The sequence below is a fragment of the Salvia miltiorrhiza genome, chromosome 5, assembly GCF_028751815.1.
Source record: "Salvia miltiorrhiza cultivar Shanhuang (shh) chromosome 5, IMPLAD_Smil_shh, whole genome shotgun sequence".
NCBI classification, from domain to species: Eukaryota; Viridiplantae; Streptophyta; class Magnoliopsida; order Lamiales; family Lamiaceae; genus Salvia; species Salvia miltiorrhiza.
In genome coordinates, this window is record NC_080391.1 from 53,898,420 (window position 1) to 53,970,508 (window position 72,089).

The 72,089-nt window shown below is 33.2% G+C and overlaps 4 protein-coding genes across 6 annotated transcripts; 1 reads left to right on the forward strand and 3 right to left on the reverse strand.

Annotated features, from left to right (window-relative positions):
• Nucleotides 1-18,006: 18,006 nt before the first annotated feature.
• LOC131025069 (uncharacterized) lies at nucleotides 18,007-20,367 on the reverse strand. 2 transcript variants are annotated; one of them, XM_057954669.1, is made up of 4 exons: nucleotides 20,062-20,367; nucleotides 19,144-19,366; nucleotides 18,990-19,053; nucleotides 18,007-18,755 (listed from the first exon to the last, which is right to left on the reverse strand). In XM_057954669.1, the coding sequence occupies exons 2-4, from the start codon at nucleotides 19,335-19,337 to the stop codon at nucleotides 18,450-18,452; spliced, it is 564 nt and encodes a 187-aa protein (XP_057810652.1). In that variant the 5' UTR covers nucleotides 19,338-19,366; nucleotides 20,062-20,367; the 3' UTR covers nucleotides 18,007-18,449. The 2 variants fall into 2 exon arrangements, with proteins under 2 accessions (XP_057810652.1, XP_057810653.1); XM_057954670.1 differs by having other exon boundaries at nucleotides 18,007-18,752; nucleotides 20,062-20,248.
• A 14,990-nt stretch (nucleotides 20,368-35,357) lies between these two features.
• Nucleotides 35,358-38,020, reverse strand: LOC131025070 (caffeoylshikimate esterase). The gene is made up of 8 exons (XM_057954671.1): nucleotides 37,414-38,020; nucleotides 37,296-37,325; nucleotides 36,716-36,845; nucleotides 36,485-36,631; nucleotides 36,246-36,376; nucleotides 35,903-36,040; nucleotides 35,724-35,822; nucleotides 35,358-35,647 (listed from the first exon to the last, which is right to left on the reverse strand). Exons 1-8 carry the CDS (start codon nucleotides 37,654-37,656, stop codon nucleotides 35,429-35,431), a joined length of 1,137 nt encoding a protein of 378 aa, XP_057810654.1. The 5' UTR covers nucleotides 37,657-38,020; the 3' UTR covers nucleotides 35,358-35,428.
• A 4,616-nt stretch (nucleotides 38,021-42,636) lies between these two features.
• Nucleotides 42,637-45,394, reverse strand: LOC131025071 (50S ribosomal protein L15, chloroplastic). Its single transcript, XM_057954672.1, has 4 exons — nucleotides 45,221-45,394; nucleotides 44,786-45,137; nucleotides 43,347-43,498; nucleotides 42,637-42,987 (listed from the first exon to the last, which is right to left on the reverse strand). The coding sequence occupies exons 1-4, from the start codon at nucleotides 45,302-45,304 to the stop codon at nucleotides 42,766-42,768; spliced, it is 810 nt and encodes a 269-aa protein (XP_057810655.1). The 5' UTR covers nucleotides 45,305-45,394; the 3' UTR covers nucleotides 42,637-42,765.
• Nucleotides 45,395-53,607: 8,213 nt separating this feature from the next.
• LOC131025072 (zinc finger protein JAGGED-like) lies at nucleotides 53,608-55,332 on the forward strand. Of its 2 annotated transcripts, none has more exons than XM_057954673.1 (5): nucleotides 53,608-53,871; nucleotides 54,029-54,108; nucleotides 54,371-54,505; nucleotides 54,595-54,679; nucleotides 54,744-55,332. In XM_057954673.1, coding segments are annotated over exons 1-5 (672 nt in total). In that variant the 5' UTR covers nucleotides 53,608-53,869; the 3' UTR covers nucleotides 55,114-55,332. The 2 variants fall into 2 exon arrangements, with proteins under 2 accessions (XP_057810656.1, XP_057810657.1); XM_057954674.1 differs by having other exon boundaries at nucleotides 54,747-55,332.
• The last annotated feature ends 16,757 nt before the right edge of the window (nucleotides 55,333-72,089 follow it).

Consider the following 72,089-nt stretch of genomic DNA (forward strand, 5'->3'; position numbering starts at 1 on the left):
ATGTTTTAACCTAAGGATAAGTGCATACAAGTACCCATCGTTTCAGAATTTAGTCATTTTTATTCTTAAAAAAAATTCCAGCACCGGACTGCTGACGTGGAATGCCGGAATTCCACGTCACAATTATTACGTGGCAAACTTTGCTTGTGTAACATTTATTTTTTTATTTAATTTTTTAATTTTGTCTCATGGTATTAGAATTTTAACAAATATGTCCCAACGTATTAAAGCTATGGCATACAAGTACCTATCATTTTAATGTTTGGTTATTTGTGTCCCAAAAAAAAATTATGGCACCTGATATGAAGAACACATAAATTATCGTTTCAAAGTTTTTAGCCATTTTGAAATCAGGTGCCATAATTTTTTTCCGGGACACAAATAACCAAACTTTGAAACGATAGGTACTTGTATGCCATACTTTAATACGTTGGGACATATTTGTTAAAATTCTAATATGATGGGACAAAATTAAAAAATTAAATAAAAATATAAATGTCAGACAAGCAAAGGTTGCCACGTAAGAATTGTGACGTGGAATTCCGGCATTCCACATCAGCACTCCAGTGCCGGAATTTTTTTCTGGAACAAAAATGATCGACTAAACTCTGAAACGATGAGTACTTGTATGCACTTATATCCTTAGATTGCGACATTTTTGTTAAAACGTTAATATGATAGGACAAAATCGAATATTTACCCTTTAATTTTATTAGTTGACCATTCTTTTTTCTTTAGGAAATTTAGATGCACATAATGTTTTTTACTACTCAATACTATGATCGCACGCAGTGGCGGAGCCAAGGGGGGGGCAGTGGGGTCACTGGACCCCCCTGGAATTTTGTAATTTTCGCAGGGGTATTTTAGTAATTTCACATATATTAATAAAAATTAAAAAAAAAACAATTTTAGGGTTCATTTTCGCAGCCCTCACAACCTAACCTCTGAAACTCCTCCCCTTCTCCATTGCGCAGCTGCGCCGCTTTCCAACTTCCAGGTGCCGCGCCGCTTTCCAACTTCTCTACCGGCTGCTGCCAGCCTGCCCCTGTCGACGTCGTCGCCGGCAATCTCTCTCCGTCGACAGCAATCTCTCTCCGGTGCGTCGTCTCTCTCCGGTGCGACGTCTTTTTCTTTAATTTCATGTTGGTTTTAAAAATATAAGTTTGTAGCTTCCGCAGCAATGCTAAGGAAATCGGATTTATTAAATATCGCTGAACTGTGTTGCCATCGACTTTGCAGAGAGGGTGTTGTGATTTGTTAGATTTTATTAGTCGATTTGAGTTTGTCTTTGTGTTACATCTGATGAAGAAAATTTTGGGAATTACACATGATCTATCTCAAGTGCTACAAAGGAAAGAACAAGATATTGTGAATGCAATGAGACTTGTTAATGTAGCAAAAACTCGCTTGCAAGCAATGAGAGATAAAGAATGGGAGATGATGTTAACTGACATTTCTAAGTTTTGTAGTAAAAATGAGATAGAAATGATTGATATGGAAGATGAATATGCACCTCGAGGAAGAGGAAGGCGTAGAGTTGAGAAAATGACAAATCTCCACCATTATCGAGTTGAGCTTTTTTACACTGTGATTGACATGCAGGCTTTAGAGTTAAATCAACGTTTTGATGAAGTCAACACAGAATTGATTTTATGCATGTCATGTTTGGATCCTAGAGACTCATTTGCTGGATTTGATATTGAAAAGCTAGTTCGACTTGCAAAGTTTTATCCGTCTGAATTTTCTGAAGTTGCTTTGTATGAAAAAAATTGTTTATGTTGTTTATTTGACTTGTTATGTAATTTAAATGACATTATAGTTGTATTAGTGATTATTATTTATTTCGAATTTATTATTATTTATTTATTTATTTTATTAAAAAAAAATTGGACCCCCCTGAACTCAAAGTCTGGCTCCGCCACTGATCGCACGTATCATAAGAAAAATATAAATCGAACTAAGTTTAAGAGACAAAATTGACATAATTTGGAAATTGCGCTATCAATCTATTTATAGTATATTAAAATATGAATCTTGAATATTTAGAAATCAATTCCTAAATTAAGTGACAATTTTACGATTAAAGATTATATTTTCTCTCTTTCTTTCTTTGTTCTCTTTTGAACGATAATAATATTTGCAAAATCATGCGACTCCGCTAATTAATAAAAATATAAATCATGCTATTCCATTAATAAAAATATATTCAATATATATCTTAAATTAAAGATAATAACAAGAGCTTTTATTTGATATATTATATCTTAAAGAAGGTTTAAAATGAACATGTTATGTTTATTTTTAGTTGTGAAACAAACTTCTCTGTCAAAGAAAACGACGTCGTTTTGATTATAGTGGTGCCATATTGATATCATATCAAATTTATTTTTGATTGAATTCCGAATTGCGAAAAAATTGTAATTAATAATGTTAAAATTTTATGTATTTGTTGACAATTTGCAAAGTTCGTGGAAAAAAAAAATCAAAATTGGTCCAACGTTTGTGTATGTAGGTTAGTACCAATATATTTATTATGTAGTTGTAATCTATTTGTTAAATTTTATCTCGATTCTTAATTGAAAAATATTATAACTTGTACTACACTCGTCCCACTTATTTTGCATCGTGACTGCTCGGCACAGTTATTACAAAGAATATAGGTTAGAGGATAAATTGATAGAAAGTAGTAGAGTCTACAACTTTTTGTGAGAGAAAGTACTATTTTTTTGGACTGAGTCATTATTAATGAGATAGATGGAAAAGAAAAGTGAGTCGTTAATAATAATAATAATAATAATAATAATAATAATAATAATAATAATAATAATAATAATAATAATAATAATAAGGGTTAATTACGCCAAAAACCATGAACTTTGGGCCAATTTCTAAACTTGCCATGAACTCTTTTTTTTATAAAAAATTTCCTGAACTTAAGGGGTTGAACAATTTTTCCATGCTTTTTTGCTCCGGTGAAGCTTCGAGCTGACGTGTCGTTTACGTGGTAATACCAAGCTGATCTGTCGCCTACGTGGTAATACCGAGCTGATGTGGCACGTACTTGAAAAAACAATAAACAAAAAAATAAAAATATTCATTATTTTCCCTCCCCCTTCTCCAAGTCGGCCGGTGGACCGCTGCCAAAGGACCGCTGCTGCCTTCCTCCGGCGAAGCAGCGCCGAGGAATACCACCTCCTCCTTCCTTCGTCTCACACCGTTCCACACCTCACGACGCCTCCCACAATCACCAGATCAGTCGCCTTCCTCTTCCGCCGCATCGAACCCCCTCTACTGCCCTCTCTTTCTCCAACGCCCTCCACCATCACCATCACCAGATCCGCTGCCGCCAACCACCCACGCATATCCATCGCTCAACCGCCCTCTCTCTTTCCACCGCCCTCCACCACCATCATCACCAAATCCACCACCATCATCACTAAATTCCATCAACACCAAATTTACGCAGCAGCAGCTCCGTTTCGCGGCGGCGACATCAATTCTAGGAGAGAGAAAGTGGAGAGAGAGAGAGAGAGAGAGAGAGAGACAACACACAGAGTTTGGTGGGGTAGGGCAGCGGAGGCGGCGACAGAGGGCGCTGGAGAAGACGCGGGGGAAGGCGGTGGAGGAGGTGGCGGATCTGTGATGGTGGTGGGGGGAAGACAGGGTAGATTCGGGGAGTCGGCAGAGCTGCCTCTGGCAGCGCTGCACTCTGGCAAGGCTTAGTCAGCTCTGGAATTGAAGAATATTTTGCTCTGGAATTGAAGAATTCTCCAATCCAGAAGTTCAATTTTTCATCTTCGTCATCTTTAATTTTAGGCTTTACTTCAGGATCTACCCACTCAAAGAAGCCACATTGTTTCTTCTTCCCCAAACATCCATCGCCGTCGTCGACTTCTTCTCCCTAAAAAAATCTTCTTCTTCCCCAGATCTCGCGCCGCCGACCTCACACCTCACTAGGGTTTGCGCCCCCTTTCGCGCGGCGCCACCTCCCGACCTCGCGCCGCCTAGGGTTTGCGCCCCCTTTCGCGTTGCACCACAACCCGACCTCGCACCGCCAAGAGTTGCGCCCTCTTTCGCGCGGCGCCACCACCTGATCTCGCGCCGCCTTTCATCGCTCTGGCGAGATTAAGGAATGAGAGATTTGGGAAACTAGGGCTCTGCAAAACTGAGGGCAGGGGCGGTCCGGTGGGCAGCTCTTCGCCGGAGTTCAGAGAGGAGAAGATGGGGGCTAGAATTTGAGGTAAAACGACGTCGTTTTACGCCCAACTAAATGACGTCGTTTTGGTTCCCGTCCGGCGGTGTCATATCATTTTTCAGATCACTCAAAAATGCCATGTCGGCACTCAATTTGGAGATTTTCGAAAATCATGGAAAAATTGTTCAACCCCTTAAGTTCAGGGAATTTTTGATAAAAAAAAAAGTTCATGGCAAATTTGGAAATCCAACCAAAGTTCATGGTTTTTGGCGTAATTAACCTTAATAATAATAGTAATAATAATAATAATAATAATAATAAGTTCGAAGGAAAAAATTTATTTAAAATGAGAATGAGAATCATTCTTAGTTATTTGATCATGGATATCTACGGTTGATAAATAATATTGATAGATGAATACAACGTATGAGTTCGAATACTGGTGGAATCAATTTTTTTTTCATTTTTTCATAATGCAATTATTTTAACGGCGAATACAGTAACTTTATACGTGAGTGAAGTGTTCTTAATTCTCATTTTAAATTTTGGTTTACACGATAATCAACCCATAGTAATATATAACATGTGTAAATAGTTTAATTACACATTTTTACCTTTTAATACCATTATTTCAATAATTAAAAGAAACTAACTAACAATACTTAACATTCGCGCGCATATATATATATATATATATATATATATATATATAGGGGAGGGCTATAATAAAAGCATTTTTTAAAATATAAAATAAGAATCATTTCCAGTCCTTAGATCATCAAGATCTACGATTGATTCGTAATCCTGTTGGATAGATTTATGGTCCTGAGTTCGAATCTCAAATGTAGCAAAAATTTATTTTTCACAATGCATACCTTTATACAGCGAATTCATACCGTGAGAGCACATCTTAAAATAAGAAATAAGAACAATTTTTAATGTATGAATTATATGTAGAACACGTATAAATTCGTTGTATAAAAGTATGAATTGTGAAAAATAAATTTTTCCTGCCTTTGGGATTCGAACTCAGAACCATAAATCCATCCAACATGATTACGAATCAACCGTAGATCTTGATGATCTAAGGGCTGAAAATGATTCTTATTTTATATCTTAATAAATGCTCATATTTTAGCCATTCCCTATATATATATATATATATATATATATATATATAAGGGGCGGTTATTCAATAAACCACCCTTATTTTAAGAATTACGAACCAGCAAAAATGCATGAATTTTATGTATAACACGCATGAATAAACTATATAAAGGCATGAATTGCGAAAAATAATTTTTTGCTACCTTTGGGATTCGAACTCAGGACCATGAATTTATCCAACAAGGTGATGAATCAACCGTAAATCTTGATGATCTAAGGGCTGAAAATGGTTCCTAATTTATATTTTAAGAAGCGTTCTTATTTTAGCCTTCCCCTATATATATATGTATATATATATATATATATATATATATATATATATATATATATATATAGGGAGAGGTTCAAATAAGAACCACTAATAAAATAAGAACAGAGAACCATTTTAAGCCATTCGATCATCAAGATCTACGGTGGATGCATCATCTTGGTGGATGGATGCAGATGCTGGGTTCGAATCCTGAAGGGAGCAAAAAAATTATTTTTTTTGGATGCATTCAATTTAATAGCGGATGCATTAATTTGTATAGCAGATGCAGTAATTTTATTGGTTCTTATGTTCTCACGATAATTGTGGTTCTCACTATAACCGCACCCTATATATATATATATATATATATATATATATATTATATAAAAATTTAAAATAAATAAAGATGTTAATTAGATAGATTATGACCAAGATAATGGTTGAGATATTTTGGTAGCTAAAGTTTCTCCGTTTTTGTAGCAAAAATGAGATAGTTATGTTAGATATGGAAGATGAATATGTAACTCGAGAAATAGGAAGACGCAGAATTGAGAAGATGGCAAATCTCCACCATTATTGTGTTAAACTATTTTGTATTGCGATTGACATGCAAATTTTAGAGCTAAATTAGTGTTTTGATTATATCAACACATAATTACTTTTATACATGTCATTCTTTGATTCCAGTGATTCATTTTATACATTTGATGTTTAAAAGCTATTGCGTCTTGCAAAGTTTTATTCATATAAATTTTCTGAAGTGGTTTTGTATGAACTCGACAATCAACTTGAAAACATCATTTTCGATGTACGCGTTGACGAAAAGTTCAGAATCAATAATCAAAGATTGGAGGTCTCGCTCAAAAGATAGTTTCTACAACCAGGGCCCGCTCTAGGCAAGGGTCAACGTAGGCAACCGCCCAGAGCCCATGATTTTAAGGGGCCTCAAAATATATACTCTTTAGTCTCTTTTAGTTATATATGTTATTATTTGGGCCATAAAATTATAGTACTTATTTGCTTATTTGTGGGCTTTATTTAGGCCCAAAAAAATATATCCACTTAATTAAAATATTTTTAAATTTTAAAATATTATATTATTTTATAATTCTCTAAAATAAAATAGAATAAAAACTCTAAAGATCAAATAAAATAGCCGCCCAAATAAAAAATTCATTTCCAAAAAAATTTAAACGGTTCGAACATTAAAACTATGAAATAAATAGAAGAATTCACAATCCAAAAACTATCATATAGGAGTATCTTCAATCGAGTGCAAATTTATTTTTATCAATTATTTGCAGTTACCTACTGCGGTTAGTCTTCTCTTCTTCTACAATCTATTGAATTGAGAATTGAGATTAAATTCAAAGGAAGACAACTAATCCATTTAAATTTTCAGGTTAGTAAATTTAATTTTATTGATGTTAGAATATATTCCTATAATTAAATTTATATTGCTGTCAAAATGCGCAAGTGTTTATCAATTTATTTTTTACTTTTAGAAACTAAAAATATATTGTTGAAAACAATACAACAATTTGATGTTGAAATTTAAATATCAATTTCAACCTATTGTTAATTTATGGCCGTTTGGAGTGTTGTGAGCTGAAGGGCCTTCGGAACAAAAGCAAAAACTTTTATTCCCGAAAATTCAGGTTGGTTTCATTTTTTTAATCTTTCTTTTAAAATTATAAATTTTTCTTCTGGAGAATCTTTGGGTGAAGCTTAATACAGATGGTTTCTTTGATTCTTTTGGGTGAAGTTGAATACAGATGATTTCTTTGATTCTCACACAGCAAAATACTGGTGGAATAGTGGCTTGTGATCATACCGGAGCCCTCATTATTGCCTTTTGCATCCCTTGTGAGGCTACTTCCAATTTTGATATTGAGCTTGCTACTCTGCTCGAGGGTATTAGGTTGGCTATCACCTTCTTTAGGGGCGGAGCCAGACTTTTGGCGCAGGGGGGTTCCAATTTTTTTTTTCTCGATAAAATTAATTAAAAAAAAACCATTAACACAATTAGAATGCATAACAAGTCAAAAAAATAAAATAAACATAGCATTTCTTTTCTATTTTTCATCTTCTAGAGCCTCTCTATAATAGCTTCATTAGTACAGTAACATTTATAAATATATTCTAAGAGAGAACTCATAATTGGCAGAAAAATAGAACCTAATTTTGTGTAAACACTGAAAAATAAAAATAAAAAATATAGTACTAAAAAGAACTTATAATATATGTTGGGTCCCGTAGGGTTACTGAACCGGTGTATGGGTGGGTGGGTGGGGTGGGGTGGGGGGGGGAATACACCAATAGACTATTTTTAAAAGATAAAATTCTTTTGTAAACTGAAGTTGGTATCAAAACTAATACTGAAGTGACTTGACTGAAATGATCAGTGTGAAAAGAGATCAGTTAAAAGGAGGGCGTAGACTGATACTGATAGTGTTTCAGTATTTTAACTTCAGTGCGAAGAACTCGTCGATGCACAGATAGTTCACTTCAGTCCTTCATTCTTCAGTCTTCAATACTTCAATGCTTTGGTCTTCAGTCTTTGAGCATTCAGTGCTTTGGTCTTCAATCTTTGCCTCTTTAGTCTATAGTAGAAAGAAATGAACTCTGTTAGGTCCTGAGGGTCTCGAATAGGTGTATGGGGGGGGGAATACACCTATAGGCTATTTTTGACTTAATCTACTGACCTCAATCAAAGGGATCTCAGTCAGAGATCAAAACGAAACTTTGCACGCAAACAAGGACTCCTGTTTTACTGAAATCAGTTTTGACCAACAGGGTTGGCGACTGATACTGAAAGCTCTTCAGTAATGAGTTATCAGTTAAGTTGCTGGAACTTAACTGATGCAAGTAAGGGCTTCAGTCGTGTTTGCTAAAATAGAGATGATATCACTCTTCCTGACTATCAGAGGATAGTTCAGTCAGATCGATATCATACGCAGCGGAAATTAAACTTAGTTTCGTAATAGCCTCGGTGGAGCAGGTTGTTGGATTATGGTTTCTCTTTGCTGTTAGTCAGTGTTCAGTTTTATCAATTGAAATAGCACAAATAAGAATGTAAAACTGAAAGCTGTAAATAACACAGAGACTTTTACGTGGTTCGGAAAAATCCTTTCCTACATCCACGGTTGGTAGATCAGACCAACAATCCACTCCGCAAGTGCTTCACTGCTGCACTGCAAACCGTACTCGTGTGCTTACCTGGTGCACACAACCGTGAACTGAAGAAAACCCTTCTTCAGCACCCACACAACCTCGCGTAGGATTTCCCTGCTAAGCACACCTCGTGCTCAGAGTTCAGAGTACCTTCCTGAACTCCGAACCACTCAAACACTCTTATGGGGGGGAGGTTTGAACGAGTGCCAACTATACTTACAAAGAACAAGTTCTTTGAAGCAAGTTTGACCTTTGGCTTCTGGGTAAACAGATATGTGCCTAGGGTCTAAGAGAATGTATGTAATCAGCAGTGACTGATTTTGGCTTTGGAATTCTCTTCTTCGATTCAAGCTTTGGGGAGGTTAAGCTTTAGGCTGAGTAGCAATTTTGGCAGAGCTTCATCTTATGTCGTTGAATCGGTGAAGGTTGAAGTGATCCTCGAGCGCTATTTGTAGGAGAACTCTTGAATAGATCCGTTGGCGTAAATCGTCCTCAAGATTTCTTCCGTTGGAGAGCAATTCGAATTTGGGCTGAAGCTTCAATCTTCGAGGTTCCTTGTCTGTGTGGAAACGGCTCTCTTTGATGGACATGAGATGTGACGTCTCTGAAAAGTTACCACCAGATAGGAATGACCTCTGCAGAGATAAGATATTCTGAGATCTCTGCATTTAATGCGGTTGTACTTGTGCGTACGTGGCTTCCTCTGAACGTTGGAAGATCAGTCCTAGGAGGAATGTTCAACTGATACTTGACTTTAGTATCAGTCCATTGCGCGCATTAAATAATCAATCTTCAACTGATTCTTCAACTGATACTTCAGTTGGTATCTGCAGTCTTCAGTCTTCAATCTTCGTTCTTCAATCTTCAATCTTCGACACCGCAAGCTAAACTAGAACCGAACTCTAACACTTGAGTTCAAAACGATTCTAGTCTATTACATTTAAGTCCTATGAATTTTGGTATCATCAAAATAAGGGTTAGGATATTCCACAAGGTTCCCAACAAACTCCAACAGTTGATTTCAAAAGAAATTCTAGTCTAGTAAAATTAAAATCTAAGGGTTTTGGGATCATCAAAACTAGGGTTAAGATATTTCTTCTTATTTCCCAACAATATACATATGTAAAAATTATTATTTGGCTGAAATCACGGATAGGTAGGTTAACAATTATATGACTAGCTTGTTAAGTTCTAATGATATTTTATTTTAGTATTTAAGAGTATTACATTATTATTATTATTATTATTATTATTATTATTATTATTATTATTATTATTATTATTATTATTATTATTATTATTATTATTATTATTATTATTATTATTATTATTATTATTCAAGTTCAAATTGAATATTAGCTATGAAGTGAATACACTAATAAGCATTGTAGAGATTGTTTTAAAGGAAACGAATATTAGACAAGTATTGAAAATATGCAGATTAACACCACAAACAATTTAGAGATGGAAAAAATAAGAATGAGAAAATTTTCAAAGGCTAGAGATTGAGTGTTATACAATTTCATGTTAAAAATTAGAATAGAAACTATATTTTTATATTTTTCATTAATATATGTGAAATGACAAAAATACCCCTACAAATTTTGAAAAATCCCAGGGGGGTCCAATGACCCCACTGCCCTGGCCCCCTCCCACCCCCTCCCCCAACCTTCTCTACGCATATCTGGGTTGAGATAGATGCAGCGGCGATCGTGTTGCTCATGGCTGCTGGGCGTCGTGGCCATGCCAGTATTCGACATTCTGTTGCTTGGATTCGACTGCTTACTCAACTTCGACAAGTCCGTTTCACTCACATCCCCCGCGAGGGAAACCGACCTGCTGTTTTTATAGCGAGGAGAGAGCATCAGGTTCAGACGTTGACTACTTTTGATTGCTTTTCTGCTCCTAGACAGTTTCTTAGGATGGATCAACTTGGTTATCCTAACTTTAGATTCAGTTTTCATGTTGGTAAGTAGTTTGTTTTTGTTTGTTTTATTTTTGTTTCCGTATCGTTTGTTTTCTGGATGTAGCCAGTTTTGGGTTACGTCTACTTTTATTTTTGTTGAATTCGTGTTCTGTTTTTCTTTTTTGTTTCTACTGGGCACTGTCATTTTTGGGCAGCGTCTTATATTTTTTTTTAGCAGGAAATAAGGTAATTTATTAAAGCTCAAAAATGATACTAGAGGTACCCACAAAAATCAAACAAGAGTAGAAAAGAAAAAAGGGAACCAAACAGTAGTTGTAGAATTCGCTGTTGCCATTGTTATCCGTGAAGTTTCACAGCTCCAAACCATCTTCTAAAAACGGGAGAAGCAATCGGCAAATTGAACGCCATCATCCAGCTCCAAAGCCTCGTTTTTACCTCTGTCAACAATTTATCTTTGCTCCAGCTTCCAAGGTTAAACTTGCTGTTATTTCTCCCTCTCCAAATACACCAAATCGTGCACATTCATACCCCAAGAAGAAACTGAATATCCTGTTTATTCCCCAAATTGACAAAGGCGAGGAGATGATCTTTCAACGTTGCTTGAAAAACTGAATCTTTCCCAAGCCAGATAAGCAGTCCCTTCCACAGCTTTGGTGTATTTATAGGTTGGGGGTTAGGCTGTCTGCCTAATCCCATTCTTAAAAAAAAAAAAAAAAATTGAGATTCGCCGAAAATTTTATGAACTTGTCATGTTTAATATTGAGATTAAAATTTAACGAAGTTAGTATTTTGTTAAATTAAGTTTTATTACATTTTCATAATTAATATTTGGGCCCTGAGTCAAATGTCTGACTTGGCCGCCGAAGTATGTTCCTGTATCCTAATTTTCGCTATATACGTATTAATTTAATTAAACTTCACAGCTACACTTTGATTTGCAAACCCTAGTTACACTATTTTTTTTAAACCATTTTCACGATTTGGCCATGTAATTTTCCAAGCTACGTAAATTTTATTTCTCTACTAAAATCGGTCTATTAGATTTACTAATGTCAAAAGTAAAACATGTCACAATGACTCAAATGCACACGTCTCATTTACTATTGTGTCACATTTATCGGACTTCAACAATCTATTTTTTGTATAAATAGTTAATAACCAACGGAAACGTCAAGTAGTTGTTTCAGCCAAAAGATGCATTTTATTCTGATAGAGAAGTATTTGTTATGTTTTAGTTTTGAAAAAACAAAAACAATTTTGATAGACAAGTAGCTGCTACTTGCCATTCACAATTCCATTTACAGCCCTCCATTTCCGATCAGCTTCAATCTATTTCAATAATGATGATGACCGTTACAATTTTGTCGACTCCCTATTTTCAAATTAAAGGCAACTTGTTTTCATTAAATGAGACACACCAAACTTTAAAAAACACACACACACTAAATTGAATGCCCATGTGGGCTACTATTGTGGGGGCGATTCTATTCATAACCCCCATTATATTCTCCCTATCTAAAATAATTAATAATAATAATAAATTTAAAAAATATTATTTTATCCTATATTTCATAGGTCCCTAATTAAATTAAATTTGCAATAAATTAACAATTTCATTCAAGTAAATCTTACACAATGAACACATATAACTCGCAATTGTAATCTAAAAATATTTATAACTTTCTACCATAATATGATAAAAGAAACATGTTTATGCAGATATATAAATTCTACAAAGAATTGTACAGTCTCCAACTCAAATTCTGAGAATTACATATAACTCAACACATTTATGCAGGCATTCACCATCAGTATAGCTGAAGCATTAGTACAACATCCAACACCCAGGGCCGGCCCTGACATTCTGGGGGCCCTAGGCGAAAGGGAAAAAAAAAAGCCCCCTAAAAAATGAAGCTTCATAATTTTATAGCAAATTTGAGATAGCTGCATGTATAACTAACATTATTATAAAGTGCAATAAATCATAAATTAATGATCAAATAATTATAGAAATAAAGTAGATTTTTAATATTTTGGGAACAATTATCAATAACCTCTTCAAGAATACCCCGTGTTTAAAGTATAAAATTGCTAATACATTTAACCTTTTTTGAGATACAGTAGAATGCAAATATATACTATAATTTTATTGATTTTAATTTTAAAAAACTTCTTTCTACTAAAGTTACAATAACAAGTATAGTTTTTTTTAGGGAACAATTACCACATTATAATCAACAATATTCTATATGCAATAAAAATATTAAAAAACAATCTAAAATTTTTAATAGGATTAATATTAGTGGACTTGTATTTATTTTGGGGCCCCCTAAATTTAGGGGGCCCTAGGCCCTTGCCCCTTCGGCCCTATGCAAGGGCCGGCCCTGCCAACACCTAACTAAGTGTCTAGAGACTTCGAATTACCGGTAGTTCTTTTCATGCGGTTCTCGGAATTTTGTATTGTGGATTATACAGTACTTTGTAAAGTTTATATATGCATAAACGTGTTTCTTTTTATCATATATATATATATATATATAGTATGATAAGGGTTTATAAATATTTTCATATTAGGATTGAGAGTTATACATATTTATTCTTTTCGATTTATTTAAATGAAATTGGTAATTTAAAAAATTTAATTTAATTTGGAGTTATAAAGTATAGGCTAAAATAGTGAATTTTTAATTATTTTTAATTACTATTTTAAATAGGGTGCTTAAAAAAAGTAAAGTATGAGCTATTTATAGAATCACCCCTTTGTTATTAATGTTGGACAACTATTATTGGATTTAAATTGGGCTGAGGTGTAAGTCTAACAAATTAGTAGAAAATCGAAGTTATATTTCACATAAGAAGTAGATGGTTATATATGGGGTGAGTTTCAAACGCTTGTAATTAAATACTACAAACATGGTTTTAGATTAGATTATATGTAGCATGTTTCGCCAACATGTGTACAATGTCAATAATAAAGATATACTATAAGATATGCGTATGTTGGCCAAGTGATAAAATAATTAATGAATTTAAAATGAAAAGTATTAAAGATTTGTATAAAAGTATCGAATTTTTATTTTCTCCCAAAAAGTTCCGAATTTTCAACTTTTTTCATAAAATGTCCCGCTATACAAAATTTGGCGACATAAAGATAATTTACCTCGCGCGGATGAAATATTTTGAAAATCTCCATTGTTGAAAAATCATATTAGGCACCACTGTTGGTGGAAAATGTTGAAAGTTCGGGATTTTTTGTCATCTTTCCATCACCGAATTTTGTATAGCTAGATATTTTATGAAAAAAGTTGAAAGTTCGAGACTTTTTAGGAGAAAATGAAAGTTCGGGACATTTTATAGAAAACTAGCACGCACTGACGTGCAATGCACGGATCATGATATATTTATTTATTTTTAAAATTTTAAATAATATAAAATATAAAAATGTTAGTATTATTTATGAGTTAGATTAATCAGTAACAAAAAATATTATGTTAATATTTAATTGTAAATAGTGTATAATAAGTTAATAACAATATTATTAGCTTATTGAATATAATATTAAATTTAATGAGTATAATAATAATAATAATAATAATAATAATAATAATAATAATAATAATAATAATAATAATAATAATAATAATAATAATAATAATAATAATAATAATAATAATAATAATAATAATAATAATAATAATAATAATAATAAAATTTATAGATTGTAAAACAAATAATTAAATCAATCCCATTTGAGTAAATTATACTAAAACCATTAATATAACAAAATTAATAGTCGCACTTTTTTTTATTATTATTTGGGGAAGTTGGGGAGGGGGAATAGTGAGGTTTGAATTTGAACTCGGGATCTCACTGTTCACATACAGGAGTTCGCACCGCTTGGTGTCCCCTTTGACACATTAATAATCACCTTAAAAAAAACAAAATTGATAGTCTCACAACTCTCACGTCATGTAAGTCAGGTCCAAATTGTGTATGAGTTTTGATTCTCCCAAATCCTTATTCCTTGGCCTAAATGATGAAATACAAATACTCCAAAACTAATTAAAACATACAAATACAAGTAATGTGAAAAAAGAATACTGAAAGCCCTACTCCATCTCGCCACTGCGTCCTATTCATCTACTTCCTCATACGTCTTTCTTCTTTTTACAACCTATATTTTGTCATCTTATCGTTATCGTTTCTGTTGGGAATCTTATGGAATATCCTAATCCTTGTTTTGATGATACCAAAATTCATAGGTCGTATTTGTAATAGACTAGAACTGTTTTGAACTCAAGTGTTAGAGTTCGGTTCTAGTTTAGCTTACGGTGTCGAAGACTGAAGAACGAAGAACGAAGGACTGAAGACTGCAGATACCAACTGAAGTATCAGTTGAAGAATCAGTTAGGAACTGATTACTTAATGCGCGCAATGGACTGATACTAAAGTCAAGTATCAGTTGAACATTCCTCCTATGACTGATCTTCCAACGTTCAGAGGAAGCCACGTACTCACAAAGTACAGCCGCATTAAATGCAGAGATCTTAGGATCTTATCTCTGCAGAGGTCATTCCTATCTGGTGGTTACTTTTTAGAGACGTCACATCTCCTGTCCATCAAGAGAGCCGTTTCCACCCAGACAAGGAACCTCGAAGATTGAAGCCTCAGCCCAAATTCGAATTGCTCTCCAACGGAAGAAATCTTGATGACGTTCTACGCCAACGGATCTATTCAAGAGTTCTCCTACAAATAGCGCTCGAGGATCACTTCAACCTTCACCGATTCAACGACATAAGCTGATGCTCTGCCGAAATTGCTACTCAGCCTAAAGCTTAACCTCCCCAAAGCTTGAATCGAAGAAGATAATTCCAAAGCCAAAATCAGTCACTGCTGATTACATATATTCTCTTAGACCTTAGGCAAACATCTGTTTACCCAGAAGCCAAAGGTCAAACTTGCTTCAAAGAACTTGTTCTTTGTAGCATAGTTGGCACTCGTTCAAACCTCCCCCCCAAAAGAGTGTTTGAGTGATTCGGAGTTCAGGAAGGTACTCTGACTCTGAGTGAGAAGTCTTAGCACGGGTTGTGCTGAGCAGAGAAATCCGACGCGAGTGAAGTGTGGGTACTGAAGAATGATTTTATTCAGTGGTACGGTTGTGTGCACCCGGCAAGCACACGGTTTGGTTTGCAGTGCACCTGTTAAGCACTTGCGGAGTGGATTGTTGGTCTGATCAACCGACCGTGGATGTAGGAAAGGGTTTTTCCGAACCACGTAAAAGTCTCTGTGTTGTTTACAGCTTTCAGTTTTACATTCTTACTTGTGTTATTTCAATTGATAAACTGAACACTGATTAACTGCAAAGAGAAACCTAAAGACCAACAACGTGCTCCACCGAGGCTATTGCGAAACTAAGTTTAATTTCCGCTGCGTATGATATCAGTCTGACTGATCTATCTTGTGATAGTCAGGAAGAGTGTTATCATCTATGTTTTAGCAAACCCGACTGAAGCCTTTATTTGCATCAGTTAAGTTCTAGTAACTTAACTGATAACTCTTTACTGAAGAGCTTTCAGTATCAGTCGTCAACCCTGTTTGGTCAAAACTGTTTTCAGTAAAACAGGAGTCTGTGTTTGCGTGTAAAGTTTCGTTTTGATCTCTGACTGAGATCCCTCTGATTGAGGAAGTTGTAAAAATAACCCATAGGTGTATTCCCCCCATACACCTATTCGAGACCCTCAGGACCTAACGGTTTCTTCTTTCTTCTTCCAGGTTCACGAAAGACCTCTGCTTTCCTCTTCCTTTCCACCTTCATTATATCGCTTTTTATTCCATTTCAATTGAACCGCCCCTTAGATCAGATCCACCAAATTCTTTTTTTGATGTACAAATCAAAATCGATAGGATATATTACTAATTAAAAATGGATTTTTGTTTTAGCGTAACAAGAAGCTCCAAAATTCTTGATTTGGCGAGGAAAGACTGCACTGCTTTGAAATTGCAGTAGCATCGGAGATGTAGCGCGCTTCTTCCTCTTCTCTTTTTCTTTCCCAAGTTATTATTCAACTTCTTTCACCATAGTTATCTTCTATCCAATTTGCATTTTTTTCATCTTCAATAAAGAAGAAAAAGAAACGAAAAACAGATTTCACATATTTTGAATTTATTATGTAAGACAAATTTGTTCAATTGCTTAAGAAAGTATCAGTCTTTTTTTTGTGCTGAAGAAATTATCTTGATTGTTGAATTATTAGTGGAATTCATACTTCTGTAATACTCCCTTCGTTCTTTACAAGTGTTCCATTTAGCTCATTTTTTTGTTTCTCAATTAGTGTCTTATTTCAAAATCTGAGAGTATATTTATGGCATTTTTTCTATTTTATCTTTATTTAACACTTGTATGAATATAATAACTAGTTGTATATATGCATTTATTGGTGGAATTCATATTTCTGTAATAGTATGTGTTTTTCAAATGTCCTTGAAATTTTGGCAAAAAAAAAGTTAAAATTGTTGCAGATTTGAACTTGAGGGGAAAAAACTGACTATTGCTAATTTCACATTTTTTTCAAACATGCTTGAAATTTTGGAAAAATAACTGCTAAAAATTGTTAGGAATATCTGACCGTTAAACTGGTTTTTTATATTATATATAGATATATAGATGCTGAAAGTTCGGGACATAAAATACTATTAACCTTTATTTCTATTTTTTTTCTTCACATAAAATATGAGACTTTTACTTCACTTTAATTTTTTTACATTCACATAAAAGGGTGAAACCTTTATTTCACTTATAATACATCCAACCACTTTTTTAAAATCCGTTAACACTTTCAATTGGATACTAAAAACTGGAATAGACGAAATAAGTATATTATTATTGGTCTATTTAAGAAAAATAAGATTATAGTGTAAAAATGTGTAAAATTATATTATTTATAGTATAAAATTATTATGAAAAATAGAAATTGATCAATAATAATGAAACGAAAGAAGTAGTAATATTTTTTGCTATCTCGAAATACAACTTTCTGTCTTGTATTTTTCTTTGAGTTGGTGCTACCTCGAATACTAGTCAAATTAAATCGTGCAAGAATTCTTAATAAAATATGAGACGTGAAGGACGAGATGGTAATGTGATTCTCAAACCCATTTAAAGTGGGCAATCCGACCCGACCCGGCCGACTTCCTCGGCCAATTCGTGAGTGCACTATCCACCTCCGCGTGCCATCCACGCAAGGCATCATCATACCTTCGCCACACAATCGCTCAACCAAGGACAAAATATCATACTAGAAAATAAAAAGACATCAATTTTTTATAAAATATTTCATCATTTACAAACTCAATTTTGTTGACTACAAAACATCATGACTCAGCTCCAGCTATATATCCATAATTCTTTATACAGATTCCGCCCTACTCAAATCTCAAAAATGACCTCAAAACGCACTTAAAATCACCACAAGCCCCCCCTCTCCCCTCTTTCACCTCTCTACTTACACCATTACAATAGAGGGAGGGGGGGCCAAGGCACCTCTCACTTCTCAAGACATCCCTAAAAATTATTTCCTGGTCAATACTTACACCATCCTTTAATTACAGACACTTCCAAACAAACAACCATATATTTACACCACTACTATTACCTAAATATCATTGAATGATCGATCCCATCCACTTAACTTAAGCTCGTTTGATCAAAAATCTTGAAAACTCCTAACGTTGGAACCTTAAGCCAGAGCAGGGATGCTGCAGTTGCGCCTATCCCTGTCGAGGCAGTCGAAACCCTCCACCCTCACGGCCGGGTTGTTCCCGAAATTCGCCCGGACGCAACCCCCCTTGCGGGTGGAGGAGGGGGAGGGGGCCAGGCCGGAGGGGGCCGGGACTGCACGCGGTGAGAGAGGGGTGCAACGCTCGTCCCCGAACCGCGCGTCTTGAATTAGTGGGTTAGATACTCTGCTCGGCGGCGACCCGGAAAAAAAAGGGGGCGACGAGGCTACCGGTGGGACTGCTTGATCGCTACCGCAACCACCCTGCTGCAAAATTCAATACCAAATCTTCATCAGATCACAATCATGTAGATAGATACTTTGTTTAATGATTAAAGAAACAATTTTTATTTAAGAGGCATAAAGATAAGGAACCTAACAAAGAATTAGATATTATTCCTTGTGTCGCTGCTTTGTTGTTTACCACTAACTAAGAGATGATGTGTCCCAATTTTTTTAATTGGAATGGAAAATTAAACAGAAAATTGAGAAAAGGCGAACCTTTGCTAGGATGATGTCGAGAAGCTCGCTTCCAGCTTTGGAATCAAAAACCTCTTGGTGATGGCTGTTGAACAAGACGAAAACAGAATAAAATTAAATAAAAATAAATTAAAAAAAATAGATGCTGTAAGAAATGATAGTAGTAAAATTTTACCTGGCGTGCCATCTGAGAGGTCTCGGATAGGAAGGCTCATGAAGCGTGGCCTGGAGCAAGCCGAGCCGCCGTGGCTTAGGGCAAATAACCGTTTCTTTCATCTCCACAGATCTGCAGGCAGCGGCGGCAGTGGCGTTGCCCCTCATCTCCTCATAGGCAGCGAAGCTGTTTTGATGGATTGCGTAGCGATTCATTTTCTAGCGCTTGGGACGGTAATCAAGACCTGTTAAATTACGAAAAAGTCGAGTCGATTTAACAGAAAATTAATTTCTAAGTCGAAAAATTTGCAGATCTGTGAATAACAGAAAATTTATGACATGAAACGCAAGCACTCTTCAACATATAAACTACTGGTTCGCTATTAGAGATGAGATCTGGTCAACGTCGGCTAAAATTTATAAGTCGGCTGAAATTTTCGGAGACTGGTTATATAAAAAATAAACGAAAGGTACGTATTGTTTACTACTCAATTATATAGAAAGATATAAGAACTAGGGCAGATCTATAGGTCAAATCGAAACTTTGGGTTCTAGAGTTAGGATTGATGAAACACAAAGCTGCGGAAACAATTTTTTATTAATAAAAAGAAAATTATCACCGCCGGTGAAAGGGAAATTAGCTCCAAGTTCGGAAAAGACACAGTTTTTTCAGTAACTCATGGCGAAAATTTTCTCAAAATTAGTCTACCAGATCTACTCAAAATTTCATAAGCTTCAACATATACAACAAACATCCAACCGTGAAATTTTCAAGAAAAAAAAAATTGCCGTCACCTAAAATCTTAGCTCAATAAGACTGAATCGAACTTCAGAAAAAAAAAATCATTACTTTTAATATCCCCTAATTAAAAGCTAGGTATTCCCCAGCGACAATAAGAGACGGAGGGGGAGAGGCGGCGGCGGAGGAGCTGAATCATACCTGAAAAGGCTGTACAAAAATGGCGAGGGCTCCTCCTTGGGCTAGAAAAAAAAAGAGGAAGAAAAAAAATAAAAATAATAATAAAAGTGAGCGATAAATAAAAAAAGAGAGACGGAAACGATGAGGGGAAGAAGAGTGATGAAGGAGTCCGTGGGATTATATACAGCAAAACCCATGTGAGCCGAGATCGATAAAAAAAAAGTTTATTTACATCGCCATTTAATTATTAGCGCGTGGGCCCACTACCACTAGAATTAAACGCCAAATTTATTTCAATTAAATATTGTTTGCTGCCCTATGTGACACATTTTATTTTATTTAATACTGAGATTTCAGATGTATGTTTCCTTTTGTTTGGATTATACAATTTGGATTCCTAAACCGGTTTAGGAACCTCAAATCAGCCACGTATTGGACTTACCCAAGTGACCTAATTAATCTGCTGATATTTCTAAAATATGTTGCTTTGGATGTGCCGATTCAAATACAGCCTCCACAGATTGGACTATGATATCAAATCATCTCATATTATATTATTATATTATATTTAGATTGAGAGCATAAAAAATGAATGAGAAAAAGTTTTTTGATGGTTAGTATTGAGCGATTCCCTTTGCGGAATTGTTCCAAAACCAAATATTATGCGAGCACGTGCAATGAATACGGTGATCTAATCTCGAAATCTTAAATAATCTTGACTCCTTTTACAAAATAAATAAATAATCTTTAGTAATTAAAGAATAAAGTCAAAATACTAAATTTGCGTGAAATCATAATCAATATACAAACTCAAATTCATATTTTTATGAATAATTTATAATTTGAAAGAGTGTTTGTGTGAGATCGTATCACAATCAAATTGAGAGATGAGTCAAGATTTACCATTAATATAATCACAAATACGTCACAACGTAATTGTAAATATGCTATCGAATATGAATTTCGATCTTGATCTTGATTAATATCAACATAAGATGATTTTACACATATTTTGTATTGTAGTAACTTTTATTGATGCTTGTAATCACAACAAATATGCAAAGAAATAAGAGTTAGAATTCAAATATTGACTCGATCTCACATATGTGATCGAAAAAAATATCAAAAGCATTTGGAGGTCATACCAGTGTATTATGGGTCACACTTGTGTGAAATCATGGTGCAGCTTTTTATTTTTTAAATTTAATTGATTAATTATTATTATTACTCCCTCCGTCCACCAAAAATTATCGTATGGGCCCACCATATGATAGAAAGTTTCTAAAAATAGAAATAGATTAATTTTTATGAACATCCTAAAATAACAAAAATGAATTATTTTTTATGAACGGATGAAGTATTTAATTAGATTAATTATTTAATCATATTATGAGTTAATAAATTTTTATACAGTCAACTACTAGACTCCAATTATTATTATTATTATTATTATTAGTGTGACTCATCTCTTCACATAGAACAATTTATTCAACTTAGATTTTTAAAATTTACGTCCAGAAAAAAAAAAAAAGCAAGCATACACTGTTACGGAGCTGGAGGAGTATTGAAAGTTGGTTGGGTTAAAAAATGTGATGAAATATCAACGAAATTTTAACTGCTGAAAGTGACATAACGAGTTACAGCCTGTAAAATAGGGACACGTGGGGAGGGGGTTGCCTGCTAGTTTCACAGACCAACTTTGGAGTTTAGGTTATTAGGTAGGCATGGCACATTATTTCGTGAGAGAGAGTCTCTGTGTGTGTGAGAGAGAGAGAGAGAGTCTGAATGTGTGAGAGAGAGAAAGGAGGCGCGCTAGAGTCTAGAGCTAGTTGGCATTGTAAGTAGTAACTTTTAAAATAAATTATAGGCAATGTCGAAATATAATTTTTTTTTAAATAAATTATACTAACTCCGTGACTCTATCTCACAAAAACATACTCCCTCCGTCGAAGCATGACACACTTTCTATTTTGGGTTGTCCCACGAAGCATGACACGTTTCCTTTTTTGTCAATAATTATTACATTCTCTCTCCTACTTTATCACCTTTATTATATTCTCTAACCTACTTTATCACTTTTATTACCTTCTCTCTCCTACTTTATCAATTTTATACTTTATTAATTACACACTTAAAACACTAATCTACAATTCCTTAATTCCCGTGCCGAACTCAAACGTGTCATGCTTCGCGGGACGGAGGGAGTATTTTTCTATCCCATTGAAAGTAAATCGTATTTCTTTTTACGCCGTCCCAATGAAAATGAGTTTTTTTTTTTGTAAAATTAAAAAAATTAAGGCTCTATTAATAAAACTAATTACATCCTGATTTTTTTAATCACCCTAACTAATACTCATCCCTTATTTCTGAAATTATTTTTGAATTAATTTTTTTATTTTTTCTAATTATACATATAATTAAATACACATGTAATACGCTAAACAACTTCTTAAATCTCGTGGTCAAAAAATTGTTTCACTTATAGTGGGACGGAGGGAGTATATATTTTAACATTTTGGATTGTCTCATAAAACATATTTATTTCTGTTTTTGTACATTATTTCATCATAATCCCTTTATTTTTTTTTCCTTATTTCTCATAAATTGAGATTTATTTTTCAGTCACAATACACTTATGGCACTAATAATGCCATAAGTGACAACGGAAATCCAAAATAAAACCAAGTAATAAAATGATGGGTATGACACTTATGGCTCTATTAGTGCCATAAGTGCCTAACCCGACCCGGCACGCGATCTGCGTGCCTGATCCTACTCGGTCCTCCTCATTAAGGGTAAAAACGTCCAAATCAATAAAAATAGTCAAATTTTATATTTTTTCAATGTGTAGCCATAAATTATATTTTATGCTTCATTTTGACTACTTCAAAATTTTACTCTTTAAAATATATAAGCATTTATTGAATAAATATAACTTGCATGTATTTAAAGTCGTTCGGCATGTCTTAAGTAGGTTCCATAATAATTAGTTAAGAAGTCGAAATATTATCATCAATGATTAAAATAATACTAGTAGTAAAATTTATTACTATACCATTAGAATTCGCATACATTTTCTTCTAATATTTTCATCTAATCAATTCGAACACAGCTAGTAAATAAACACAGCAACTCACAAATTATTCGAGACTCAACTCCAAAAAATTTCATTTGAAATTTGATTCGATAGTAAACAAGTTAAGGTAGATTCTGATTTCGAGCTCGATAATTTTATCGAGCTAACAGCACTCGGCTCGTTGAGGTGGCGATCTTGTTCGAGTTCGATTGGTTGCGAACATGTTTGCGAGCCTGCTCACAAACATTTAATCGAGCCTTCAATTGAATTAGTGCATGTGCCTTAAACGAGCGAACTTGAGCTCGAGTAACATATTAATTAAGATTTTTTTTTAAAAAAATTTAACGAGTTCGAATTCGAACATCATGTATACAAATATTTAAAGAGTTGAGCTCGAGATCAAGCTACAATATGATATTATCAAGCATTTGAGCTTGACTCTCGGTAAGTGGGTGACGAGTTGAGCTCGATGAACAAGATAAAAGTTTGAATCAAACTCGAACACCTGAATATTTAAACGACCCAAATTTGAGTATGCTAATATTCAACTTGACTTGACTCATTTACTGTCCTATTAACAAACATCATTTTTTACTTTTGCTCTTCATGTAATATTTGTCTCTGCTATATTACTATCTCAACACGCTGAATATATCAGTGAGACTATGTTTATCAGCAATCACTCAACCATCCAATCATCTTCAATATGCAATTAGTTTCTCTCACTTCCACATCACCAATATTCATCACAATTCAATACCTTTATTTTTGTTGATTTTCAGTCGTAATAATTTTAATAATATTAAATATAAATTAAAATATTACAAAAAAATTAAAATAGAAAAAATAACAAACTAATAAAAATTCAAATTACGAAAAACTAGAAAATTAAATTACAACAATCCAAACTCGAAATTGGGGAAAAAAGCACAATCCATATTAAGCATTAAATTATCATCGCTAAACTTTAGCTATTTATATAAATAAAATATTCCAAACCAATAAAATAAGGACAAGTGTCATATTATCATTGATTTCTTGTTGAAGGAGAGAGAGAGAGAGACCAGACTATTCAATTTTTTTTTTTTAATTTCCTTATCTCATGTGGCAGTCGAACTGGTTGTCTAAACTCAACCGATAAACTTGGTCTAACTTAATGACATACATATATACTATGAATTAATTTGATATTCATTCTCAATAAAGGTTATAAAAGCTTTAAATAGGCAAATTAGGCTTAAACAATAATATTATTATTTTTACATTAAAGGTTATACAAGCTTTAAAGATTAAAAAAAATATTGAATTTTAGTTTTGAGAAGATGAGAGATGATTGTTTTTCTTTTTGAAGTGGGACTGATAGAATGGCAAAGATTGAGAAGAGAATGAATTTTAGTGTTGACTTTTTGATTAGTAGGACTTAACTTTAAGATAATTATAAAAATGATCCATTTTCTATTTTTGTTTTGAAATATGAGAATTTAATGTAATGACATTAAATTTTCTCACATAAGATATATAAATGTAACAAATTTTAATTTTGTCACGATTAATACTACTATTTCTTGTGGTGAATGATGAACAAATTCTCCTAAGAGGTAGATGGGAATGAGAAGATTCTCATCCTCAATCATAACCAATTGCAAAGTAATTCCCAGTGTGACAAATGAATTGATCCAAACCGACAATTATGGAAGCATAATAATTCGAAAGGGCTTTTATGGCAAACATGATTTTGAAATTTGTACAACCACAAGGAGGTAAAAAAACAACCAAGAAAAGAAAAAGATGGAGAAATTATTGAATAGAGTAAAACAAAAGAAAGATACAATTTCCCTCCAATTTGATTGAAAGTGAAATGATTTATTATGCAATCTTCTTTTTCACTGCAATCATCTGTAAAAGCTCAGCCGAAAGATTGCTTGAATCTTGGCGAGTGAAGAAAGCATGGGTTGACAGCAGCTGTAACTCACTCCCAAGAATCTTACTTAACAAAAGTGTAAGAAAAAAGAGAGAGAAAAAAGAGAGTTATATTCTCAAATTTGAATTTCTTTATGCTTCCATAATAAATATTTTTACTCCAAGTCAACTCACTTCACATCTATTACTAGTACAACAGAACTTGTATTTTAGTGGGCTTTTTTCATTTATATATAAAGATGATCCATCCACTAAAAGAAGTTTTAGTTACCTCTTTTTTTTTTTTATCTATTAAACATTCTTATTTCACTTTTTAAACTATATATTCTCTCTTATATTTAATTATAAATTATATTTTTATTTTATTTTTAATTAATAATTTACTTTTATTTTATTTTTCTTGTACTAACATCATTCCTACAAATTGTATTTTCTTTTTTCTATTTATTACATTTTTAGTAATTTTAATAAAATCCGTGTCGCACATGATATAAAATTCTTTTTCGTGGACACATGGAGAAAATAACAAGAGTACCTTTTTAATGGGTGATTTTCTTTTACCCATTTTTGATACGAAACATCTTAAAAATATCCACTTCTACAATAATAATCTACTTAGATCAACTAAAATTAACATGTTGTAAATTTGATCAGAGTCCAAATAAAAAATAACAAATCAATTTGTCAATTACTAAAGAATAAAAATTTAAAATGCCCACTTCCGTTGATTCTATATATAAAAAATATCATCTTTTATAAACACAAATATTTTATGCTCAAATTAATTAAATTGTTCTTAATGTCTCAATTAGTTAATTACTTATTTAACTTAGAAGACAACGCCTTGCACATTCTCACACATTTTAATTACTAATAAATCTAAGTAACACACACGCATGCGGGACCTCTACACCATACGAAGGTGAGGAAATAATCGCACGCAGGCTGGACCACTACGTACCCACACAAAGGTGAGAACACTACCCACACAAAAAGAGGAAAATTACCCGCACACAAGCGGGATTGAACCAAAGACCTCTCATGAATGAGAGACTTTGAGTGCCTCAACTTTGCCACTTGAGTCAGACTTCATTGGCAACAACGATTTGACAATTATTAGTCAAAAGTCCATCGTTTCGATGGCTAGATCATTTAGTCGCCTAAACTTTTAGATTTTCTGACACAACTGTACTATGTAAAAAAATGTGTAAGACTTTTCACAGAAAATCAAATAAAATCATCAAGTTTACCCACTTAATTTGAGCACAAAATGCATTAGTTTATAAAAAGATATTACTTTTCATATACTCCCTCCGTCCCCCAAATAAGTTCCTCTTTTTCCTTTTTGGGACGTCCCCCAAATAAGTTCCTCTTTTTTTCTTTCCATTTTTGGACAAGTACCCCACCACTAATAATACTTTATTTATTCTTACTTTTAACTTTTTCACTACTCCCAATACTAATTATAACACTTTTTCACCTTTTCACCACTCCCAATATTAATTATAATATATTTTTCTCCATTATCAATATACTTTACCACTTTTTCTTAAAACCCGTGCCGTCCCCAAAGAGGAACTTATTTTGGGGACGGAGGGAGTACAACTTAAGGATGATGACATTTTTACCTATTAACACAATAACAAATGACAAATTCGAATTACAAGTCCGTTGCCGAACCGACTACCAAATCCATTTGATTGACTAATTTGCAGCAAAATCTAGACTAAGAGTATAAATTTGTTATAAAAGTGCAAGTGAAATTGCAGTGGGGCTCACTGGACAGACTCCAGCTGCGCTCCAGTGAGCCCCTCCCCATTAGCAAGCTCGCCGGCTCGATGTGGGGCGTGAATTTAAGAGTCGAGCTCAAGGGTTATATTTAAGGGACGCTATGTGCACGCCATTAAAAACAATCAATTTTTAAACTGAAATGTGGCCACAGGATGTCGATTTTTCATTTTTTTTAATTAATTCAACTTTTCAACTGATTTTTCTCATTTTTTTAAATCTAAAATCTCTCTACAAATATCCACTCATTTTCATTCATTTTTTCACACCAAATGCGTTATATTCTCATACTATATATTTTTAAAAAATATATGTTATCTTCTTCAAGCTCTTCTACTCATGAGCTAGGCTTCAGTCGTTGATTTTGATGAAGAAATATTCGAATTTGTGAGCATAAATTTTGAGGTGACATGTCATTTAATGTTGGAGAGCCCAAAAAGAAAAAAAAAGGGAAGAGAGTATTCATTCTTTGCGATGGTCACAACGACAATGAACGCCTTAATTGAAATTACTTCGTCTTTGATGTGCTATGGGGTGAAGCAGTTTTCCGGCGACATTTTGAGTACAATCCAGTCCTAGCCAACCGTAATTTAAATTCAATTTTTAATTATTGTAAATTTCAATTTTAAAATTTGATGTTTATTTTAATTTTAGAATTCAATTTTTGAAAAATTGATGAAAATCTATAGTCATTCTATATAAAAGCCCCCTCCTCTATATAGCCCTTTAGTGGCTCTTCATTCTATTGTACATGCTTTAAGAGCGTCTCTCATTCTTACAAAATATGTTACTACTCAGGAACTTTTTTGTGCATTCACCTTAAAATTGGATAGATTTATATGTTTTTATCGGATTGAATAGTTTTTGTATAAATCTTATGAAAAGTCGTTGAAATCTCTATGAACCAGCACGGTTTTTAATTCCCTATATTCTAACTATAACTAAAAGAACCTTACTCATCTATGTGTAAATTATGGTATTATATCAAGAACAACAATTATTTATGCAATTCAAGGGCAATACATGTTCCTATTATTTTAGCTTAAAAATAGTATTTAATAAAAAAAATTGATAATCTTGTTGATATTGATCTTTTGATTTTGTGGGTGTAACTTGTTATAGCACGCTAAAAGAAGTAGTAGTTGTGGAGTATCAGAGATAAATTGATAGATAAAGAAACGAGAAAATGGAGACGGGATTTGATAGGAAACCGTTGAATCACGCAATTTGCATCTCACGCACTCAAATATCTACACCCAAAAATATATATACTTTTTTTTCTTTTTTCTTTTTTTTTTTAAAAAAAGAAGAAGAAGAAAGAGGATGATCAACAATTTAAATTTAAAATAAAGTTTTGACAGCAAATTTATAAATTTTTTGACACAGATTCTCTTGTGTAGACATATGTACCGTGCGAATTTTCACTTATATATTTTAAATGAATACTTATAAATATAATATTTAAGTATGTGAGTGATCTGCATGCACTGTATGAATATACGCCGTGCTTGAGATAATAAATTTATGATTAATTAAGAAAAATTCCAACTTAGTCGTTTTTTAAGAAAAATTTAAATCCATTCTTTAAAAAAATTCCAATCGTGGCATGCCATTCCATTCCATTTCCCTTTAATTTATGTGGACCGAGTATAGTATTCCATTCGCCGCCAATCCGTTACAAAGAATAAAAAAAAAAGTTATTAGTTGAGTCAAGTTAGTGATTAAGGATGATCAATTATGTCCCTCCTCATAATTTGTGAGCATCACCCACAATTCATTTATGTTGGTGTTTCTCTATTTAATATTATTTTATTTTACTATAATTTTGATATTCACTATTGTTATAGAAATCATCAAATTTATTAGTAATAAAATAAATTTCAAAACTCTATTTTTCTTTTTCTTTTTTAACTTCAAAAAATTAAATATTGAGCTTTGATTTTTATAATATAATCTTTACATTTGATAATCCCAACTATAATATATGATATATCAAAGAAAAAAATAGTAAACTACTGACATAAGCTATGCTCGCAAATGATGAGCGACGTATCAATACCCTATGATCGTAACTATAATTTCATCCAAGAGTGGGCCTTTCATATATAAGCCCTTAGTAATAAATATGGCACACAAATTAGAAAAATAAGAAAATAATTATGAATGATATTGAATCAAAGTTGGTCGACTTTTGATGTGTGTAGATTATGATGGTTAGGTTTCCCTCAATCAAAGCAAAGACACCATGATAATGTCGTCTCTATAAGTCATATATAGCCCACGCCGGCTGCCATAGATTTTGATCTCCTTTTTTCCCTTTTACTTTTTGTGCTTCAATTGAATTCTGATTTTATGTTATATACCATGATATCATCACAACCCTCTCTTGTCCCTATCAATATTCCACGACTAATTGCTTATTGTTTTCAAATTCTTTTCAAAGAAAAATCAATAGGGTTCATTTTTCATGAATGAATTGGTTAAATATAATTATTAATATTTTCTATGAAACAGGTCGTGGTATTAAATGGGATTAATTATATGGTATTAAATCTTGATTCGCTTGATTGATTTTGATCTAAACATATTTGATTAAGTTTTTTTTGCTTTTTTTTGCTTTCTTTTATAAAATCGCATTTTAATAACATATTTGATTAAGTAGACTATAAGAAACTACTGTGATTATTTTCTTTCCGCAATCTTTTTTATTCTCTTCAAATATTCAATCAGGTAGATTGAGATTTTTTTACACGCTGCTTACCACTGTCAATTTCAATTTCAAGATTGTTATATGGAGTATTAAAATATGATTTTATTATAAAAAGAAAAGAAAAAAAGACCTAAAAGAAATCCTTGAATGCACGAGAATCAAGATTGTTATATATGATTAATCTATAAATGTAATAAAAATAACGGAATACAACTAGACAAGTAGCTAGATAATAGAAGATTTGCTTTAGTGATTATCGAAGCTTTCACTATTTTGATTGAAGTCTATAACGCCATGTTTTGAGTTCATTTTTTTTTTATTATTATAAAACTATTAACTAATGTTGGATATATATATATATATATATATATATATTACATAATTCTATATATAGTAGTATGTCCTTTTTTTTTTCTGTAACAATAAGTTGTATTGCTCGAGTATAATAAAGTGTATGATGTGACAATTTACGAATGACGTTGCTCATATAGTCATATTTATGTGTGACATATGCACATGTGCTATTCCGTTACTAGTGAGAATTTCTATTGGAAGCATAAAAGAGAAGTCACGCATAATAAAAGGCTAAATAGACTATGTTAAAAATATACATCTATAAATAGCGGATACAATCAAACACTGCTCAAGACTTTAAACATCGTTCTGGAAAAAATGAGTTTGTTAGCGTGTGTTATGCTCACATTTGATCTAACATTAATTTTTTGGTTTGTTCTTTTTTTTTTTTTGATAAATTAACAGTATTAAATAAAAAAATTTAAATGCTGCGCCACACAATTATTTTTATGAACTAAGTAAAGAGCCCAAATTGAATTTCACGAAAATAGGGACGAATCTGGACGATGAAGAGTTGCAAGTCATTAAAGAAAATAACCTAGATATTGTTGGAAGTGATTCTTATTTTCAAGGAACAATCATATCACAAAGTAATTTCTATTTTCAATGAACAATTATATCTTAACTTCCATTATGGATATGGGATGAAACATGGAGGATATGGACGTGCATAAATCAAGGCTCCTAATCTATATAAATAGAAGTTAGATCATATCAAAAGGAGGACATCAAAATTGAGAGTTTCTCTGCTGAACTGTGTATGTTTCTGCGTTTGTTTTCATAACAATCCTGATAACATTTGAGTTTTTCGCTAGTTTATTAATTGTTAGTCATGAGTGTTGTGAGGAAGATTTTCATTTTTTTTAGTGTGTTGCTTTCTCAGTTTGCGAGCCTAATCATAGGCGGTTATTGTAGTCTTTGATTTAAGTATTTATTTTTGTAAAAATTCTCTCAAAATTCTTAGTGGATTATTTCACCATATTGATATCCATAAGTTATAATTATAACTTGTGAAAAAAATTCATTCTTGTGTCATATTTTATTTATTCAATTTTCGTTGGTGTTTACTCTGTGTTGTTATGCACGCTTTTTTAACATCCTGCAGTGCACAACTTGAATTTGGGCGAAGCAACACTTTGAGAGTTAACTGTCCAATCCTTTTAATGTTGAAACTAAATTAATCATTAAGTGGTCTCCTGTAAAAGCGGTTTCACGGGAGTATTTGTGATTAATCATAGAGCTTAAAAGCTATATTATTATTCAATTATATTTCATAGGAAATCTGACACGAATCATGGGACATGTGACACGCCACATTGCCTGCTACTCCTACTTGGTTGCCAAATTTCAAAATTTCAACGTTTTTTTCCCCTTCAAATATATATTTGGTTGATTTACATAAATCCACAACGTTTTATTTTCTCGAAATATATATTGGGCTGATTGAAAATAATTCCACGACTGATTGGAACAGATAAGTTCCACTTGGAATTTATGATTGGTAATTAGGCATTGATTTTCAGTTGGGAAGAGGCTAGCTGTCAAAGTTAGGCACCACATGTTTAATTTCAAGAAAATATCTTTGCGGTTGAGACTTATATATGTCATAACAAACTCTTGTCTACCGCAATTAATCTCAATTGTCTTCTCAATTAGACCATTCTAACTTCTAACATTAACATAAACGTCATTAATTAATTACACAAAAGGCTCTCCCTCTCTAAAAAAAGAATTAGAATATTACTTATAAGACAAGATTATTTAATTTAAAGTTCAAATTAAGATCATTACACAACGTATTCACAAGTATGTTTATAGGGAAATTAGTTACACGTACTCCAAATGGGATCATCTGTCCCATATATAATTCAGTGTGTATCACTGTGTACCACTCTTAATTTGTTATAATTTTTTAATTATTTTTTCTTTAATTTTAATTTATTATGTTTTAATATAATATAAAGATAATTAACAAGGGTTCACTCATTCAAGTAGGGTTTATAGTAATTTTTTTATATTTATTTGAATTAATAATAGATTATTTGGATTATATAATTCAAAGTTAAGGTATATAATTTTTGTAAATTTCAATTTTTTGTGATAAATATTAATTAGAGTTTATAATATGATAATAGTTTTTGTTTTTATAAAAAAATAATTATAAAATAAAGATATTAAAAATGATACACACTAAATTATGGGACAGATAATCCCATTTGCACGTACTCAAAACTTAGGTGTGCAAATGTTGTCTTTAATTTAAGTGGCATATATTGAATAATTACAAGCATTACCATCAATAAAAGATAGGGGAAAAAAAAATTAAAAAATCACGTTCACGAATCATGAATTCATGATCCATCCCACAAATGACACATTTCCGACATGAATTTTCATGGTCTATTAGCAAAAATCATTTTCATAAAATGCATAAAAAAAAAAATTAGTTGTGCATGTGCAACCACAGAAAATGGTAAAGCAGCAGCAGGTCATTTAATGGAGTTTTAATCTGAAATTGAAAGGTTGCTGCAATATACCAAACACTTTCACTTTGGACCACACTTTTCAATTTGATATATTTAACCAAATTACTCCGGCCATTAAATTCAAATACAATTTATTTAACTACTAAAAGACAACAGTACTTTTTGGTGAAAATAATCAAATATACTATAGTTTTGTTCACATATCTATCAATCTATCTTATATATGTATAATGTATGTACTTGTAGTGAATTCAGTGCATCGAGACATGATATTGATATGATTATGATAATTAATTTAGGATGCAATCTGATAAGTCCATTAATAATTACATGAGTACAAAAACATTTTTTGTTGCATGGCACATTATCAAAACGGTAAATAATAATTAATAAAAATTCAATTTTGACCAAAATGAATGCAACCATATAGAAGCAAAGCTGATCGATGGTGCATTAGTATATATTTTTAAAATTTTCTAGAGTTAAGGAGTTGAATAAAAAAATTATTGTATAAATTAAAATTAGCATTTACAAAAATTTAAATAAAAAACCAGTCATTTACAAGTTACGTGCATGCACTATAATTTTCGGGTCTAACTTCTTAATCAATTTAATCTATCTTTATAGTTATAATTTGGACAGTCGTTTAGTCATCATATTTTGCTTTTGTACTTAAACGAGTATTATAGAGACGTATCATAATTAGTAGTATAACACAACATGGGGCCGCTCCAAGTTCTTGAAGAAATTAAACATAATAAAGCTAAACATCCTTTTGTTTTCTTTTATTTGTCGACACAAAAACATTGAGGTTGGGTTATCTTCGTTTGTAAATTTATTATAAAAAAATAAGGAATAAAAAATAAATTATTTTTTAAATCTCTTATTTCCTATAAAATAGAGTTTAACATTTACTCATTCCTAATTTTCACTTCAATAAGGAATAATATTATCAAACCAAAACCCTTACTCATTCCTAATTTATTAATTTATTATGAAGCGTGCTACTATATAATAACGTGTAATGCTACTTTTCATTAAATAATTTTCAATTTTTTAACAACTATAATTATATTTTATACAAAGTTTAAAATTTATGTTTTCAAATTTAGATTTTTATTGATTAATTGATGTATGATTAATTTACTTTATTTTTAAAATGTATTTTTTTATATTTTGATTATATTTAATATTTATATTTATTTATTTAAATATATTGTTTAATTTCAATGCTCTACGTGCATCACACGGCGCGGACGTACTAGTTACTCATTCCGTCCCATTGATCGTGTCATGTTTTCCTGTTTGGGTTGTTCCATTAATTTTGTCATGTTTCTGTATTTGATAATGACTTTACACTGTAAACAATTTGGCCCCACATTTTTACTACACTAATTATATTTTTTTTAATAACCGTGCCAAAAAAAAAGAGACAAGCCTAATGGGAGGCAGGGAGTATAAATTAAAAGATTGTTACATTATTGAAACACTTTGAAAGTTGAATCTAATTTATACAGTAATAAATTCCAAGAATCCCCACTACTACTACTACTACTACTTATTATTATTATTATTATTATATTATTATTATTATTATTATTATTATTATTATTATTATTATTATTATTATTATTATTATTATTATTATTATTATTATTATTATTATTATTATTATAAAACTAATTTGTATATTTTTATAAAACTAATACTAATTCAATTATCATACTTATAAATATAATAAAAAAATTAATTTTAATTGAATATATTTGAACTAAATATTAAAAAAATAAAAAAATAAAGAAGAATTCACAATTATAAATTTGATAATATGAAAAGTAAAAAAAAAAAATAGATTTATTCAAAAAAGATGAGAGAGGTGAGATAATTTTTTAAAATGTTAATATTTAAACAAATATGATTTTTACATTTTAAATCAAATATCAAATTAAAGCTCTTATCATGATCTTTAATTTGATATGCATCATGACTTTTAATTTAATATGCATATCAAATATTTTATAATTAATTAAATTTCAAAATTTTGAAAAGAAATAAACAAAAGATAAGAAGTTAAAGAAAAAGAAAATAAAATGAAAAAATATAGTTTACAAATAAACCTTCAATCTTATTATACTACAAAATTACCACTCAATTTTTAAATTATTTCAAATTAATAGTTGCCTTTTTAATATATTATAGATTATAGATTTATAATATTTTAATATTATGCTTGCTTCGAATTAAACTGTTGACTCTTTAGTCTTTATAGAACAAGGATCAATAATATATAATGCAATTTTTTATAAAAAAAATTGTATACCATCTCCTAAGTGGGATATGTAATAATTTTATTAATAGATAAATTAGTATATGTAACCAAGCATACTATATCTTACCTATAAAAGACATTTCATTAAAATATACATTTTATTTCATATTGCATACCAAATGAGCTCAAGATATAGTATCTCAAGACCTTATAAATTATTAAAGTGTTAGGGTATATAATTTTTTTGAAAAATAAGATATATGTATATTACACTTAATCAATCAAATAACAGTCAAGCTATTATAAACTAAACCAAAGTGTGTTGTTAAAGTGGTTGAGCATTAACAGTTACGGAGAGTCGGAGACAATTAGAAAGAGATAAAATTGAAATATGAAAACAACAAATTATTATAGAATTATTTTTATAACATGAGTGTTGTTTATAAGATTATGAAAAATTAAGACGGGATTAAAGAACTTACTTTTTTTGTGAAGCTAATATATAAGTTGTTTAAAAATTTATTTTTGCCAAGTCAAGAAAACAAAAAATATTTTGCCAATCCCTAAAAAAAAGTAAATTATTTTGTCAAATTTTTTTCTTGAAATTATTTTAAAGAGATTATAATCTCACCCCAAACACCCTCTAATCCTCAAATTTCATAACTAATTAAGAGATACATTCATTCTTCTCTCAACCCTATAGCTAAAGACATCAAAACCCAAGTCAATTAGATCTTATTAAAAAGAAATTAGGACCATGACCAAAGATAAAAAAAGAAATAAATCTATTTCAAAGTTGTCCTAGAATCAAGCCATGAAACAATGTCAGTAAGAACAGCCAAAATTATATCATCCGGTTCCCCTTCGAGAATAGAGTGAAATCCACCCTCATAGAGCTTCAAAGTTTTGTCGTTGGTTGAGGCGTTGTCGTACAAGAACTGGCTGACCCGGGGATCCGTAACCCTATCAGCAGCCCCGTGAAGGATCAGCATTGGAGACGCGACCTGTCATGAGTTCAAATCCCATAAATGATGGTCCAAACACAAAGCCAACGCTTCTTTAGGTTTATATAGCACTCACCTTGTCCACCTGCGACTCAATGGACTTTGTGGCATTCAACAGCTCGACAGCAGTCTTCAGCCGCGTCTGGTCTGAGTAGCTGATCACATTGTATGGAGCCTGCAAAGGGAAGTTCCTAAATTTAGGGAAACGGAATCAACAACGTCGTGTTACAAAGGGAAGAGGTTATAAATGTATACCAATATCTTCTTGCTCAGCTCTCTGAAAGCCAAGTCTGCTATATCTTTCTGGGGCACGAGCTTCGCCTGTGGCATGAGCTTAGATAAGAAGATGAGCACTTGCTGGAGTGGGACGGGCGGCGTCATTTCCTCTGAGATCTGAGAAACATGCCAACAACTAGTAAACAAAGAAACCATACTCACAATCTCACAATTAATCAACTACGTATGAAACTGGCTATGAATTATGTCAACAAATCCAACAACAAACATCTCATGTTATTAATTATTATATGGTCACAGTTAAGATGTTGATGAATTTGCAGCACATATAGACAAGTAGTAGTTAAAACGGTGATGTTACTTTACACATTGGAGCAACAAGCACTATGCCGTCCCATTCATTTGGCGCCTTTAGAAGCGCTTTGAGAGCAATCGCGCCTCCCATGGACTGACCAAATATGAAACGGGGCAGCCCACTAATCTCCGGCCTTCCTGCGCATCACAACACAAGATTGGTATTCAACTATGAATTTCCATTAGGAGAAGCTAAGCAAGTTCTCATAAGCATAGAGCTCCATTAATTGATGTGATGAATTCTACCTTTCATGATCTTGAATTGCTCAATGACATTATCGACCACAGCATCAAACGAGGGGATGTAGCCATGTAGTCCTTCAGAGAGACCAAAACCAGGATGGTCGATGGCGTAGACACCATAACCAGAAGCAGCAATGTGCTTGGCAATGCCTGAAACTCAAGGATATAAGTCCAATCCTATAGATTGAAAAGGCTCACTAAAATCAAAGTGGCTAATCTTTTTTTGAAGTTAACCTTCAAAGAAAAATGTGCAGGTGTCACCATATCCATGGCAAAAACACAAGGCGCCTTTGATCCGTACACCGGGCTTCGGCAACCAGCTTTTACAGAAAATCTCTTGACCTTCTGAATTCACCTCATACCACTACAATCAAACTTAATTCATGTCATAATCAATGTTGCTAGAATAAGCTTCCATTACTAATAGTAATAATAGACAGCACATACAAAAAATGCCAAATAATGGACCAAGTTTGCCTCAAGCTCAGGGAAACTCTTTTGTGGTCACAAAAATAGTGTTAGCATATCATATCACACCCAACTAAGATCAAATCCCATTACAATCAAATCATTAGCATTCAATTTATCTTCAAGCATCAATTTTTCAAAGGCCTTAAATCTTAGCTTTACCCCTTTATGCCAAATACAGGAATCTCGATTAGACTTTAATGATATTGAAGCAGCAAGAATCAATTCAAGATATACAACTGAACAAAATGTAATTACAAAAGCTTCTAAAGTTTCAATCTTTTCAATTGAAAACATATAATAATTTTGCATTTCTTGAAATTAGTTTTTCAAGATCACAACTCACCTCCTCCGTTCTGATCCCAGCTGGAGACATCTGCACACAAGAAAACACACAGCTCAAAACCTCGTAGCAATCGAAAAGAATATTAAAAAAAAAAAAATGAAAATCTGGGAAGCAAAACCTTAAACAGTATATGATCGAGGTGCTGCTGAACATTGGCGAAAGCCGATCGCACCCTTCTTCGAGCGGGGGCGTGGTCCAAATTCTGGGAGGCGATGGAGTTGAGCTCGTCGCTGACGCCATCGATCTTGGGCTTTTTCTGCGCCGCCACGATCACCGGTAATGTCCGACGGTGGAAAAAGGGTGTGGGAATATTCCGGCGAAAGTGGGTATATTCCCAGCGAGGGTGGAGGGTTGAGGCCATGGGGAATCTTGATCGACTTCGACGACAAAGGGGAAAGTAATGCGCTTTATTCTTCCATTATAAATAGTCAAATCAAATGCATATCTAAAACGTGCTCTACGATTCCCAGTAGAAAATGGGACGGAAAAGAGACTACCCAAATAGCTCAAATGTGTGCGCCGTCCAATTATGCAAATTTATTTTTTTAAGATTATTTATATCAAGATTCGAGAATACACGAAAGTTGCCGGTGTAGGCGAATTTTGGGGTTGGACGGCGGCTTTCTCCGGGAATATTTTGAATTTAGGAATCTTGAGATATCTCACATGTCAATATAGAATATTCACTCTTAACATGTGAATGTATTTATTTCATGTTTATTTTGTGTGCTCAAGAAATAATTTTGGTTTAGAATTGGAATTTATGCAGGTGAAATACAAATTCTCTTATGCCAACGTTTTTACGTTACAAATTATTTATATATTTTAATAAAATATTTATAAATGTTTTATTTAAATATTTAATAAAATGCTTGCTAGTATTTTATTAAAACATGTAAAATATGCAAGTGATCTGCTAAGCATGTTTGCATTAAAAGCTTCCTCTAATTGAAATTTGATATGTATGTTTCCTTAATAAAAATAGCTCAAAGAATATATTGCATGGACGTATCGGTTGCAAGTTGTGTACAAGAGTGAAATAAAAATGATTAAAATTAGCACTATAGGCCAAGCTTAAAAGTCCAAGCTCCAATGCTAAGTCCAAATCAAAGGAATTATATAATTTGATCACAATTATGCTAAGTCCAAATCAAAGGAATTATATAATTTGATCACAATTAGAGTTTCTCTCTGTTATATGATGAAACATATCAAAATATAATTTCTTGTTGAACAAGTAAGTTTTTAATGACAATTTGATGATGGAGTTGAACTTGACTTTGGCATCGAACATTAACTATTTTATCAAAGATCAACATCACACATATATAAATATCCTATTTATCTCTAGTTAGTGTTTATAAGCTCATTTTTTTATATGTATACTATCATTTGCATTCCGTGTAATGTATGAGAAATAATTTTGTATTTATATATTTATATAAAATTGATACTAACTCCATTATCATGCTTATAAATATAAAAAAAATTAATTTTAACTGAATATATTTGAGCTGAATATTGAAAAAATAAAGAAGAATTCATAATGATAAAAATTGATATTATGAAAAGATAAAAAAAAATTGAAAATTAGATTTATTCAAAAAAATGAGAGAGTTGAAAGAATTTTTTAAATTTTAATTTTAAACAAATAGTATAAATTTTATATTTTAAATCAAATATTTATACAAAATATATCAAATTAAAGATCTTATCGTGATCTTTAAACTAAATTGCATATTAAATATTTTAATCAAATTTCATAATTTTAGAAAGAAATCAAACCAATATATATATATATATATATATATATATATATATATATATATATAGGGGATGGCTACAGTGAAAACACTTCTTAAAATATAAATATAAACGTTTTTTAATGTACGAATTTTATCCAACAGGGTTACGAATTCATCCAACAGAGTTACGAATTGCGAAAAATAAATTTTTGTTACCTTTGGGATTCGAACCCAGGACCACGAATTCATCCAACAGGGTTACGAATCAACCGTAGATCTTGATGATCTAAGGGCTGAAAATCATTTATATTTTATACACTTAAGAGTGTTTTTATTCTAGCCCTCCCCTATATATATATATATATATATATATATATATATACGGCGGTTATTCAATAAACCACCCTTATTTTAAGAATTACGAACCAGCAAAAATGCATGAATTTTATGTATAACACGCATGAATAAACTGTATAAAGGTATGAATATCGAAAAAATAATTTTTTGCTACCTTTGGGATTCGAACTCATGACCATGAATATATCCAACAAGGTGATGAATCAACCGTAGATCTTGATGATCTAAGGGCTGAAAATGGTTCTTAATTTATATTTTAATAAGCGTTCTTATTTTAGCCTTGCCCTATATATATATATATATATATATATATATATATATATATATAGGGGCGCGCTGCAGTGAGACCCCTTATTTTTCGTGAAACATTAGGACAATGAATAAGACATATAATACTAATGAACAAAACTTATACATAACGGATAAGATGTATATACTGGTGAAAAATAAAATTTAAAAAATTGTTAATGAATAAGACATATATACTGATGAACAAAGCAGTATATACTAATGAACAATGCAGTATATACTAATGAATAATAAAATTTAAAATATTTTGCTCAATCTAGGATTCGAACCCTGCAAAAAAAAAAATCTCACTCCAAATACAATATCAGCCATAGAATTGATAAAATAAACGCACCAGATCGTACCCTAGATCTCACTAAAATTAGGGGGTCTCATTGAAGCGGCCCCCTATATATATTACAATTAAACCTCAAATTTTATTATAATTATAAAATTGTCAGTCAACTTTAAAATCGATTTAAAATTGAAATCTTGACCTTTTAATATGATATAGATAAAGCTCATTTATTGTATGTAGAGTTTATCTTTCCAATTATATCAATAATAGCTACAGCTCCTAGCCTCCTCCTACATTGTGTTTAGCATTGCTTCATTATTATTTCTTCCTTTTAATTAATCCATTATTATCAATTTCATGATTTAAGGGGGTAATGAAAATAAAACGATATTTGACGTGGAGTAGTTGTTAACCTAGCTAATTTGCATCTCACAACTGATAAATATATATAGAGAAAAGTATAGGGACAAATTTCAAATTTGATGATAATATACGTTACTAAATAAAGGGTTAATTGTAGTTTATGCCCGAACTTTGGAGTCATTCATAAATATGGTCTGAACTTTAAAAAATACAATAAAATAGCCCGAACTTTGATTTAATTTATAAAAATGGCATGAACTTTGAAACATACAAAAAAATGATATGAACTTTGAAGTCATTTGTAAAAGTAGCCCGAACTTTGAAGTTATTTGTAAAATTGGTCTAAACTTTAAAAAATATATACAAAAAATAATTTAAATTTTGAAAATTTGTAAAAATGGCATGAACTTTAAAAAATCTAAAATGACTCGAATTTTTATAAATACAAAAATAACTTGAATTATGACGACATAGAAGGTTTGATGTAGATATGAAAAATATGTGAAAATACTCTGTCTGTACGTAATTAGGATTTTATGAACTCAAAGTTTAAAAAATTCATGTTGTCAATAATATTTTACAAGAGAAAAATTATTTGTGCAAGATTAAAATTCATATGAAAAGAGAATTATTATACTTTCTTATGAATATTCCAAGTGAATTTATAATTTTCATGTTAATATTGGACTTTCCATGCTGTCATGATTCGAATCCGAAAGTGTACGCTAATGCCATTTTTATATATTTTATAAAAATTGAGGCCATTTTTTGTATTTAATAAAGTTCGTGTTATGTTTATAAATAACTTCAAAGTTCATGCTATTGTTTTGTATTTTTTTGAAGTTCATGCAATTTTTACAAATGACTTCAAAGTTCAGGCTATTTTTACAAAGGTCTCCAAAGCTCATGCCATTTTTCCGTACTTTTTAAAGTTCGGGCTATTTTTACAAATAATTTCAAAATTTAAGTTATATTTTTGTATTAAGTTAGGGCTATATTTACAAATTACTCAAAAGTTGGGACCATAAATTACCATTAACCCCTAAATAAAACATGATAAGTATAGACGACTATAAAAGTCATGAAAAATTATAAAATATCATATTCTTATTATATTAACACATAAAGTCAAGAATGGCCACCTTTATAGTATAAAATTTTGAAGTCACAGTTGTGAGGTTGTCCGTGCTAATTTCGAGGAAGAACTCGATTTATATACTTCCCATAATAAAATCAATAATCTTTTGAAAATTTGAATCAACTTGGCCCAAGAAATGGAGCACGTTAATTCAAAAAGCTAAGAATTAGTGTTGAAATTTTGATACATTGTAGAGCTATTTATTGCGTTCAATTATTCGCATTGAATCAATAATCAACTTCCATGTCTTAATCCCATGTGACGCGCCACACTGAACGCAATTTAGTAGCCGAATTTATTAAAAAGTGATGTTTAATCAGTCAAATTATGACCAGAACACATTAATTAAATTGTTTTATTTATTTATTTAATTTATTTTTTGAAAAAAAAAAATTAGTCATTTTACTGTATTGTTCAAATTGTAGTTATTTTTTTAAATTTTTTTATTTTTTGAAAAATAAAATAAAAATAAAAATTTTAAAAAAAATTAAAAAAAGTACAATAAAATAATTTAATACTATTCTTATTTTAAAAAATACTCCCTCCGTCCATGAAAGAACTTCCTAGGAGGGAGTGGCACGGGTTTTAAGAAAATATATTGTTGAGTATATTGAAAGTGGATAAAAGGTAGTTGAGTGTATTGGGAGTTGTGAAAAGTGAAAAGTAAGAAGGTTATAAGTGGTGGGGTATAGTCCAAAAATAGGTAGGAAGTTCTTTTGTGGACGTCCCAAAAAGGAAATATAGGAAGTTCTTTCGTGGACGGAGGTAATATTTTTTTTGCCCTATTTAACTAGTTTGTGGGTGGCTAAGTGTGGCTCCATAGATTTAATAATTCAACCATTGATCCAAACAAATATTTTGAATCTTTTGATTAGTGATGGCATTGATTTCAAGTTTGACGAGGCTTACAGTCAAAGTTAGGCACAACAAGTAACAAGTTTACTTCAATAAAGACTCGATCATACGTTTTTGTGTTTTTATCTTATGTTTGAGCCTTTATCATTCCTTAATATTTTCTTAATTGTCATTTTTTTTATCATGCACTTTGAACATATCAATAGCTAATAAATGACTCTGTTTTCAAATATAAGATGAGCAATTTTCTGCAACATACCAAATACATGCCGTATGAACCATTGATTCAATTAGAAAGATTCAACAAATACTCAGGATTTGGATTTAATGCAAAAAAAAAAAAAAGAAGACTAACAAAGTAACATTTTGAGCATACAACAATGAAGAGTTGCTTTACATATATTATGCTGCTGGGAAAATTGAGGCTCAAGCCGAAGGCGAGTCGGTCCAGTCAGCTGATGCCCGTTTCTTGGCGAAGTATTCTTCAGCACGGGCAAGGTTTTTCGTTACAGATGGCTTCACCCATTTCTTTCGCCCAGGAAGAACGGTCAATGAACAACCGGCCGCCTCTATCTTCTCTTTTGCTGCAGCTGAAAAGGCTCGAGCCTTGAAGTCGAGTTTCACACTCAAGTCCCCATCACCTAAGATCTGAAACAAGAGTTATATGAGAAGCTATCATGGGAGGTTCAAACAACTGAGTTTTCAGTTGAACTTTCAATCTAAAGGAAGAGTAAAATTCATGAAAAAGGCGTTTCCAAGTAGAGTAGTGCAACTTCGAATCTTTAACTGCTAAGAGAAACTGGTTTGTTTAAGTAACATAAATCACCTAATAATATGTAGATATATGAGAAGGGACCATGAAAGTTTCTTTCTTTACAAATCAGCCATTCATATCAATATACGTGGATACGAGTAATCTCAGCAGTATAGTTCCAGTAATCATCAAAGAGATCAAATTAGTCATTTGCTGTTTTATAGAAAAATACCCAACATTTTGGCATCTTTACCTTGAGAGGAAGTCTTCTTTCCCTTCCCGATGGGTTTATGAGACCTTTCTTCTTCAAGGACTCCAACGAAACTTCTTCTCCTTCTTGAAATCCAGCATCTGCAATATCTTTCAAGTTCACTGGTACATACTTTGGTAATCCAGCACGCATGCCTGGATACACGAAAGCAACCCACATTAGTATCAGTACAACTTCAATATATAGCGGGGGCTCAATTGAATATCTACTTATTACACATTGAAATCAGATATGAAGCTTCAATACATTGTGAAAAATGATGCCAAAAGTTAGTTGAGCGACACAAGCTTACCGGAAGTGATTAGTAGTGTCAGAAAATGAGAATGCTAACAAATTCATGGAAGACATAAATCATGGTAATGAACAAATGCAATTAGCTGAATTAAATTCAAACCAAGCAACCAACTTCCCTCAAGTTGAATAAAGATGATAACTACTTATTCCGAAACTTTATTTGAAACAAAAAAATACAGCCACGGAGACGAGCATATCCTGTAGATTGCATGTGTGAATGCACTCAACGGTTACTCTTTGTAAAAACTAAAACACATCTCAAACCAACCAATACATATAGAAATATCTTCTACTTTTACTTATTCTCAAATACAGCTAGAAAATTAATTGGAAGATGTTCGGCAAGCACTCTATCCTAAAATATCATTAGTGTCGCTATCACGAACTAGAAGGAAATGGAAGCCCTCATCAAATTAACCTCTATACTCTCTACACTGTCCACTCCGCAAAGAGCACACACACACACACAAGGCTTATGATCTAGAACTAAATCTAGTACTAGAGGAAAAAAGTACTTCGAATTAACCTGAAATAAGACATTAAATAATACTAGGAAAGATGGTTGCTTATTCTCAACCCTTAAGGGGGCGTTTACTTTGCATGATTGATAAGATGCACGATTGAGTTTTTTATCCTCAAGAGTAAGATATCTCCAATCTCACCCTTGCAATGAGATAAGAATCAAGTAAAACTAGCTTAAATGATGGAAATAATCCCAACGTTCAATCCATCAAAGTAAACATCGCCTTACTATTTTTATGTATCAATGCTAATCCTTCAAAGTAAACGCCCCCTAAAGGTTTTTGATTTTAATGAAAAACACAATTCTAAAGCAAAGCAAAAATCAATCCACTCTTCTAGACATCACAATAGAGCAGTAACTAGTGGTTTTCACATGCAATGATGTACCATATAAACAAAGCATCAGAAATCACTGTATTACTTTGGAGCCTCCAGCCATTTCACCTCTCCAATTTTTATTAATTTCATTTCACTACCCAAAGGCCAAAACACAAAGCAACCAAACTCACAACAACCTTTTCTTTGAAACCTATCAGAATCATAAGAACTCAGAAGATAATCACCAACGTTGTTTATAAACAAAATTAGGCAATGAAAAATTGAACCTCCAGCAATTCCCCTCAATTTGGGGAGTCTTCGATAGAGGGGCATCTGGCCGCCCTCAAATCCCCTCCTGACGCCAGGACCGGACCTCGATTTCTGACCCCTCATTCCGAACCCGCAGCTGCCCCCCTGCCCGGCCGCGTGCCCTCGCCCCTTTCTCTTTGCATTCTTCCGGGACCCCGGCTGCGGGCCCAAGTTATTGAGGCGGAATCGACCATTCTCGACGCTTCCAGAAGTTTCCTGGACGGCCGCGGAATTCTGAACAAGAAGCGGCTTCCGTGGCTTCGCTTTGTGGTGGCAGAGGTTTATTGAAGGAAACGGAGATGGGCTCGCCCTCAGATTTCTCACACTTCCCTGTTCATTCGAAAACAATTAAAATTAAGCGACGGAAAATGCAAAGAGAGTGAATTGGTTATGCAATGTGAAGGAGAAAATACCTTGAAATGAGAAGAGAAGAGGCGCAGATGAGGAGTAGCTGTGGAAGTGGTGGGGGAGGAGAGGGAGAGTAAGCAAGTAGCCATCGCAACGAGAAGATAATATGATAAAGTTTTAGTCTTTTTCCAATTTTGTTGCCATTTTCGCTCTCTTCTCTTTATTTTATTTTATGTGCGGTAAAGCATTATCTAACATTATTTATATCATTCCCTCAAAAAAAAAAACATTATTTATATCATTAATGAATTTTAGTATTATGAAAAGAATTGTTTCATAAAGAGAGTTGATTGAAAAAAAAAAAATGGTGCAGCATAACGTAAACGGATCCGGTCTAGGAATTTGGGCCGAGCGAGTGGACAATTATTTGGGCGAAACTTGAGTGGGCTGGGCTGGATGGATTACACTTGAGTTTGGGCGTCGCAAAAAGATTTGAAAATAGAGGTAAATTTAGTTATAGTTCATTATTTATACACTCAACTCAACTTTTACTTTATAGTTATACTAGTAACAAGTGTAGGAGTATGATGATTAATATGTTGCACTAAAGTCAAAAATAAAATAAATACTAGTAATATGTTGCACTTGGTTCGAGATAATTCCATAAAGTCATTTTTCAAAGAAATTCAGGCGAATAAAAAAGTTCTAGGAGTAATTTATATAGTAACTTATAATTTTTTCAATAATATATTTATTTCCCTAATATAATTAGGACCTCCCATTAGCAATATCTCATATATATTTTTTAGTAAAAAAATTAATCATGCAAAATATTACTCCCTCCGTCCCCGCTTTTGGTATCCAATTGAGAACGACACGGGTTTTAATAAAGTGATTGATGTGTTGTGAGTGGAATAAGGGTCCCAATTTTATGTGAGAGTTAAAATACTTAAAGTGGAGTAAGGGCCCCACCTACTTTTACCAAAAATAGAAATGGATACTAAAATGTGGGACGGCCAAAAAAGGAAAGTTGGATACTACACTACAAAAAAATCGTTGATTACCGACGGCGAAATGCCGTCGGTAAAAAAAGACGGCCGCCGGTAAATAGTGTTACCGGCGACGATGCCGGCGGCAAGATGCCGCCGCTAAACGGTTCGTCGACAACGACAATAACGGCGGCGAACGGCCGCCGTCGGTAGTTAACGGCGGCGATGCCGTCGGAATTGTCGCCGTTAAACGGCGGAGCCGTGCCGGAGAATTAGCGGCGGCAACCACCGCCGCTAATTACCGAGGGCGTTTTTGCCGTCGGTAGAGATCCACCGGAGTCCGGCGGACCCCTGCCGGAAAACTAGCGACGGCGATTACCGCCGCTAAGTGGCGGCGGTAGAACGCCGTCGGTAACAAGCCACCGCCGTCCGGTGGTTCTTTGCCGGAGGGGGGCCGGGTATTTACCGAGGGCAAAACGCCGTCAGTAATTACCGACGGCGTTTTGCCCACGGTAATTTTTTTAGCTTTATTTTATTTATTTATTTATTTTATTGTATATCCACAATTTATTTCCGTATTTATACGGTATTGCATACTTTAGACGAACTTCCCAGTCGGTGACCCGACTTTCCAGTGGGTCACCCATCTTGCTTGTGCTCACCGACTTTCCAGTGGGTCACCCATCTTGCTTGTGCTCTGTGTCAAGCACGCTTAACTTTGAAATTCTTTTCGAGTGGTCACCAGTACAGAACACTCGTATTATTGATATATCTACATCTATTAATTCATTTAAATGCTATATACTCACTCATATAATCTTTTTCTTTGAATATGTGGAGATAATACCTGAAATATGTTGTTAATAAGTGATGAAGTTCTTTTCGGTCCTTATTTTTATCGTCGGTAAAATATTTAATTAATATTTAATTATTAATTAATTAATTATTTTTTTTAACATTAATACACCAAAAGTGTTTTAATTTGGTTATTATAATGTGATTTGAATTTATTTGTTTATGTTAAATGCAATCATCATCATCATTGCCATAAATATATAAAACATATATAGTTTTAATAATTAAAGCACTTGAAATATATAGTTCAATAAAACATAAATTTGAAAAGAAAGTGCAAATGTAATTTTGTTTGAAAATATAAATATAAGTCTAGCATGGTAATAAAAGACGGAAAGTTCTAAGCATCATCATCATCATCATCATCATCGACATCAGGGGGTGGAGGTGGCTGAGCATTATACATCCTCATAAACGCCTCCAATTGAGCCATGCGGTCCTGTATCTGTTGGCGTTGTGCTTGCTCTGCCGCCATGCGCTCCTCCATCTGTTGGCGTTGTGCTTGCTCTGCCGCCATGCGCTCCTCCATTTGTTGGCGTTGTGCTTGCTCTGCCGCCAATCGCTCCTCCAGCGTGGAGATCCGTGTCTCATAAAGCTGCTGAGACACCGCAGAACTGCCCGTGCTGCGGATAGACCCCCTACTAGCCTGACTCTGCCCGGCACTCCCGACGCCGTAGATCCGTGACCTATCCGGATGCACCACCTCCAAATACACCTCATCTAGCCGTGACTCTCGTCCTGTGGCAGCGGCCAGTCGATGAACCTCGGCCTAATTCATACATAACAATGCATAATTGTTAGAAAATAAATACATTCACTAAATATTTGAATAAACTTAAACACTTACGTCAATTCTTGCATCTCTCGACGACGTATAACTTTCGTCGGCGTACATGTGGAGGCGGAGGAAGGTGGCATAGTTCGATGAATCCTGGGGAAAATCAAGCTCCAAGCTCTGTAGATGCATTTATATAAGATAAATAAGTTATATTAGTCAAGATATTAATTTAATTTATATACTTAATTATTTGTTAATTACATACCATATACTGCTGCAGGATACGAGTCGATTGAGACCCGCCCACGTGCCTACTGATCCTTGTACCCTCCCCATCGGGCTCGGACATCCGGTTGGCACGTGCTCGATCTGAAACAGCCTCAACCTCGGGACGATGCTAGTAATCCTGGAGTCCAGTCTAAGAATCAGGCTTCATCCAGACGGGTCTAGACATCTCTCTCCCTTGGCGGGTACACTGCTTGAGCTCTGCCTTGTAGTCGCTCATCATGTCGGAGTACCTTTTGCGGGCATTTTTCTCCCACATTTTTCTCACGTCACACTCATCCCCGGGCTGCCACTGAAACTCTTTCTGTTGAAAGAAAGAGAATTAATTTAATATCAAACATTTTAACAATTTAATATGATATATTTATATGTACTATAAATTTAATTGTACCTGTAATTCACCAAAAAATGTATCCTTCATCGTCGGGGGCGTCAACTTCCATGTGTACCCGCCTGGGTTATCAAACATCTTAAATGTGCGCGTGCAAGTCTTGGACAGGCCACTGGGCTCCAACAAAACACTGTGTACAAGTAATTTTATCACTTAATCATGGTGTACGAGAAACAGTAATTTAAACTAAAATACTTACCCAGTCGTAGGATGCCTCTGAAATACCGTCCTCCCATCAGGTGCCTTAACCTCTCTCTCTCTGATAGCGGCAGCTGTAGGACCCCTAGGCCTTCTAGCCCGTGAACTACTAGAAGCCTGGGGAGTCTTGGGAGTCCCAGAAATATGCGTCTCGGACCCATCGGATGTATCTGCTGTAGCTTCTGGCGCATTAACGCCAGATCGCCTCCCAAATCCCAAGAAACCTCGTTGGGTAGACATGATACCTGTTGCATACAATTACATTAACAAATATATAGCCAAACATAACATTAACAGTAACTAACAAACATAACAAATTTGCAATCAAATTCAACCAAAATGTGCATTTACATTTATTCATAATCATCACTACTAGCATCATCACTATCGTTAGATGTCAACGGGGGATCATCGTCTTCTGCTTCATCGTCATCTTCAATCTCAACGACTCCACCGAGGGGATGAAAAAGAAGTGGTTGTTCAATGCCTACACTTGTGTGAGTAGGCATAATAGTAACCACTTCTTCTTGAAATGGTTGATCTAATGTTGATGTAAATGCTGCAGTAGACACTTCAACCTTTGATCTTACGTTGACTTTGCATGCTGACCACCAATTTTTCTTTGATTGGTTCGTACTGGGATAGGGACAGTAAAACACTTGAACTACTTGACTCGCCAAAACAAAGGGATCATACTTCTTATATCTTCGTGTGTGGTTCAATGAAACTAACTTGAAGTCTGTATCAATAGAAGTTCCCTGAGCCGACAAGTCAAACCATTCACAGTTGAACAAGACTGTCTGCTTAATTGGATACCCCGGATACTCCAGCACGCAAACCTCTTGCAGACGCCCATAAAAGTCTAGCACATCTCTATCACTACCATAGACCGAACCTTTTATGTAAACGCCACTGTTCACAGTCGCACTCTCTCTATCATGATCAGTTGTGTGAAATCTATAGCCATTCACGAAATAGCCGGAGTATGTTTCAATCTCCCTTAATGGTCCAGCTGCAAGCGACCTAATATAAGGGTTCAACTCGTCGTTACAAGGACGACAAACCTGTTTCACACAAATATCATTTAAGTTTGCTAGCCAATTTTAGAGTAAGTAAATGTATATTTAACATAAATTTATCGTCTCTTACGTAATGGTTAAACCACACAATAAACTCGTTGTGAAACGCGACCTCAAACTCTGCATCAGTCATGTAATGATTTGCATATCGTTTTTCCTCCTCGAAGATCCTTGGATACAAAGAAAAAGTTATATGATGAATACTTCTTATACATAAATTTAACGAGAATACTCACTTGCTATATGTCTCTGCAACCTCTGCACAATTGCTCAAAATATACATGTGTGCAGCAAGCCATTCGCGCTCATCCATGTATCTCTTCGTCCCTCGGCCAAGTGAACGCCCAATAGGTTTGAATATGGCGAGACAAAGAGGATCATCATTTTCAGCAACGGGCATCTCAATATTGCGAGGCAAAGCTGTCCACTTTGTAGATATTTGATCTTCAAAGTAAAACGAAGAGAAGGTTGACATTTCTGCAAGTAAGTTGTCCTTATATCGTGATTGGTCACAGAACATACAACTATGTAGCTCACTAGTTTCCCCCCAATACAACATGCAGTTATTAACACAGCAATCGATCTTCTCTACTGGCAAACCCAAACCACGTAGATTTCTTTTCGTACTATAGAAGTCTTCTGGACAGTTGTTACCCTCTGGTAAAGCAGCTTTCATCATCGAAGACATCTGATTATAAGTCCTCTCTGACATGTGGCTTTCAGTCTTTATGCTCATGAATTGAGTCATCCAGCTTAATTGTGTGTACGTGTCACATCCTGCGTACAATGGAGTATCCGCTGCATCCAACATGTTATAAATCTGTTGAGCGTCATTATTGGGCGGATGCTCCAGATTTGGAGGATCTTGATAATTACTAGGTCCAGCATGGTCATGCACCATCCTTTCGTAGTTATTGTATAATCCATCATCCTCATTCATGATAGCATGTTCTCTCGGCATATACAGCGGTGCTTCCCCGTGAGAAACCCAAACTTTGTAATTCAGGACAATTCCACGCCTACTAACATGTTTTCTGACCGTAGGTACATCTAAATACGCTTGATTCTTGCACTTCTTACACTGGCACCTAATGTTACCTTGTCCATCTGTGTACGCCGTTTGATTGAACGCCCACTCAAGGAAAAACTCAAGCCCCGTTTCAAATGCAGTACGATCATTGTATCTCGCGTACATCCACATACGATTATCACTCATTCTTGCAAATTCTAATTGAAAAAAATGAATAAAATATAATAAATTACTTGAAATCTAACAAAATTTCGACAGCATAACCCCACTATCCTAACTACCAAGTGCTTGACTCTACCAGCAACTATAGTGACCATAGTGGTCCTAATTTACTAAGCCTATACTAGGTCTACCCGGCCCCCCAATGTCGAAGCAATAATACAATACAAATAAAAGCAATAAAAATCATGGTAATTAAATTAAAAACAATCATTTGTTGGGAGAAGATCCTTAAGAAATAATCAATTTCTATCCCAAAGGGAGAAGATCCTTAAGAAATTAATTAAATCTATCCCACAATATATATATATATATATATATATATATATATAAATATATATATATATAATAATATAACATTTCATAAACACATAGCACATAACATTTAATTTAACAAAATTATCCAACATATATAAATTATTCTAACAAACAACTTAAACTAATTGATTAAAATTATTAATATAATTTAAAATTAATCATGCTTCATAATTTAAAATTAAACTAACAACATATATTAAATGGATTAATATAATTTAAAATTAATCATGCTTCATATAATTTAGTTATAAACAAAATCAATTATAAATTAATTAACTATATATAACAAATAAATCTATTTAATTAATATATAATTAAATACATAAATAAATTCATAATTAAATAATTAAATAAATAAATAAGAGAAGCGTACGGTGGTGGTTTCCGGCGGGTGTCGTGAAGAAGGCGGTGAAATGAGGTCGTCGAACTACAATAAAAAATATAAGTGAAAATTAAATAATTATATATATATAATTAAAATTAATGAGATATATATATATATATATATATATATATATATATATATATATATATATATATATAGATGTAGAGAGAGAGAGAGAGAGAGTTACCTGCTGGGCGGCGGCGAAGGAAGAGCAGCAGCAGCAGGGAAAGGGGGGGGGGATTTTCTGTTCGTGTGTGTGTGCGGCGCAGAAACTGAAAAAAGAAGGAAAACCCGCTGCCCTATATTTTAACGGTTACCGACGGCAAATGCCGCCGCTAGCTAGCGGCGGCAATTTTTGCCGCCGTTAATTATATAAAATTAATTAATAATTGCGTATTTTAACATTAACGGCGGCGTCGCCGCCGCTACCTACCGGCGGCGATTTTGCCGTCGGTAATTGGTCGGTGATTGCGAAAGTTCGGGTCGCCTGAAATGCCGCCGCCGTGCCGCCGTTAGCTACCGACGGCAAAATCGCCGCCGGTAATTGTCGCCGGTAAATACACATTTTTTTGTAGTGCTAAAAGATGGGACGGAGAGAGTATTAATAATGGATCCAATTCACTTACCAACTCACTTAAAATAATGTAATCCTTGAATAACTTCCACCAACTCACTTTAGTTAATACACAAACTAGGCTTTTCTTAATTTCCGTGTTGAACATTACTAATGGGGTAGAGATAGTAAATGTTCATATAGAAAATGGTATAATTACACACGACCACATTGAGAAATTTCATGTGAGATGACACATTGAAAATAGAAACTAAATTTAACTTAATTAGTCACTAAACATCTCGATAACAATACTACTTTAACTTGTCGTGTAATTGAAGATCAGGAATAGAAAACCTAAGACTTTTTAGCTTTGGTGTATACCGGAAATATGAATATTCTGGTTGATTTGAAACAATCATTGATTAGTGATAAATGAGCAAACATAAGATCTGTTGATGGGATTGCAAGTACTAAATTGATAGAAACAATTCAACATATTGTACAAAGGTACAATAAAACCACATAGAGCCTAGTTATGAATCATAATAATCTCCACCACCATGCTCTTTCTTAGCACAAATTGGAGCATGCCTGCACAACCATCTCTAACACCAAAACACCTTTGTCTCCAAAGCTCCTTAAGGTATATTGCGCCATATTCTTTGCTAGACCAACAACTACATATATAGCTCACATTTCCATGCCCATCCCCTCACCACAAAAAAAAAAACTATGATATATGCACACACCAAAGTAACTACGAAAAGCGTGAAAAGCATACGATAATCAGTTACTCAGTTCGTTTCTATAACAATTGCCAAGCGATAGTAACACGGAATATTAAACTAACGAAAAATTTCAGTTCGTCTCCACAACACTGCATTGAGTAAGTATTAAAGTTTATGAAATTCGAAGTTGGAGAAAAGTTGATGTATTTAAACAGCAATAATATCCAAAAGTTTTAATATATAAAGTCTCCATTGGAGCTAGATGGTAGTTTAGAGTCCATAACTCAACAAGATAGATGGATAATTATGAATATATTGAGATTTCATAGGACAATTGCGAATATTCCGTGATTGTGAGTAGAGTGTGTGATGGTTCTACTCAACTAATGATACAAATGTAAAGTACTTATTATACTTATTTTTTGTGAGTTTATTGTCGTTTGTCATTGTGCATACAGCCTAGTATTTGTAGGGCAATAAACCTAGCTACCTTAGGTGAGCCAATGAAAGAAGCCAACGTCCCTCTCATTTTCTCTCTCCCTCCCTCAATACAAACCAAATGACACTACCATGCACCCTGCACACACAAACCCTCACTCTCTCCTTTTTAAAGTCACGAGACCCTCTGTCTCTTTATTGTTCTTTCAATTCTAGAGAGAGAGAGAGAGAGAGAGAGACGAAGGATATGTCTGCTGGCAGAAGAAACTGATAGAAAACTTTCAAGCCCACTTTCTTCACCATCACTCAACTACCCCTCTCCACATTTCACTCCCCTAACTCTAAGTCTTTGTATAATTTTCCCCAAGCTCTCTACTTCTCTCCCATCTCAAATATCAAATTAATTTTCCCCCTTTTTTCTTTTACAAAAATAAATAATTAAATCTGTCTTTCTCTGTCGGTTCCATGTATGTAGACCTCACCCCACAGAAACCCCCCTTTTATCTATCTCTGCATCTCATTTCATCTTCCATTTAATACTATTACACTGCACTTTTCTTGGACCCCTTTTCCCTTGCCAAATCTCTCTCTTTCATTAACTTTTTTTTTTTTTTTGGATTTCAGGAGATCAGAAGCAAATTCATTAGACCTCAATAATCTACCTGAAGATTATACCAGAGACGGCGACAGCTCTTCCTCTGCCGGTACACTAATTTTAAGATTTTTGTTAACTCAAAATTGATTATTTTATGCTCTTGTATAACTTTAATTCCTGGTGATTGATGTGTCAATTTTTTTATTTTATTTATCTGGGGTTTTGAGGAGAATAAAGAAACCCTAGACAATAAAGAGACAAAGAAAAAACAATGGTGATTGGAATATCCATTGACTAAAAGGGGAATTTAGGGTTAGGGTATACAAGAAATTTGAGTGTCATGAAATTTGCTTAAATTAGCATATTTGCAGGCGGCTACAGGAAAAAGAAAAGCGGCGCAAAGGATGAAAAAGATGAAGCTGGGAAGGTCTACGAGTGCAGGTTTTGTTCCCTCAAGTTCTGCAAATCTCAAGCCCTTGGGGGACACATGAATCGCCACCGCCAAGGCATATCCATTCAATCATTCCATTCATTTCTCTTGAACACTCCGCCAATTTTATGCAATTTTCATTTTCTTTTATTTTGTTAATTTCAGAGAGGGAGACGGAGACGTTGAACAAGGCGCGTCAGCTCGTATTCAGCAACGACGTAGCTCCGCCTCACCTAGGTTATGTTCCGAGGTAATTAATTGTAATTAATCAAATCGTGACGATGGAATTAGATTTTTTGACGAAATTAGTTCAGCAGTGGGCAGCCGATTTCGCAAGGAGGGTATCATCATCAAGCGAGCAGCAGCATGGACGACGCTTTCAGATCCATGTATCCTTCTAGAATGTTCCCCGCTGCTCAGCCGCCTCCGCCGCAGCAGCAGCAGCAGGGGGTGCCGTACGGATTCCCTTCGCCGCCGCAGCTGCTGCCCGTGGCTTCCCACAGCGACTACTACGTGGGCCACGTCCTTCCCAACTCGTGCTACGGCGCGCCGCCCCCGGCGCCAAACGGGAGCTACTACACCTGCATCGGCGCCCCCGTCGGCGCGCCGAGGGGCCTCGACGGCGGCGGCGAGGCATCGATGCACAATCAGGATGATCAGGGGCTCAACTGGGGCCGGAGGTAGACCGTTTAGTTGAAGGATATCAATTTGATCAAGATTAATGGAAGATTCTAGCTAGCTCCGTTTGTTTTTGTATCTGTGTGTGTGTGTGTGTGTGTGTGTTGATGGTGGCTGCAACTGAAAGAGAAACGACATTAATCCGACAAAAATGTGGATTGCAAGGAGAGAAAGAGTTTTGGAGTTTCACACCCTTTTTTCACCTCTCATCACACATTAATTCGAGGAGTGTGTGTATGTGTGTGTGTGCTTTTTTTTTTCTTTTTTCTCTTTATTTTTAATTTGTTGCCTTGCAATGAATATGTTGGGTGTAGAAGAATGTTGTTATTGTTGGAATATAAGTATATATAATGGAGAATTTATTTAATTGGTAGGAGGAAATTTGGAGAAATTGGTTGTGGACGTGTGTGTGCTTAAGAATTTGAGTGGGAGGATTGGAGTTTGCTAACACAATATTTTGTTCAATTCACTTCATTCTAAACAATTGATACAACCTCCACATATATATATAGTAGTCAAGTGAGAATTCTAGAATTCTCTTGATTTCTATCTAGATTTTTATACTTATTTTACTATTACAAAATATCTTCACTTAGTCACTTTTTCTAGAATTCTCTATATTTTTCTTTCTTTCTTTTTTCTTCTTAAAATATCTTGATTCTAGATATTTCTAATACAAATATCTTCATTCTAGATATTTTTAATACAAATATCTTCACTTAAAAAATCAAGTTTATTTTTATATTCCAACACTCCCCCTTAAACTTGATTTTTCATTCCGAGCAAACTTCTGAATTTGGCGAAATCCTTTCACGACGTGCCTTGCTTTATATCTTTCAACTTCACCTTTGGAATTCTTCTTAACCTTATGCACCCACTTGACTTCAATGGCCTTGTGCCTTTCCGGTAGTGTCACGAGCTCACACGTATCATTCTTGTTTATAGCTTTGATCTCTTCGTCCATTGCAACTCGCCAATTTTCACTATTTGCTGCTTTAGGTTCATAATCAGCAGATAGGCAAAACAAGGTGAGATCTTCTAACCTTTTAGTGTCTTCATATATCTCATCCAAATTCCTTGCTCGTGGTGTGGCTCTTTCATTTAAGAAAGATGGTGGCGAGTCTTCAGTAACTTGTATAGGTGAAGCTGGCGGAGTCACTACTTCTTGTTGGACTTCTCCAACTTGCTCGACTGTCCTTTCATCATCGAATTGTGGGATGAAGGTGAAGTCACCACTGGGACTGAAATCCCAGACTCCTTCTTCGTCGAACTCCACATCTCGACTTATCACTGTTTTCTTGGTCTCTGGGTTATATAACTTATAGCCTTTGGAGTTAGAGTCGTACCCGATAAAGATGAATGCTTCACTTTTGTCATCGAGCTTCTTCCTTCTCTCATCTGGTACATGCACGTAGGCTTTGCTCCCAAATACCTTTAGGTGAGAAATTCCTGGCTTTCTCCCGCTCCAGGCTTCTTGTGGAGTCATTCCCCACACGCTCCTTGTCGGCGATCGGTTGGACAGGTACACCGCGCACGCCACTGCTTCGGCCCAAAACTCTTTAGGCAAATTCTTCGTCTTTAGCATGCTTCTTGCCATCTCCATGATTGTTCTGTTTTTTCTTTCCGCCACTCCATTTTGTTGGGGGGATCTCGGAACTGTCAGGGGCCGCCGAATTCCATTTGCTTCCCAAAATTCCAAGAACTCCTTGGATGTGAATTCTCCCCCTCGATCGGACCTCAGGGCCTTGATTTGTTGTCCGCTCTCCTTCTCGACGGCAGCTTTGAACTTCTTGAATGCATCAAATACTTCTGACTTCTGCTTCAAGAAATATACCCACGTTTTTCTAGAAAAATCATCAATGAAGAGCAGAAAATAATTATTTTTACCGAGGGAGCTTGGATTTATTGGCCCACACACGTCAGCATGAATCAACTCCAGTGGCTTTTGAGCTCTTGAGCTTGACTCCTTTGGGAATGGCTTTCTGAACTGCTTCCCGAGTAGACAACCTTCGCAGAGTTGATCGGGATGCTTGATGGATGGTAAACCTCTCACCATCTCCTTCTTTGACAGCAACTCCAAACCGCCAAAATTTAAGTGCCCAAACCGAAGATGCCACAACCAAGACTTATCTTGGTAACACGCTTTCAGGCATTTTGCCATGTCATTTCGAATATTCAATAAGAACATTCTATTTTTAGACATTGGCACCTTGGCAATAAGATTATTTTTGCCATCTCTTATTGAAAGGTTATAATCTCTCATGTGAATATCATAACCTTTCTCCAAGAGTTGTCCCAAACTCAAGATATTATTTTTCATATTGGGCACGTAATAAACATTGGAAATAAATTCATGACTTCCATTCTTCAAGCGGATTAAAATTTTTCCTTTTCCTTTAACTGGAATTTTAGATTCATCACCAAAGGAGACGTTGCCACTTACCGACTCATCGAGCTCCACAAACATATTTCTTTTCCCGCACATGTGATTGCTAGCACCAGTGTCGAGGTACCACGTGTCATCTTGTCTTCCAACTTCTCCTTTATATGCCAGAAGCACACTACCAATATCTTGATTTGTACTTTCGGCGTAATTGGCCTTCTCTTCAATCCTTACTTTTTCACTTCTGCACTCGGAAGCATAGTGCCCAAATTTATGGCAATTATAACACTTTATTGAAGATTTATCGTACCTCGACTGCGGGTTACTCCTCCCCCGACCATTTATAAACTCCTTTCTTTCACTACTGTTGACGAAGCCTCCTCGTCCTCGTCCACGTCCACGGCCTCTGCCTCGATCTTGACCTTGACCACGTCCTCCTTTGTATTGTCCGCGGCTGTTGCTCGAACTTTCTTCTTTATCTTTTGAGCTTACTTGCAACTTTAAAAGTTGCTCTGAAATTTCTTGCTTCTTCTTTTGCTTCTCCTCGTATGCTTGCAACGACCCCAACAAGAGATCGATCGTCATTTCCTCCAAATTTTTAGTTTCTTCGATCGTCACCACAATGTGCTCAAACTTTGGGGTTAGTGACCGCAATATTTTCTCCATAATTCTTACATCTTCCAATTTTTCACCATTTCTTTTCATTTGATTAGAAACCGCCAAGACTCTTGAAAAATAATCCGAAATTGACTCGGACTCTTTCATATGCAAAGACTCAAACTCTCCTCTTAAAGTTTGAAGTCGTACCTTTTTTACTTGCTCCGCTCCTTTGCACGCGTTCTGGAGCTTCTCCCATGCTTCTTTGGCGGTACTCGCATTCGAGATCTTCTCGAAATCGTCGTCCCCTAGCGCCTGATAAATGAGACAGAGAGCCTTCTTGTCTCTCTTTCTCGCGTCTCGCAATCTATCCTTTTGTTGTTGGGATAGTGCGGCCTCGTCCTGCGGCTCCTCGTAGCCGTTCTCCACGATCTCCCAAACGTCGTGGGCTCCCAATAGCGCCTTCATCTTGATGCTCCAATTGTCGAAGTTGCTCTTGTTGAGCATGGGGACTTGAAACGATTGTAGGTTGGCCATTCCACAGGTAGGATTTTATGGCTCGGATACCACTTTGTTGGAATATAAGTATATATAATGGAGAATTTATTTAATTGGTAGGAGGAAATTTGGAGAAATTGGTTGTGGACGTGTGTGTGCTTAAGAATTTGAGTGGGAGGATTGGAGTTTGCTAACACAATATTTTCTTCAATTCACTTCATTCTAAACAATTGATACAACCTCCACATATATATATAGTAGTCAAGTGAGAATTCTAGATTTCTCTTGATTTCTATCTAGATTTTTATACTTATTTTACTATTACAAAATATCTTCACTTAGTCACTTTTTCTAGAATTCTCTATATTTTTCTTTCTTTCTTTTTTCTTCTTAAAATATCTTGATTCTAGATATTTCTAATACAAATATCTTCATTCTAGATATTTCTAATACAAATATCTTCACTTAAAAAATCAAGTTTATTTTTATATTCCAACAGTTATTTGGTAGGGTTGAAGGTGGACAACAACTTAGGTTTAAATAGAAGAAACCAAATTCCCTCGTAGCAGTTTTGTCCATGAAATAATATAATGTATGTATATATAAGTATGTTGTTTCGAATTTCCATCTCTCTTTATGTGACGCCAATTATATTATATATATGCATGATCCTCTAGAATATATACATATATTGATGTTTGGTGCGTTTTGATTTTCTATTTTTTTTTTTTGGGGGGGGGGGTTACATGCATTTTCATATTATATGTCACATATGCTTTATATCTTTAATTATGATAAAAATTTGTATACATTTGGATCATATATGGTGCATTTTAATCTACCTCTTCATTTTTAATTATGAAAAGGTAATGCACACATTCAAACAGACATGCAAGAATAAGACAGTTTAAGCATAATTTAGAATAGTTTGGGCATAATTTGAAATGGCAAGTGAAAAACTTATCAGATCGATTGGCAAAATAGGAACTGTTAATGCCATTATTTAATTCTTATATCTTATGAAAATTTTAATAATTTGGAATGAAAAGTATATTAATTCTTTAACTCTAACTACAAAAGACTTTCAAATAAAAATACTTTGAATAAAATAATAAAGATTAATGAAAAAAAATATTTTTTCTAATTAAATATCTACTGATCATTACTTTAGCAAGTGATTTTCTTGTATCTATATACATATATAGACAGATTATGTATCATCTAACAATGGAATAGTATGGAATACACGTGACGTGTATTTAATAGTAATTTAGTGAAACACGTAACAGAAAATTTCATGTTTGTTTCTATTTGGATGAACTTTTTTGTTTTCTCCTGTTCAGGCTAAGTGGAATATTTATGAAGAAATCAAGGGCTAGCTATATTATATTTGAGGTACCTAGAAAGCAGTCACGTACATATAGTATCTATCTATTTCATTTCATTTTTAACCATTTTTATCACACATCAGATGGTATAGACTACCACTACAAATGCAAATTAATGCACAATAACTTTAACATTTACACGCAAAATTAAATACAACTACACATTATAGTAAATCACAGGGAGACAATTCTTCCTCTCTAAAAGTTGGGGTGGGGGGGGGGGGGATGATTATTCAACTTCTATTCTTTTTTAAGCTATTTTTTTATTAAAACAATTAATTGTTTTAATAAACTCAGGTATGACTAAACATTTAAGCCAATTAATTCGAACACGGGTACGATTTTTAGCAATCAAACCACATTTAGTTTTTGATCATACAGCATTGAATAATATATCAGATTAACACCTACTATAATAATAATAATAATAATAATAATAATAATAATAATAATAATAATAATAATAATAATAAATCGGTTCAACTGACCCGTCGAATCAATGGATCTGATCATGTCCTCTAACAACTGGTCTTTGAAATCAGATATTCAATGATGAGAAAGGTTTGGATTTTGTTCTCGTCAAAGCTAATATTTTGAGTTTTAATGCAATTTCTTTATATTGTTATGCATGGTCGAAATTATATTTTTCAAATTTATCCAAAGGTTTGAAATAATGAAAAGTTAAAACTGCGAAAAAAAAAATGTTGAGTGGTTCCCAATCTCAACATCAAATTGAAGACAATTCACTCAAAAACAAACTTGAAAATATTGAAGCTAAGAACCGATGGAATCAAAGAAGAAGCAATTCGAATTCCAAGGAGAATGCGAGAAAAGAAAAGAGAACACTTGAAATTATAGAGTCAATTCAAATGTTCAGCATTTCGATATACTCACTCCATTCATAAAAAAGAATCCTACATACTTCCTCCGTATCATTATAAGTGAGGCAGTTCTTTTAAGCACGAGATTTAAGAAGTCGATGTTTAAGTATATATTTGATTACATTTGTAATTAATATTTCAAAAAAAATATTTCAAAAATAATTAACAAATAGCCCCCAAAAGTAATTCAAAAATAATTAAAATAATTATTTTAGAAAATAAAAAAAAATAAAAATAAAGGTGCAATTAATTTTGCTAATTAAACTCTTGATTTTCCTTATTAGTATTTCCTAAAATGGAAATGACCCACTTTCGTTGGGATGACCTTAAAAGAAATACGATCCACTTTCGGTGGGAAGGAAGGAGTACTTTTAATTTCCACAAAAAAATCTCATTTCACTTTTTGAACTATATATCACATCATACATTTTCTCTTATATTTTAACTATAAATTGTACTTTATTATACTTTTTGTACTAACACTAACCTACAAATTATACATTTATTCTTCTTACAACAACTTTAACAATTATATTAAAATTCGTGTCATTTTCAAACGAGATTCTTTTTCGTGGACAAAGAAAGTATAATTTAAAAAAATGTGCGTGTGTTTATAACGTGCTACAATTTCGTGAACAATATTTAGTGTGTTGGGATAACACGAGTATTTGAGTTCGAATTCACCGTATATGATGAAAAGGAATTCTTAGCATAAAATAATTAGTTTTGAAATGAAAAATGAGAAAAAGAGTCCATGCAAGTGTCGTCTTATGGATTAATGGTAGAAATGATGAGTCGATCGACCATGCGTGATTCAATGATTTGATATGTGCAAGTGGAACCTGCAAACATGGGCTTCATCAGATCATATTCAAATTTGTCATGAGTTATTTTTTATATAATTAATTACCTCACTTTTGATCTGCAAAGTAAGATAAATCATGTCACATGTACAGTATTTCTTATTTATTCAGAGGTAGATCTTGTTTAACTAATTTAGCGCATTTGGATATTTTACATTTTCGGGATGGATTTGTAATTCGTAAGTCTTTATTTATTTATTTATTTATGTTTGTATTGCTTTTTATTTGAAATATCAGATCAATTCCTACTGAATTAAATGCCACAGTTTTGATTGATTTGACTACATATGTTATGCAATACTCCCTCCGTTTTTTATTAAGTGTTCTATTTTACTATTTTCCTTGTTTCTTAATAAGTGTTCCATTTCAAAATTTGAGAGTATAATTATGACATTCTTCCTATTTTATCCTTATTTAATACTGGTATAAATATAATAATTAGTTGTACATATGCATTGATTATGATAATTACTAAGGTTACAAATGTAAATATCTTATTTTATTGGTATGTGTATTTTGACGGTTGGGGACATTTCATAAAAAACGGAGGGAGTAGAAATCATCAATTTTTTGACTTCATCATAGAAATCATGAATCAAATCACACCAAATTCACAATTAATTTTAATACACTCTTTCAATCTTACCAATATACATAGTTAATTTTCAAAGTGATTTTTTTTTTTCCTGCATGGGACAATTAATTTTTAAAGCAATTGCCATTCTTGAAATGGTGTGTACGGTGCTGTAAATAACAAGTCCATGCCAAAAGTACCTAGTGGGATGATCTCGCTATAATGCACTTACTATATTCAAAAAATTATATCATTATCATATTACATATATACAAAATTATCAACTTTTACAATGTTTCTTATTCAATAAAGTATTTCGATTAAATGTATAGAGTTGAAAATTTTATATTCTCAAGATTAAATATAGTGAAAATTCATAATATAATCGAAGATTTGCATATTAAAACTAGGAGTATTGGCCTATATATACTCAAATTTTTCCTATTTTCTGATTTTTCACTTCAATTTTAAAATTTGCCTGTAAAAACCTGAACTTTGTATTCTTTCTGATTTTGCACCCGAGGAATTTTTTATCCCCAAATCATTGCTGACATGACAACCGAATTAAGAGGAAAATTAGTGCATAATGAAGCAGGTCAGTTTATTGTCAATGTGAGATCTAAAACATATAATTATAGAATTTGAGATGTCAATCCGGTTGCCATAATCAACAACAATTTGAGGATATAAAAGTTCGTCAGGTGTAAGATAAAAAAATATACAAAGCTCAGATATTTATAGACATATTTTAAAGTTAGAGTGTAAAATCATAAAATGAAAAAATTCAAATATTTACGATCCAATACCCCTAATTAAGAAGACGTTTGGTTTGAGTGATAAGACATGATTGATAAAATAATTCACCTTAATCAAGTGTTTAGTTTGCATGATGGAGCCCGTTTGATAACTCGGCCCGCGTCTAATCACCCAAATGAGTGATTGTTTATCACCCCCAAAATTGAATGGATTATTTAATCACCCCTCCAATCCTATCACTCTTATCAATCTTAGCTACTTTATCCAACGAACCAAATACCTCCTAGAACTGTTACAAAAGACAAGATACATGATTGCTGAAAGGTAGTAGTATACAATTATAAAAAGGATAAAAGTAAAATCTAGGGTTGCATAATAGTTGTGCATAAAATCTACTAGTAATTTTAGTTGGTGAGAGAGGGTAGAAAATTCGGCGTAAAGCTGCAGATGAAATTGAGGTACCTAGAAGTGCAAAAACAAGATGTGAATGAGCTCTAATTGGCAGGTCAACTCACTCTATGTGCTGACAAAATTAAGGAGATAATTAAAGGGCAGCTACCCTAATTATTTACTAGACTAGTATAGTAGTATACATTAGGTTATGCTGCTTGTCTCTTTGTCCATTTTTCTTTGCCCTAATCATGCATGCCTCCACACCAATATTCTCCTCACTAACTATCCCATCTCACACTCTTAACTTTTAATACTAAAAAACAAGCTAGTTAACTTTAAACAAAATATACGTGTAATTCTGATTTTAATTGTGATCCAAAAATTATTATAATTCTAAACTAACAAACCCTAATTAAAGACAATAATGGAGAAACATTGAACATGTCAGTATATGCGGTTGAACATACCAATGATTTTGTTGAACGTTTGGGGGTTTGGGGGTTCGAACCCTGTATAAGCTCAACACAATTCTCGTTGAACATTAAACGAACGAATGCTGACCGTTAGATTAAATAAGATCAACGGCTGAGATTGTTTCTCATTTCTTTGCAAACATTGCTCAAAAACACTTTTTTTTTTCCTTTTTCTTTATTGTGACAAAAGGAGAAACTCCTAATGCTACTTGTGAACGAACTCTGAGCATATCATGTTTCGTCTACAATAGTCTGCGAATCACACATGAAATGTTCACCATATGCAAGATAAGATCTCCATATATCGAATTAACTTTAACCAACCGTAAATACATATTTTTACCAATGTTGGTGGAATTAATGAATGAAGAAATTATAGAGGTAGTTATATATTTGATTGTGGAAAGATGAAGGGTTTCATAAGATTCGACTAAATCAAGATCCGATGTATATATGCCCATTTCGTAGCGCAGAAATTTTGATTCGGAAATGGTTGGCGCAGTGCAGAGGTTGTTGTCTATATATATATCTTGTTTGGCAACCACCTGTTGTTGGTGTCTGGGATTTAACGAATTCTCACACGATTTCCCCAAGAAAACAAACACCCCCTTATCACCATTGCAAAACCTCCATTTCCTCAAAAAATCAGTCTACTGTTAAACTCGAAGAAAACAAGAGAGCAGTAGACGTTATTCTCTCTCTAGAATTAATGGGGGTGAAAGGAACAAGACCTAAAGTGTTATTTTTAAGAGGGTTTACATTTGGGGTATCTTTTTCAGCATGATTTATATGAGAGCTATGAAAAGTAGGCTAAGTAGGCGTAGCAGCAAAAAGACGACGACCCTATATACATTAGAGGTTAGCTCACAAAGATGCGTTGCAATTTTGAGACATGTTTAAAGCTGCTATATCATGTACCCTAATTTTTCTCTATTTTACATTCACATATACATATACACACCCCATTTCTCTTCACATAATTGTACCTCTCTCTTTAGCCAAAACCCAATGCCACTTTATTAACCAGAATAAGTATACCTATTGTATCTAACTTTGGCACTATTCTGCCCTACGCTCAATCCTTCACCGAAATGCAGTTTTTTAGCCTCCTATACAGCCAAAGTGTGTGCTACTTTTTGTCTTCCATCTACATTTTTCACAATTTAATTCTATACATTGTTTTTTCTCTCTTTTTTCTTCATCTTTTTCAATTAGTTGGCAAAAATTAATCCCGGATATTATAGTTTATTCATTCTTCAATTAGTGTTTGTTTAACTCTTTTCAACTGATTCAGACAACATTGATCAGCTTAATTATCACAAATATATTTGTTCTTTAAATATCAATGCTATATTATTGGTTGGAAGAAGTACCTGCATTTGTTACTTCAAGAGACTTAATTAGAAAATAGTACATCCATTTATTATAAAAAATTAATTGCTGACATTATTTTGACTCTTTTTTTTTTGGGTTTGATAAAGTTCTAGTTTGAATTTGTAGGGCATAAACATGCAAAATTTTTACTTCCATTAATTTCGAGTTATTGTGTGTTGTTTCCATTTAAACCGATATTTTTGTGAAAATAATACTAAATTTATTTATTTATTTCAGTAAAAAAAAAAAACCCTAGTCCTATTATTTATTGTATGGTGTTGGTGTTGGTGTTTGGTTTGCATCGATATATATGCAACCATGTGTTTTGTAGTATGGTAGTTTGTTATGGATGGTAATGGTATTTTGTGGTGAAATAGACGTATGCTTGAAGCTGAAACAAATGCATCAGAATGTGTTGTTATTTAATAATATCTGCAACGCAAGCATGCCTGCGCCTCTCATTCATTGCTGCTGCACAAATCCAATAACCTAGAGGACTACTCCTATCTTTCTTATTCGGATTACCTTTGGTCGTTTCCCGCCCATTAATCATTCCCTACCAACTTTCCCATCTTTATCCGTCACTCACCTCCCCTATTTTCTTTCTTTCTTTCTTTCTTTCTTCCCACCGGACGAACAATGCCACCCTTACAACCTACTATCGTACCACCAAATTAATTTTTAAAATGCAACATTGCTCTTAAATTTCATCTGCAGGTGGTAGAGTTGTATTAAAGGTTTGTAGAAAAAACATTATACTATATGATTGGACTTCAAATGTTAAGTAGTTATTGATTAAACACGGGTTTTTGAAGCAAATAATTGCTTTGATTTATTATGGAGTACATATTAATTAATAAAAGATACTAGTTTGGTGGCTTTGAGTCTTGAACTAGGAGTACCTTTCACTGAGATTAGTAAAGAGTGTGACGTAATCTATGAACTTCATATTTATAAATTGTTGGAGTTAAATAATTGTAATAAATTTGAAAAATTAGTTTTTTATATTTTTAATTAATGTAGCGAAGAGAGATGAAATTATATAATTTTTTAATTGTATATTTAATGAATTGATATATTATTATAATATTTTTGAGGTATAATATATTTTTCTTCTTTTAGTAGAAAAGTGTCGCTGTTAATTCGAATCATTTAAACAACTTTGAATGATCAAATACAGGGGCGGGGCTGGTGAAACATAGGCCCTGTGCGAATTCTGAAATTTGGACCCTCTATTCATAATTAAAAAGAAATGTATTAAGTATAAAAATATTTGATTAAACCATTTATTTTTTTATCAAATTACTTAACAAATATATAAAAAATTATGTCATTCACACTTTTAAAGAAATTTGCTCCACTTATAACAAGTTTTAAAGAAATTACTTTGATAATCTCTAGAATTGAAAAATTGCTGAAAGAAAAGATAAGATGAAAGAAAAATATTTGAATAAACAATACTCCCTCCGTCCCAAGAATTTACTTAATAAATAAAAAATATGTCATTCACTTACAAAGTGTTGATCTACTTAAAAATTTTAAAGAAATTATCTTGCTTTTAATCTTTAGAAAAAATGAAAAATTGCTAAAAGAAAAAAGAAGCTGAAAAAAAAAAAGTTTTAGAAAATAATAGTGTGCCTCGTGCTGCCATAATAAATAAATCGCAAAAATAATTAGAAATGAAAAATCGCTAAAGGCAAAAAGAAGCTGAAAAAAAATTCGCAAAAAATTGCTACAAGTAGGATTCGATCACAGATAAACAAAGTCCAAAAAATGGCCCTTCGGCCTTCTCCACTGCGCTACCTTACAAAATTTAATGATTCTATAGGTTTTATTTAATATATAGATAATATATATATGGATCTATATTTTTGGGGCCCCTATTTTTTCGGGGCCCTGTGCGATCGACCACCTCGCACTCCCCCAGAACCGCCCCTGATCAAATACTATTATATGTGTAGTGGCGGCTCATGACTAAACCGATTGCCACTTTATGAATATGGATGATTATCATTTATCAATAATCTCCTAACTCGTTGATTATTTTATACATTTATGGAGCATTGATTTGTATATATTGATTTATTGTATATTTGGAGGATATTCTTTTTATTTGTATTCGAATTTTAGAAGAAGTAGAAATTTTACTAATTTTTTTAATATTATTATTCAACAATATATAATGTCTGAGTCAAGACTATAACTGGCTTATTCATTATTCTCACTTTTCACAAAAATATCAATCTCACTACAACCTAACCATACACACACACACATATATACGGTGTGATTTTATAAAGAATGCTCTATATTTAGAAAATGAAAAATGACAAATAAATCAGTGAATTTTTCAAATACATTAATAAAATTCATGAAGAGACGTATCTATTTAATATGTTAAAAACTACACCCCTTCAAGATTTGAATCCAAGCGGAATGCCTATCCATGCGAAACCTTGATTTATTCGAAATTAAAGTCACAGATTCATTCTCCATATTATTAATATATATTCATTTTTCTCCACAACCAAATGCAACAACACCACCTTTGAATGATGCATCGAAAGATCAGAAGCATCAACAATCTCTCTCTCTCTCTCTTGTCTTTTCTTTTTCTCACACCACAACAATTTCATCCATTTCTCTGTTTTTTGTTTTCTTTCTTCAGCAATGAAACATTGTGTTCCAAGACAATCACAAGAATTATGAAAACTCCATTGTCGCTAGCTCGATGGATTTGAAAACTCCCTTCTTTCAATCACCTTATAACAGAAACCCTAGATTTCCAAAATATGTCTATATTATATTCATTGATTTTTTTTGAGGTCATATTATATTCATTAATTGATTAATTTAAAAGGAAAACAACCTTTAAATAGAGTTGTACTTGTACAATAATCTTGGATTTCAGATTATATACAAGCACTATTTGAGCCCAGTAATAGTAAACATACAAAATTATCAAAAACTACAAAGCCTAATCCAACTCATCTTTCTTTTTATTTTATTTTTCCTGGAAATCAGCCTATAAAGAAAACTAAAAGCCAGGCTTCAGAAAAAGAAGAAAAAGCAACGAAAACTAGAAAGAATATTTTTCTTCTCAGATGCATTTCTCTTAAGACACAAATAATAGGCCAACTATGCTAATAATTAGGTGCAATAATTTTAATTAAATTAATTTAATCAAATCCTTGTATATATATATAATAAATCATCATTTTTAAAGAAATTATAAAATTGACAATCCAACTATGCTAATAATTAGGTGCAATAATTTTAATTAAATTAATTTAATCAAATCCTTGTATATATATATAATAAATCATCATTTTTAAAGAAATTATAAAATTGACAATCATATTAAATTAAAAAATATATTTGAAATCGAAAGTTGCCCTAGAGATTTATTTTTTCTATCATTGGGGCGTGTTTGATATTGGCTAATACACTGTATTAGCTAATTTAGTACAGATCAGTCTAGTGTTTGGTATTATTTAGTAATAATGCGGATGACCCAATTTAATCCTACGACCCAGTATTATTAATCCAGATTTCTTAGGATTAATAATACCACCTCCCCCCTAGGATTAACTTAAACCAGGATATTCTGTATTTAGCCATGATAGCAAACACCAACTCAGTATTAATAATCTGTCATTATCCACGCTAAATATTCTGGTTACAAATTATCCTACATAATCTTTTACTGAAAACTAAACGAGCCCTTGGTCTATAATCTATATATATACTCCCTCCGTCCCGCGAGTCTTGACACGTTTGGGTTCGGCACGGGAATTAAAGAGTTGTAGATTAGTGTTTTAAGTGTGTAATTAATAAAGTATAAAATTGATAAAGTAGGAGAGATAAGGTAATAAAAGTGATAAAATAGGAGAGAGAATATAATAAAGGTGATAAAGTAGGAGAGAGAAGGTAATAATTATTGCCAAAAAAGGAAACGTGTCAAGATTCGTGGGACGGCCCAAAAAGGAAAACGTGTCAAGATTCGTGGGACGGAGGGAGTATATATGTATAATTTCGGAGGTATAAAATAGAAGGAAGAGGATGCTGGGCCTTGACAATTGCAAAGCGTTTAGCAAATGTATTGGGCGGCCCGATTATATTATACTCGGCTCTCCCAATCTTGGAATTCACTCGAACAAGAAGATAGAAAGGCCCGCCAACTTGGCCCATAGTTGAAACCCGGCCCGAGACCATATACTGGCGGGCATAGGCCTAGGATTGGAAACTGAAGAGTAAATTCCTTAGGTCCAAAAACATCCAAGTTACAATGGCCCAGATAATTGTTCCAAACCCGGCCCGAAATATTGGTGTTAATTAAGTTTGTAATAAAATTAAAAAATAGTGATATTAGTGCAACATTTCAAAATCATACTGCTCCCTCCGTCTCATTGCAAATGTCTCATTACTTTTGGACGGAGATTAAGAAATATGTAGAAAATAGATAAAGTGGGTTAGTGAAAATTATTTAAATATTAGGTATAGAGGGAGAATATATTGCCAAAAAAAGGAATGAGACATTTGTAATGAGACATCTCATTATGGAAAGTACTAGGACATTTGTAATGGAACGGAGGGAGTATTATTTAATGTGTTAAGTGTGGTAGGTGAAAATGTGAATAAAGGAAAAAAAATTTACCATATAAGAAAATGTAACAAATTTTGTGGGACGATCAAAAAAGAACTACGACTCATGTTTCGTTGAAGAGAGGAAGTATTCTTTTTTTCTTTCATAAATATGCTTTCCACCGACCTCTGAGGCTTTGCTGGCAATAATCTAAAATAAACCTTGTTACTCTATCAAATATACACACATTGGTTGACGAATATCAATTCAGCTAAAACTATAGAACAAGCAGATCTCAAATTTGTACAATTACGCAAAAAAAGAAACATTACCACTTCACTAATTCATCATTATGCTAGAGCTAACTAATTAACTAAATAATGATCTTGAATGCAATCGAGTGTATCGTATAATCGGGTTGACCCGCACCCAACATCTTAATCCAAATCGTATAAATGATACTATTCGGCTATACAAATGACACTGCCTATAATTGACACTATTTTGTTATACAAATGAAACTCTGTATAAATTATACTATAATATTTTAAATGACATTGTGTATAATTGACACTATTTAGAAATATAAATGACACTTCCTGTTATTGACACTATAAGATTGTAAATAACACTATAATATTTTAAATGACACTATAAGATTGAAAATGAAACCATAACATTTTAAAATGTTACATTGTCATTTATATATATAACCGAATAATGTAAATTATAGGCGGTGTCGTATAATCAAATAGTATCATTTACACGATTTTAGGTCAGGGTGTGAATTTGGATCAAGATGCAGGTCAGAGTCTGAGTGCGGGTCAACCCGATTGTACGTTATATCCGGTTGTACCCAAGTTTTTGTGTAAAAAAAATAGGAATTACAAGATGATGTCAACTGAAAAACATAAAGGTTGACCATTCATGCATATCCCACTTCTTAAACCCTAGACTTCGGATCGATTATCTTAATTTATCTACGTACTAATATTTTAATTTCCTTATTAACGTAAAATTTTGTACGTACTATGTTTACGTAGTTTTATATGATATATACAAAGTTATAAGAGTTGATGCTGTATTAATATATGATTATGATAATAATTAAGATTACGTCGTCATTGCAAATAAATTATAAGGAGCTAGCTAGGCCCGTTTGGATTATGATGCCAATGTTTAGTTGAGTTTTTGCCAAGTGGTTTATTGTAATAATATCTAATTTTGGTTTTAGTTAAATTATTGTTTAATTGATTAATTGCTCCCGCGTGACTCTTCGAAGTTTGAAAGAGATTCATGAATTATTTTTTTCTAACTAAAAAAATGACAACTAATTAAATTTATATGTTGATTTTTCTTTGGATTGATCTTATTTTGTGTCCCTACTTTCAACGTTTTTTAAAAAAATTCTCAACTTCTGTTTTCTATTCAATCCGGCCCTACTTTTAGCACTTTCACAAAAATATTCCGTTATGCAAAATTCCACAACGAAATGATGAGTCATCTCGTCGAATTTTTAGAAAAAACAATATCATCATTTTATTAGGTAAGGTGAAAAAAAATTACCTAAGAATACGAGGAGGACTCACTCCGTCACTTGATTTTGTACAGAGATACTTTTTGATAAATGCTTAAAATTAAGATTTTCTTATAGAAAATAAAAATTGAGAATACAAAACATGATTAACTATTTTCCTTCATCCTTCATGATATCTAAGTTTGAGGTTTTTACAATTTAATAATAATAATAATAATAATAATAATAATAATAATAATAATAATAATAATAATAATAATAATAATAATAATAATAATAAATTACAGGATGCGTCGTAGACTCGTAGTTTTTCCTTTTTCCTTGGATTTATTCAAATACAATATTTTTATTAGTATCTACAGATGCCATTTTGCCATCGACAAATAAAGTATCAGCTTCTCCAACCTACTCTGTTAGCATCTTTCCAATGCACAACTTTTAAATAAAGAGAGAAAATTAAATACACGAAGAAAGTGGATAAACATGTCTATTAATCGCTATATATATTTTTTTGTTTAACTTTAATCACTTCATTTGTAGTGAACGACAAAAACAAAATGACATAAGCTAAACTAATCTATAATTTTCTATATTTCTATGTATGCTTCAAATTCTTAATTAACTAGTTCACAATATAATTATAAAACTGCTATTGGTTAATGCTAAGTTGATTTCAGTTA

Bases quoted from the DNA above. Each gene is read 5' to 3' on its own strand.
- LOC131025069 (XM_057954669.1), bottom strand. From the start codon at position 19,337: ATGAATCGCTACGCAATCCATCAAAACAGCTTCGCTGCCTATGAGGAG. The intron at 19,054-19,143 runs GTAAAATTTTAC...CTTGTTCAACAG, and splicing joins CCTCTCAGATGGCACGCCAG to CCATCACCAAGAGGTTTTTG. The intron at 18,756-18,989 runs GTTCGCCTTTTC...TGAATTTTGCAG, and splicing joins TCGACATCATCCTAGCAAAG to CAGGGTGGTTGCGGTAGCGA.
- LOC131025070 (XM_057954671.1), bottom strand. From the start codon at position 37,656: ATGGCCTCAACCCTCCACCCTCGCTGGGAATATACCCACTTTCGCCGG. The intron at 36,377-36,484 runs GTAGAATTCATC...TGTGATGCGCAG, and splicing joins GCAATTCAAGATCATGAAAG to GAAGGCCGGAGATTAGTGGG. The intron at 36,041-36,245 runs GTAACATCACCG...CATGTTTCTCAG, and splicing joins TTGTTGCTCCAATGTGTAAA to ATCTCAGAGGAAATGACGCC.
- LOC131025071 (XM_057954672.1), bottom strand. From the start codon at position 45,304: ATGGCTACTTGCTTACTCTCCCTCTCCTCCCCCACCACTTCCACAGCT. The intron at 45,138-45,220 runs GTATTTTCTCCT...TCGAATGAACAG, and splicing joins TCTTCTCTTCTCATTTCAAG to GGAAGTGTGAGAAATCTGAG. The intron at 42,988-43,346 runs GTAAAGATGCCA...CTCTTGTTTCAG, and splicing joins AAAGAAGACTTCCTCTCAAG to ATCTTAGGTGATGGGGACTT.
- LOC131025072 (XM_057954673.1), top strand. The intron at 54,109-54,370 runs GTACACTAATTT...GCATATTTGCAG, and splicing joins CGACAGCTCTTCCTCTGCCG to GCGGCTACAGGAAAAAGAAA. The intron at 54,506-54,594 runs GCATATCCATTC...TGTTAATTTCAG, and splicing joins CATGAATCGCCACCGCCAAG to AGAGGGAGACGGAGACGTTG.